At 40.8% G+C, this 54,632-nt stretch overlaps 7 protein-coding genes across 9 annotated transcripts; 5 read left to right on the forward strand and 2 right to left on the reverse strand.

The window, feature by feature from the left end:
- Positions 1–236: 236 nt before the first annotated feature.
- On the forward strand, positions 237–3,896 carry LOC104436296 (4-hydroxy-3-methylbut-2-enyl diphosphate reductase, chloroplastic). Of its 2 annotated transcripts, none has more exons than XM_010049030.3 (10): positions 237–560; positions 999–1,195; positions 1,321–1,500; positions 1,624–1,755; positions 1,843–1,917; positions 1,994–2,099; positions 2,183–2,277; positions 2,778–2,963; positions 3,050–3,136; positions 3,485–3,896. In XM_010049030.3, exons 1-10 carry the CDS (start codon positions 278–280, stop codon positions 3,545–3,547), a joined length of 1,404 nt encoding a protein of 467 aa, XP_010047332.2. In that variant the 5' UTR covers positions 237–277; the 3' UTR covers positions 3,548–3,896. The 2 variants fall into 2 exon arrangements, with proteins under 2 accessions (XP_010047332.2, XP_039164302.1); XM_039308368.1 differs by having other exon boundaries at positions 1,624–1,751; positions 1,839–1,917.
- Positions 3,897–4,864: 968 nt separating this feature from the next.
- On the forward strand, positions 4,865–7,409 carry LOC104436297 (GTP-binding protein At2g22870). Its single transcript, XM_010049031.3, has 4 exons — positions 4,865–5,410; positions 5,532–5,601; positions 6,788–6,950; positions 7,041–7,409. The coding sequence occupies exons 1-4, from the start codon at positions 4,933–4,935 to the stop codon at positions 7,242–7,244; spliced, it is 915 nt and encodes a 304-aa protein (XP_010047333.2). The 5' UTR covers positions 4,865–4,932; the 3' UTR covers positions 7,245–7,409.
- A 221-nt stretch (positions 7,410–7,630) lies between these two features.
- LOC104436298 (glycine dehydrogenase (decarboxylating), mitochondrial) lies at positions 7,631–14,192 on the reverse strand. Its single transcript, XM_010049032.3, has 15 exons — positions 12,702–14,192; positions 12,235–12,480; positions 12,064–12,141; positions 11,869–11,969; positions 11,596–11,791; positions 11,366–11,491; positions 10,781–10,966; positions 10,576–10,689; positions 10,087–10,239; positions 9,720–9,908; positions 9,408–9,485; positions 9,202–9,327; positions 9,016–9,114; positions 8,585–8,702; positions 7,631–7,940 (listed from the first exon to the last, which is right to left on the reverse strand). The coding sequence occupies exons 1-15, from the start codon at positions 13,956–13,958 to the stop codon at positions 7,846–7,848; spliced, it is 3,162 nt and encodes a 1,053-aa protein (XP_010047334.2). The 5' UTR covers positions 13,959–14,192; the 3' UTR covers positions 7,631–7,845.
- An 8,701-nt stretch (positions 14,193–22,893) lies between these two features.
- Positions 22,894–26,260, reverse strand: LOC104436300 (zinc transporter 4, chloroplastic). The gene is made up of 5 exons (XM_010049033.3): positions 25,977–26,260; positions 25,825–25,882; positions 25,172–25,581; positions 24,525–24,854; positions 22,894–23,452 (listed from the first exon to the last, which is right to left on the reverse strand). Exons 1-5 carry the CDS (start codon positions 25,989–25,991, stop codon positions 22,997–22,999), a joined length of 1,269 nt encoding a protein of 422 aa, XP_010047335.2. The 5' UTR covers positions 25,992–26,260; the 3' UTR covers positions 22,894–22,996.
- A 10,603-nt stretch (positions 26,261–36,863) lies between these two features.
- Positions 36,864–38,206, forward strand: LOC104436307 (pathogen-associated molecular patterns-induced protein A70). The gene has a single exon (XM_010049042.3). It carries the CDS (start codon positions 36,966–36,968, stop codon positions 37,977–37,979), a length of 1,014 nt encoding a protein of 337 aa, XP_010047344.2. The 5' UTR covers positions 36,864–36,965; the 3' UTR covers positions 37,980–38,206.
- Positions 38,207–41,720: 3,514 nt separating this feature from the next.
- LOC104436306 lies at positions 41,721–46,210 on the forward strand. 2 transcript variants are annotated; one of them, XM_010049041.3, is made up of 7 exons: positions 41,721–42,062; positions 42,215–42,314; positions 42,560–42,680; positions 43,210–43,331; positions 43,434–43,555; positions 45,032–45,191; positions 45,602–46,210. In XM_010049041.3, the coding sequence occupies exons 1-7, from the start codon at positions 41,909–41,911 to the stop codon at positions 45,627–45,629; spliced, it is 807 nt and encodes a 268-aa protein (XP_010047343.2). In that variant the 5' UTR covers positions 41,721–41,908; the 3' UTR covers positions 45,630–46,210. The 2 variants fall into 2 exon arrangements, 1 of the variants encoding a protein (XP_010047343.2); XR_005548863.1 differs by lacking the exon at positions 45,602–46,210 and having other exon boundaries at positions 43,434–44,912; positions 45,032–45,163.
- Positions 46,211–48,093: 1,883 nt separating this feature from the next.
- LOC104436305 (NDR1/HIN1-like protein 6) lies at positions 48,094–49,526 on the forward strand. The gene has a single exon (XM_010049040.3). It carries the CDS (start codon positions 48,376–48,378, stop codon positions 49,174–49,176), a length of 801 nt encoding a protein of 266 aa, XP_010047342.1. The 5' UTR covers positions 48,094–48,375; the 3' UTR covers positions 49,177–49,526.
- The last annotated feature ends 5,106 nt before the right edge of the window (positions 49,527–54,632 follow it).

Below are 54,632 nucleotides of genomic sequence, written 5' to 3' on the forward strand. Positions count from 1 at the left end.
GTTTGTTTTGATTTTTATATTTGTTTCGAACAAAAATCAACTTTTCTTTTTTTTTTTATTCTTGATTCTATTCTAAATTTACTTCCGGGAACAAAAAAAATAGAAATTTCTTCCCGAAAACAAAAATTTTATCAAGCGATTTTGTTCTCAAACTGATCCCGAGAACCAAAAATCAGAATCAACTAACCAACATCAACGGAACCATTTTCATATATTTTTTCCCTCGACGCCAACCACGCGCGTCGCCACTTCGCAACTCGCGACTCAGCTCTCCGCCATGGCGATGACCTCCCTCCTCCTCTGCCGCGACCCGACCCGCCTCTCCGGCCCCTCCCCTCCGAGGTTCCTCGCCAGCCCCCGCGCCAGCGCCATCCGTTGCCGTGGGCCTCCCTCTGTCCGATGCTCCGGCGGGCCTCCTTCCTCCGGCTCCATGGCCGCCCCCGGCGACGACTTCGACGCCAAGGTCTTCCGGCATAACCTGATGAGGAGCAAGAACTACAACCGGCAAGGTTTCGGCCGCAAGGAGGAGGCTCAGCAGCTCATGGATCGCGAGTACGCCAGTGGGTTCCTTTCTTCGTTTCGTTTCACTAGCTATGCGTCTTCTTTCGTTCGGTACGCTACTTCGAGCTTCGATGCACGTGGAGACTTTGGTGTTGGCCTCTGCTCGGATCGAAGGATGAGGGTTCGGCGTCTTTTTTAATCGTTTTCAGTTTGCTGATTAGTCGTTGATTGAGTAGAAGATCCGGTAGTCCAGAAAAAACGCATCTTTCATCACATTCTATTAGCCAAGACAGCTTAGGTGCTTTGCTAAATTATATTATATGCATATACATCCTGTGCTTCATGTACTGGCATCGCTGATTCCGTATGTAGCATTTCCAGCTCTCAATCTGCGTTGGCATGATGTTTTCGCTGTAATACCACTGGTCTAGACATCGGTTACCCAAGTTTCTGGATCGCTGTAAGTTGTATTGATGTTGCGCCTTTTCATATGCCAGGTGAAATTATTAAAACCTTGAAGGAAAATGGATATCAGTACACCTGGGGAAATGTCACTGTCAAGCTTGCTGAAGCCCATGGTTTCTGCTGGGGTGTCGAGCGAGCCATCCGGATGGCCTATGAAGCGAAAATGCAGTTTCCGGAGAAGAACACCTGGATTACTAATGAAATTATCCATAACCCGACTGTCAACAAGGTCAGATATATAAACAACATCCTTTGATGTTTTGGCTGATTTGCTTGAATGTTGTAAGAGTTGTGTTGTGCACTTCGATTCACTGATTATCATCGAGAATTCTCAATTTTCTATCACCCTGACAGCGCATGGAGGAGATGGAGGTGGAGACTATTCCCCTCGAAGGAGGGCAAAAACAGTTTGATGTTGTTAATAAAGGTGATGTTGTCATTTTTCCGGCTTTTGGAGCACCAGTGCAGGAGATGTTGACCTTGGAAGAGAAAAATGTACAAATTGTGGATACGACTTGCCCATGGGTATCCAAGGTATGGCTCCGTGACGGGATAATATAGCACGTTATTTCCAGTGATTGCGGCATTAACTTTGTTTATGACACGTTCTTATACCTTCACTTCCCTTCTTAAATCTTTCCAATCTTTGCTTGAAAGGTATGGAATACCGTGGAGAAGCATGAGAAAGGAGACTGCACTTCAATTATTCATGGTAAATACGCTCATGAAGAAACCATAGCAACTGCATCGTTTGTGAGAGAGTACGTTATTGTGAAGAATATGAAGGAGTTAAGGCTTTGATGAAGGCTCTCTATGTTTCTGTCCAATAGTGGAAGGGAGATGTCTTATCTGTAATGACATTTGTCATATGTCCAGGCAATGTATGTGTGTGATTACATTCTTGAGGGTGAGCTCGATGGTTCTAGCTCGACTAAAGAGGCGTTTCTAGAGGTACTTCTGGATTACTTGGTTTTGTTATGTTTTGTTAAGGAAACGTAGTTCAAATTGTAATCCTGCTTTGGTGCAGAAATTCAAGGATGCTGTTTCCCTGGGATTTGACCCTGACAATGATCTTAATAAAGTTGGCATTGCAAATCAAACCACAATGCTCAAGGGAGAGACTGAAGAGATTGGTATGTAACAATAAAATCTTTTACAAATTCTTCCCTCTCTGTCTGATTTGCTACTCAAGTTGAACGTTTTGTTAAACTTCCAGGGAAGTTGCTGGAGAGGACTATGATGGGCAAGTATGGAGTGGAAAATGTCAATCAGCACTTCATGAGCTTTAATACAATTTGTGATGCCACTCAAGTAATTTCCATCTTCCTCATGCTCCAAGCCTTATTCATTTCTTCTAGGTATTGGAACCTGTTGCGAGATAGTGCCTGACATGGCTATGGGCTGTAACTTCTTTCAACTTGCCAAAAAGATAAAAGGAGTAGCCATGGTTGAGATATCTCATGACTCTCTCGACATCAGAATAGGAAGACCAATTGCTTGTTAGTAATCAAAGGTGCTAGCTCTCTTCTGTAAGTACATTAGGGACTGAACTAGAGATGTGGGGTCCAAAATGCAGAGAGCCGCCTGAAAGACAAGGAGGTAGTTTTCCCAATTTTATTTTTCTCCGTGACTAGTCTTATCTGTTGAAGGACCATAATACAAATCTTATAGCCAAACCTCTGATGAGAAACTACAGAAAGGAAGAATAGTAAACAGAAGAAAGAAGGAAGTTTGAGTTAATTGCTAACTCGTGACTTCTGCTGTGTCTTTAAGATGCTTATTCATATTTTTCAACATTTGGTCTTCTTCAGAAACGCCAAGATGCTATGTATAAGTTAGTTGAGGAGAAGGTGGATCTTGTGCTAGTTGTTGGTGGGTGGAACTCAAGCAACACATCTCATCTTCAAGAGATAGCTGAAGAACGTGGGATACCCTCTTATTGGGTTGACAGTGAGCAGAGAATAGGTCCTGGAAACAGAATAGCCTACAAATTGAAGGTAAGTCTGTACTTTGAATTTGCACTCCTTCAGTAGATTTTGGTGTTTATGCCTTCTTTCACTGACTTTTGTATTTGTTGCGATAGCATGGGGAATCAGTTGAGAAAGAAAATTGGCTTCCAGAGGGTCCCATAAAAATTGGGGTAACATCAGGAGCTTCTACCCCTGATACGGTAAGCTTTTAACCTGGCGAATTTCTATTGTGAGAACAGCTCTACTCCTTCATCAGCCCTTTCCTTTGGCTGCTTTCCCATTAAGCTCTAATCTATCTATGGTACCTGTACATCATGGGCGTGGGCTGTATTTTCCTTGAGATACTCTCCTTATGCATGATGTCCTGGTTCTGGATAAGAGGTTTCTATCAAGCCTTTGTGCATTTGTTAATGCGCTGTGCCTTTTGTCCGATTATTATGCACTGAAAATTTGGTCTCCTTAGCACTGTCATTCGATGCAGTTGGATGACAACTTCGTGATGCAGTCAATCCTTCGGAAATAGTAATGATGCTTTTGTTCCTTACCAGGTCGTTGGGGATGTTTTGTCGAAGATCTTTGACATTAAAAGGGAAGAGGCCCAGCAGGCTTGATACAAGATCACAAATCTACATACCGAGGATTAATTATCATCCTGTCCTTAATGAGAAGCTCCACGGATCTGATGTAAAATGACGAAATGCCCTGCATATTTTGATGCATTTCAGCCTCAGAACTTTAGTCTGCTCTTGTAAGGTGATGCAGGGCTTCAAGTTGACTGGCTTTTATAATACTGTGTGGAACCCAAGCTCAATCTCTGAGCTTTAACCAAGGGAAGAATCTGTTTGTGTGGACTTGACACCCTTATTTGATCTAGAAAACAATGAGATGCCATAGTTCTTTAGTTCAACTTGGTCGGTCCAGGTTGTCAGAAGTATGTTAATGTCGTATAATTCTTGGGAATTTCTCTCTCCAGTGGGAATTTCATAAGAATCATGGCCAAAAGAACTGTCATGGCATATATTTTTCTTGATCACTTGCTCGCCTCTTCGCAGTATGTTATATTCGGAATAAATTAAAAATGTGAAAAATGAAGGGATGGACCTTTAGCTGCGACAATGTAGTAGTCGTCAATTTTTCGTAAGGAAGCAGGTAAAGGGGCGAAGATCTTTTCGAAATGAATTGAGAGAATAGATGCCTCCATAATGTTGGGAACGTTATCCCTAATTAAAGAACCATATCTATACATTGCTAGCATTATCTTTTTATATTATTGAAAGATAGCTGACTATTTCTATGCATTTACTTATACCTACGATCTAGTAACCACAATGTCATGGTGTCAATACTTTATACTAATTTATCTATTTTATACAGGTTCATTACACATTCTCAACTTATATGCTTCTCAACAATTTCATTAATGCGGGAAAACCAACACGAGATAAGAATTCAAATTAATTTATGCTACACAAGAATAATAAAAGTAATATAATTTTCTTTCTTTCTCTCTCTTAATTTCATTTGGCTCCATATTTGTTTAAGATATATTTCAAAACAATATCAAAACGTACTTCACTTTTGACCTAATGACCATTCCCATACTTTTATTTTATGCAAATACCCATCACACCTCTAAACAAAATCTAAAGTGCAAAGTAGTCTCTAAAATAAACTGGGTATGCATTTGATACTTTTAAAATCGGTCAATATATAAGTAGTCATTAGATGAAAAATGGAGCACACATCTTGGCATTTTTCCAATGTCTTTAAGTACTTTCACATTTTCTAATATCCAACAATTCATTCAGTTTGATTCTTTGAATTTAACGTGAAAAATGAATCGAGACCCTTTGCCTTTTCGTAAGCAAAATCCTAATAGTGGCCAAACGACGCCGTCGCAGCCGACGCCCACCCAAAAACGCACTCGCTCCAGGGCTCTGCTCAGCTGAACGTCGGAACAGAGCAGAAAGCAGAGCATCTCTCTCTCTCTCCGACAATGGCGGTGGCGCTGCGAAATCGCCTCTTCGCTCTGCAGCTGCACCCCCCCTCCCTTCTCCACCCCTCGCTCCGGCCGTCCCCGCACGCCCCGCTCTTCTCGCTGCCCGCCCGCCGCCGCCGCGGCCCGTGCTTCCACGCCTCCGCCGCCGCCGCCTCCGGAGCCGCGGGCCCGGCGGCCTCGGCCTCGGACGCGGCCCGGATCTTCCAGAAGGTGTTCTTCGTCCCGCCCGGGGTCGACCCGGCCGAGGTCTCCGAGGACATGGTGCTCCCCGGGTCGAACATCGTCGTCGGGCCCTACGCGGGTCACGCCCAGATCAAGGAGGTGGAGTTCCTGAAGAGCAGCGGGAGGGCCAAGGACTGTCCCAAGGACGGGAGGCCCGAGTTCGCGATCTTGGGTCGGTCGAACGTGGGCAAGTCGTCGCTCATCAATGCTCTGGTTCGGAAGAAGGAAGTCGCGCTTACGTCCAAGAAACCAGGTCCTCTCTCTTTTCTTCTTTTTTTTTTATAGTTGTCTGTCGAATGATGTTGTTTCGTATGGTTTTTTGCTTTGGTGGCGAGGGATGAGGTGATTGATTGATGGGGTGGTTTATGTTGCAGGCAAGACTCAGCTTATAAATCACTTCCTGGTGAACAAGAGTTGGTATATTGTGGATTTGCCGGGTTATGGGTAAGCTTCAAGCACCTGTCTTTTGGCTTGCTTGAACTTGTTATGTTGTGTGGCAGCTTATAAATGCGAAAAATCACAGAATGTGAGCTAATGTGTAAGTTTTGTTTCTTGGAATGAAGTTTTGTTTCTTGGAATGCTGCAACTAATTGAGTGTGGCCAGTCGATTGGAAGCTGTTGGATTGGGAAAGTGAAAGACCAGTAGATCGCGACTTTTTCACAAGCTTCTGAAATTTGATTAATTGGGCTCGAATGGTTTGAGCATTTTTTGACCCGTCACTGTGGATATGCCATGGTAGTAATTCTTTTAGCTAAGATGTACATGCTGGGAGTTCCGTCTTCAACCTACGGTCTTTCTGTTCTTCACATAATGGACACTTTGATGAGGGGCAAACAATTAGTTTTTATCTTTTGCTATGAATCCTGATGCAGAAGAAGTAAATTTGTAGATCCATAGAAGTACTTCTTACTTGGCTTTTCATTTCTTCTTTTGTCGCTTGACAGTTTTGTTGAATGCCAGATGTTTATCTCTTTAAAAGCACTTAAGTTGCTATGAATGTCTGCAGATATGTGAAAATATATTGCGCTCCCTAGTATTGATCCTGTATTGGATCAGATTTTATGCTATATACTCTACTTTTAGTGTTTACAGTAGTTCTTTTCTTCTTTTGTGGTTTTGTTTCTAGGTTCACTGACTAATGGAAACTGCTTAAACGTTGTAGGCTTCTATTTTCTTGCTGGACTATGCAGCTTGTCTTTTCAGGGTAGTATCATGTTATGATTTACCTGCAGGCACCAAGCTATTAACCGTGCAATAGTTTGGTGTCTTACAGCAGCTTGGGACCTGCCTTTTGGTGTACTCGCTTGCAGTTATGTGCTGTGATATGAAATCATTAATCACAGTCCTTTAGCAGTAGATTTGTAGATTCCAACCAGGTGTTTATATTGTGTGGTACCCTTGCATTTAGTTAATTCTTCTCATTAAAACTCTGGAGATTGACCATGGTTTCCTTTCCACGTTTGAGTGTGCCTTGGTTGTTGAACTTGAGATTATTTGCTTATTGACCATTTCGACCTTGTCTTTGGATGAGATATTCTGTTGTGTTACTTTTCAAGTCCTGATGTTTCCTTTTGGTTGTTGAACTTGAGATTGAGGCATTTGCTCTATGGATTTCTTGCTCATTTGTAGGTTTGCTAAGGCACCGGGATCTGTTCGAATGGATTGGTCAGCATTCACAAAGGGCTACTTTTTGAACAGAGATACACTAGTTGCTGTCTTACTTCTTATCGATGCAAGTGTTCCTCCTCAAAAGATAGACCTTGATTGTGCGAATTGGCTAGGACGCAACAAAGTACGCTGCTTTCTTAGTTTCTTAGTTGTAGAATCAACATTCAACAGTGGCTGAACGTACTGATGATGTTACTCTTCTCCACTTGTTCAGATCCCTCTAACATTAGTTTTCACGAAGTGTGACAAGATGAAGCGAGGAAAGAGGCCTGATGAGAACATAAGGAGCTTCCAAGAAGTGATTAGGGAAAACTACCGGGCGCATCCTCCGTGGATCATGACTAGCAGCGTCACCGGTTTAGGAAGAGACGAGCTTCTCTTGCACATGTCCCAACTTAGAAACTATTGGGACCAGTAGAAGGGATGAGCAAATCCCATGGAATACCCTCATAAAGTCAAGTTCAACTTTCTTTTTGCTATTATCCACATTCTTGAGATAACAACTGAATTTGTACCTCTCAATGTGTACAGATAACCCATGTACAGAATACGATGTTTTGTATCATTTGAAACCTCTTTTTTATGGTGTCGGTGTACTCTTAATTCTTGAGCTAAGTACAATTCATTCATGAATGAATGAACTTTTTTAAGTCTGATCTCAACCGAAACTATTATTACTTGGTCAACACAGATCGAGGGTGGTCAGTTTTTACCCTTCTTAGTTTTCTGCTTAGGTATCAAGCGATATTTGAAAAGGCGATGTACAATCAGACAGTGCTCACAATTTGCTGCTTTTCCCTACTGTTGAAATACTTGATCTCGGATTGAGGACAAAGACAGATGGAAGAGATTAGATGAGAATAATGCTTGGGTTGCAATTAGCAACCCCTCTTATTCATCGTCCAAAGATCATGGCATCGAAGGAACTAAATAACACCAGATGTGATGTTGTGCGCCACATTGACAACTTATATACATTGAGGGATTTCTTCTTTTCTCTTTTGGCACACAGGGAGATTTCAGGCGGTAGCTGCTGCTTGCTCCTCAACGACTTGTGACGTTGGCTGGAGAGTGCAGACGAGGTTACGGTCACCATACACATTGTCGATGCGTCCTGGTAGAATGTCGAGCAGCACACAAGAAGAATAATCAGTTTCTTTTGTTTTTTCTTTAACAGGGAAACACTTGAAAGAGACATGAATTAGCTGCCACCCTTTTATTCATTATCCTCAAACTCACACGCTAAAAGTTCTATACCCATCTTTGAAAATGCCAGTAGTTGAAAATAGACAGCACACATATGCTCATGATCATCAAACGGAACTTCAAATTTCAGCCTTAAATAAAATACCATGAATCAAGCTTGGAGAACTGTTTAAATGGAAAACTTCTGGAGTTGCAAAGGAAATGAAATAACAAGAATGAACAGAAAATCATAGTTGCCATTCGCATGAATATGCAATGGGGTTGCAGCTACTCATAGCATCTACTGATATCCACAGCATAAGCTGTGATTTTAGTTTTACTTCGTGGTAACACGAAGATAATGTCCCTTGTACCTAACAGTTAACCATATTTTTGAACCTTGAAAAACCGTACTTTTAATTTAAGGAGTCATACTTCAAAATTCGATGGATATGCAATATTTTAAGTCAACATTTCGGAGTATAGCCAAAATCTCATGATGAAAGCAGCATCAGTCGAAGCAGCCAATTGCATATAATGTTGCACATGGTCGAATAAGATAGGTAGACATACCCGTGGATGGCCAGAACTTTGCGGTACGGAGCCAGGAAGCCGGAAAAGCAGCATATTCCCGAGAATACGGCTTCGTCCACGAGTCTCCCATGAGCAATGATGGTGGGTGGGGAGCAGACTAAAATATATTGAAATCAGAAGTTCCTCAGAAGATCATCAAGGAAAAAAGTGCAGTTGAAGCATTTATATATCCAACCTTGATTGTGTAAAAGAAAATCAATACGAGAATGGATGAGTGTCCTAAAGGAACTTGTCTAAATATATTTCTTGTGCCTTTGAACATGAATAGATCATTTTGAAGCGATGACTTTTCAACTGATGTGAAAAAAAAATACTTTATTACACTCACATTGTACTTTTTGATTTCATTCGTCATAGCTTATTAACAAGTACTCTAGAAGCTCTCCATAAAGATATCATTCTTCTCATACCTTCAAAACATTGTTGTGGATATCAGCTTTTCCTTTTTCAATTTGTGCGATTTCTTCTCTAATGGAGATGAGAGTGTCGCAGAACCTGTCCAACTCAGCCTGCAACAAATGATCAGTTACTGTTAAGTTGTTTCAAAGACTTGGACAAAAGAAAACTGAAAAGATCGTGTTCTTTCTTGTCATTACCTTGCTTTCACTTTCAGTGGGTTCGATCATCAGTGTGCCTGGGACTGGCCATGACATGGTTGGTCCATGGAATCCATAGTCCATTAGACGTTTTGCAACATCTTCAGGCTCGATTCCAGCAGTATTCTGCAATAGAATAGCATGCCCAGTCAATTTAAAAACCAACAAAAGGCAAACAAATAAGTCATTAGCTGAATATACACTACCTTAAAGGCCCTTAAGTCAACAATGAATTCATGGGCGACTGTCCCATTGACTCCACGGAACAAGATGGGGTAGTAGTTCTGCAAACCAGAGCGCAGACAATGATAAGATGAAAATTTAGGCCACAGTTGTTACATTCTCTTCCAGTGAGAAGATAAACAAACTAAAGAAAAAATGTTCTTTGAAAGTTTGACAATGAAAACCAAGATGGAGCATGCACCAATTGCACTACACTAGACTGAGATTCATGACAAAGCAAGTATACAAAGGAACAAGAGCAATGAAAAAATAAATAAAGGAAAAAAAGGATAAACCTCCAAACGTTTTGCCATGTAGTTTGCATTTAAAATGGCTATCTTTGATGCTTCAGTGAGTCCCTTAGATCCCATCATGGCTATGTAAGAGTATGATATTGGCAAGATAAGTGCAGAGCCCCACGGAGCAGCAGAAATTGTACCCAATGGCTGGGACTTTTCTGGGGCTGGTAAACCACCCGTAGCAACCTTTAAGACAAAAAAATAAAAGATTGAAAACTCAATTAGACAGGCATTTATGCAGCAGATTTTTGGTAGCATACACTGATGACACAACGTCTGCTGGGTCCAATTACCATCACAGAGGACCATAATATGGTGACAGAGAAAAAAAGGTAAATTACTTTCATGTCTGAAAAATACATACTACTGGATGCGAAGGCAGAAAAGGTGCCAAGTGCTTCTTCACCCCAATAGGACCCATGCCTGGACCACCGCCTCCATGTGGAATGCAAAATGTTTTGTGGAGATTAAGATGGCAAACGTCGGCTCCAATAAATCCTGGGCTTGTCAAGCCCACCTGCCAAAACCAAAATATATTAAATTAGATTTAATATGCTGAAAGATACCTCGCATGTTAGGCATTGAACTTGAATATTTCTCAAGATGAAGAACTACTGAAGAAAAATGGAAACTAATCAACTACCACTCTTTTCAGAACCTGACTGCACACTGAAAATTGTAATCTGGATCGTGTGTCAATGTGCATCTCTGGCTATTTTTTAGCATTTCAAGTGTTATCAAGTAAAATGCTAATGGTTGGACAGTTGAGAATAGTAGCTATGAGCCACAGCTCTCAGATGCCCAAGAGATAGAATCAATATAGCTCAAGTGCAGCAAAAAGGCAAAAACAGACCTGTGCATTCATGTTTGCTCCATCCATGTACACTTGACCTCCATTGTCATGAATTATCTTGCATATATCATCTATGCCCTCCTCATACACCCCATGGGTTGAAGGATATGTGACCTGAAGTTTGCATTTATAAATAACAAGGTCCTGATTATATCACCAGTCTGAAATCTATGAAAAATTATTTCTAATGAGAAATTAGGCTCACCATAAGGCAAGACAAGTTATCTCTATTTGCTTCTGCTGCTTTTCTCAGCTCCTCAATGTTGATATTACCCTTGGCATCAGTTCCAACAGCAACAATTTTCATACCACACATTGCAGCACTGGCAGGATTTGTCCCATGAGCAGAGACAGGAATGATGCACACATTGCGATGATGGTCCCCTCTTGCCTAAGTGACCGAATCAGTCACCACAACGAGCAGACTAATCAAAATTCCGCACCATGATGGGTTTAGTTGAGGAAATATTGTGAAGAAGAATGCAATTTTTTTGGACTTGAACAGCCACACGTGCCAATAATTGGACAGCCAATCAGCAGGCATATTAAAACAGTCTAAAATCTGAATACTTTGAAGATGAACAACATCTGGTCATACTCTTACAGTTTTTTCTATATTAAAGCACTTGAAGAAAAAGTTTGCATAGTAGCCTTTGCCAAAGGCATGTCGGCATTTCTCTTTCCTATTTCCAGAAAAGTTCACAACTTAAGCATTTAATACTGCTATCCCACCAACTATTAATTGAGAGAGGAAGTAAACAGTGAACATATGGCTATTCTGTCACCATACCAAGTGATACGCACGGATGACCATGAGACCTGCATATTCTCCAGCGGCACCAGCATTGGGTTGCAAAGAGAAAGAATCGAACCCAGTAATCGTACACAACAGTTCACCCAAATCATTGAACATTTCCTGAAAGATTGAAACCAATCCCATTCTTGCATTAGCTTGTATTCAAATGAATCTGGCCTTGACGAATATTTGTAAAATTCTTATAACGATTCACACCAAATTACCTGATAACCCTGAGCCTGCTCAGCTGGGGTGAAAGGATGTATGTCTGTAAAGTTGGGCCATGTCACTGGCATCATCTCTGTGGTAGCATTCAATTTCATCGTGCAAGATCCCAGAGGAATCATACTATGGCACAGAGACAAATCCTTGGACTGCAGCCTATGAATGTATCTGAGCAGCTCATGCTCGGTGTGATACCTATTAGAATGAATATAAATGTCAGAGAGAGGCACATTAGTGGCAGATAGAAACCAAATCATCTCAAAGGCAATTACGTGTTAAAGATTGGATGTGTCAGATATGGAGTCTCCCTTATAAGCCCAGTTGGAATCAAGGACTGAACCTCTGGCGCAAGTGATGCAGCAGTGAATGGGACCTGCATATAATTTTTTCCCCAAGGAACCAGTCAAAAATGGAATTACTGGAGGAGCTAATCAACTTAAAGCCCGAGAATGACTGCTTGCACTCACAGGCTTGCCACATGCAAATATTGAGAAAAGCTTGTCAACATCCTCCAAAGCGGTAGTCTCATCGAATGAGATGGTGATCTGCCAGCAGCAATTAATCTCAAATCATTTCGTGCCAGAAAATTAACATACTTCAGCAGAGTGACAAACAGAAGAGATACGAATGATGCTTACAGTGTTTTTGTCCACAACCCTCAAGTTCATCTCTTCCTTGTTAGCAGCATCAGCAATTGCATGTGCATCAGGACACTTAACCTTCACAGTGTCGAAGAAAGGAAGCCCCTGGACTTCCACAGTCCCAAGTTTCTTCAATCCCAGAGCTAAGGCTCCAGCTAGACCGTGAACTCGTTGAGAAATTGTTTTAAGACCTTCAGGGCCATGATAAACAGCGAACATGGCAGCCATGTTTGCAAGTAATGCCTACACAGACAATAATAAGTCAAAACAAGTCATCACAGGCACTCACGTATCACGAGAAAATCTGCCCTCTCGCAAAACTGGAACTAAATCAGTTCCAACCCAATAGTCTTGAGCTCCCTGATATAAGTATAACTACCTCTACTAATTCCAAAAAACATACAAAATAAAAAGAAATAAAGAAAAAAGGATAACGCATTGAACCTAGGACTGAGATTATATACCTGTGCAGTGCAGATGTTGCTTGTAGCCTTGTCTCTGCGGATATGTTGCTCTCTCGTTTGCATTGCCATACGCAGCGCAGGCTTCCCTGAAGAATCAACACTCACGCCAATAATCCGTCCGGGCATCAACCTTTTGTACTCTTGAGAGGTCGCAAGGAAAGCGGCATGAGGACCACCATATCCCATTGGCACACCAAACCTCTGTGCAGAACCCACGACAATATCTGCCCCAAATTCACCCGGAGGCTTCAACATCGTCAATGCCAACAAATCAGTCGCCATAACAACCTTAACCCCATGAGAATGTGCATTCTTGACAAACTCCCCATAATCCAACACCTCACCCTCAGTTCCAGGGTACTGTACAAGGACCCCACAAACGTCGCCTGACTTGTAATCAATATCCTTAAGATCGGCTGTGACAACCTTAAGATCGAAACCGTCTGCTCGAGTCTTGCATACGTCAATTGTTTGTGGGTGACAATTGTTCGCGATCACAAAAGTCTTCTTCTTTCCCTTCAGAATATTGTTACACATTGCCATCGCCTCAGCAGCAGCAGTTCCCTCATCGAGCAAGGAAGCATTCGACATGGGCAGGCCGGTGAGATCGGTGATCACGGTCTGGAAATTTAGCAGAGACTCCAAACGGCCCTGCGATATCTCAGCTTGGTAGGGCGTGTACTGAGTGTACCAAGCTGGGTTTTCCATGATGTTCCTCAATATAACCGGTGGAACAAAGGTGTTATAGTACCCCATACCAATGAATGTCTTAAAGACCTTGTTTTTCGACGCCAAATTCTTCATGTGCTCAATCATTTGGCTCTCCGTCAACCCTCCATCGAACTTAGAGAACTTCATGGAATCTATACGGATCGACGTAGGCACGGTGGCATCGATCAGAGCATCAAGACTACCGAATCCACAGGACTCGGCCATCTTCGTCTGCTCTTCCGGGGTCGCGGAGTTGTGTCGGCGAGCGAAAGTATCATTCGGCTTCAATGCCTCGACAGAGATCGTTCTTGTTTGCGACCCAATACCGTGACCGACATTATACGACACATTCCTACCAAGCAACATCTCTGATCTGGAGCTCTTGTGCATTGAGCTACATGCAGACAACGAAGAGACATACCTTGAAGGGGTATACAATGCAGAGGATGAAGAATCCAACCCAGATTCAAGGCGGCGATGGTGCTTCGTCTCCGAGACGATCCGTTTCAAGATCGCCCGGTTCGCCAAACGCCGTGCACGTTCCATGGCGCCGCAAAAAAAAAAACCCGAAAGAAAGGAAGAACGCAAGGATTTTTGGTAGGAGAAAGGAGGGAGATTTAGCAGAAACTAATGTTGTTGTTGGAGAAGAGCAACTGCAACAACAAAAACAATGGTTTCAAGTTGCTGGTTTTTTTGTCATTCCATTGGGAGAGAGTGGGGTGGTGGGTTGGTGAGGCTTGCTGTCTTTTATATTCACGACCCTAAAAAGACATGGATTCATTTAATTCTGGGTATCTGCGAAACAGTATCTTTGAATTAAAAAAGATGGAGAATTCGTGACTTCGAGATCTGGTGGAAATGGTTGGGGGTTGGTGACTGCTTTCCTACGGAAGAAAAGGACAGTTTCTTCTTCTTTTTTTACTGTTTTCTTTCTTTTTTTCCTGAATGACATGAACAGAAGATACAAAACGTTGAGCCAATGAATGGAAGGAATTCAAGGGAACAAGATTGAGTTTCAATGGATCAAAATGGTTAGCACATGTTCTTCCTAATCAATGGAGCACCAGAAAGGACTGATTTCTCCTGTTTTTTCCTGGATGGGATGCCTGTGAATCTTTGTTGGCAGATTCTGTTTCACAATGGGCTCATCATCTATTCTAGGGAATGAAGATGTGACATCGCATTGATCCTCAAAAAGTCAGGTGATTATTCAAGAAAAAAATGTAATGGTTTTCCGAAAGGAGGGCGATTTCTGATTTAATCGAGCAACTAAAAAAGAGAGGGTTTTTTAGAGGTGGAAAGCATATCCTCTTTTTAGTGATATTCCAACTCACCAACCTTATGAGGCTAAACTAATATTCTTTTTGCTTGTTTCCTTGTGGGGATGCAATGAGTGGGGAAGCCAAAGAGAAAAGGAAATCCTCTGTAGAAACAATTTTTGGAATCAACTATGTAGGATATTCATCTTCAAATTGACATTACAATTACCTTAGATTGGATGTAGCATAGTAGGGAAAAAATCTAATTTAAGCTTCGTTTATTTTGTAAAAAATCAATGATATGAAAGATATTTTCTTAAAAATAATTGTTTGTATCGCTTATAAAAGTGAACGAATGATATATGTTTTTATTGTACACCATAATACTTAGATGTATATTGTTATTGATAATGAAAACAATCTTCAATAACTAAAGCCATCACCTCTTCTCCTCTTTTCAATTTTATCCTCACATTTTTTGGATTATCGAAATATATTATAAAAAGCTATATTTCAGTTACCATCTTGCCCTTATCAGCATTATGTTTTGGTGAAGTTCCCATAAAGGCCAAAATTTCTATAAAAAAACGATATTTTTTTTATATTTTGTTAATGCGGATAATTTTATAATAACTCTGATAAACAAAGAATGATTGATATAAAGCTGGATATTCTCTGATTTAAAAGATAAAATCAGAAAAAGGAGTGAAAGAAAATCACACAGGCAAAGCAAAAATTAATTGTATGAGTAAAATTGGAATTTGACAAGGAATCCAACGAAACATTCCCTCTCACAAATAATTTCGAAGGACCAACGATAGATTTGAAACAAACTTAAAAGGCCGGGTAATTTTCGGACAATGTAATGATAAAATTGAAAAATTCTTGAATTTGTTGGGATCTAGCCTATCAACCGGCCTAATTATTACTTAAGATATGTCCTTATTAATCAAATTAATTTTCGAGTAAATACAAAATCATAAAACTCTTTTCGCTTTAATTTTTAAAGAAATTCAAAAGGTTCTTCTGTAAAGACCCTACATTTCTTCAGATAAATAACATTTTTTCTGATGAAAAAAAAAACAACAAAACAAATGGGGGCAGAGAAGAAGAAGTTGTGATCCAGATTTAAGCTCACGTGTTGGACTTGGTCTTTGTCAGCACCTGGTCTGGTTTGGGTCGTCAAAAGTTTGGTACCTGTCTGCTCGGAAAATCCAACGTGGTCCCCCGGATTCATCACTGTATCCACACTGTCACCAACCCCGATTCAAGGACTAATTCAGATACCAAAAGATTCCTGAGGGTTCATGTCAGATCTTAAATCAATCAGAGTATTTATGCATCCTGCTCTTAGCTGTAATTTCAAATATTTCACTCACTTTAGATCACCTAAAAACCAAGTCCTATTTTTCAGGCTAATCCGAGCTCACCGACGTCAGGACCAATGAATTTGTCGGGAATGACTACCTTGGTACCTAGTCTCGAGAAGTTTGGTTGAGCAAAAATCTAACCTCAAGATTCGGAATTAATTAACATACTAATTACTAATCATGACTAGAACCAAGGTCAAGGGTTTCTACTTACTACTGATGATGACAGGTAAGAGAATCAAGGACCAGAGTCTACCTACAAATGAGATGCATATGCATAACAAAAAGTTCACTGAGAAAATCGTGCACCGTGAGATATTTATGTTTAAGTAGGTAGAATTTTAAGGAGCAAAAACTTCATAGGGAGAAGTTGCCTAGCCAATACAGAACTGTGAAATTTCTTGGAAAAGAGTGCATAATTACCTAACAAGCCACGACTGAAGTATTTCCAGAACATCTTACCTACTGGGAACAGTATTTTCAAAAGGGAAAAGGAGATCAAAAATTAAGAAAGAACAAGGCTAAGCAAATGAAAAGGAAAGCACACCATGGTGTGGCTGATATATCACATCTCACCAAACGCCACATAATAAGACAAAGACTGGGGTCTAATTGGTATTCGCACTTGCTGAGAAATTATCTCGGAGCATAAAGTATATTGTGCATGCTAGGAACTGGTAAACATGTGATAATATCAATATGAACCAATCTTTCTCTCGTCAATGGCATAGTCGGAGGAAATTAAGTTTAGTTTCTGGCATGGGATCTGTGTTTCATGACTTTAACCTGTTGATTAAGGCCACACGAAGCACCAAAGAGAACTCGATATGGTTCGTTATGTAATGCTTCATCAGGTCAAGACTATCTATTTTGCTAGGAAAATATCCAAGCTTGTTCTGTGGGATCTGGCGCGGCGTTTCCCTACTGCAGTGGAAGAAGAGGTGAGTAAGAATTCAGATTTAAACTTTGTTACAATGATAGCCCATGAAAATGAGAGAGTCATAGGTATTCAATAAAACTTATGAAATGTAAGTACCAACAATGGAAGGACTAGATTGTTTCAAGGTGTGCCATATGCACTTCAACCAAACTTCAACCATAACACCCTCTGAACAAACAGAAGAAACTGAAATCAGGATTCCAACAAACAACTGTTGGTGATTTCATTCAAATCTGATTCGTCACTTGGTAAGTAGCTTGATCATTGTGTGTTTATAACTTAATCAGAGTGCGCTGGAGGAAAAAGTGAACTTCCCTCACGTGGCCTGTCAATCTTGTATGGAACAAATCTTCTTTACGAACCAGAAGCGAGAATAAAAACCAACAGCGCCGGTCCATGCATCCAAAGTAGAGGATGGTCTGAACTGGCTGTGCAATCTTTAACTGCACAAAGGAGTAGACCGCGAGTACAGGAAGACATGGTGTGGAGGAGCTGGCACTTAAGAATGAATTCCACCGCAACCGGTGATGGTGTAACCTCCAAATTCACCAGGTTAATGGGAAAGCAGTCAAAGGGCTGATGAAGGAGTAGAGCTGTTCTCACAATAAAAATTCACCAGGTTAGAAGCTTACCTTATCCACGGTAGAAGCTCCTGATGCTACACCAATTGCTATAGCACCATCTGGAAGCCAATTTTCTTTCTCAATTATTTCCCCATGCCATCGCAACAAAAAGCACAAAGTCAGTAAAAGAAGGCGTAAACACTAAAATCTGCTGAAGGAGTACATCTTCGAAGTACGGGCTCACATTCAATTTGTAGGCCATTCCATTTCCAGGACCTATTCTCTGCTCATTGTCAGCCCAATAAGAGGGTGTCCCACGTTCTCCAGCAATCTCTTGAAGTTGAGATCTGTTGCTTGAGTTCCACCCACCAAGGACTAGCATAAGATCCACCTCCTCAACTAACTTATACAAAGCATCTTGGCGTTCCTGAAGAAGACCAATATTGAAAAATATGCATCAGCATCTCAAAGACACAGCAGAATTCATGAGTTAGCAATCGACTCAAACTTCTTCCTTCTTTCTACCGTTTACTATTCTTCCTTTCTGTAGTTTCTCATCAGAGGTTTGGCTACAATATTTGTATTATGCTCCTTCAACAGATAAACTTGTCACGGAGAAAAATACAGTTAGGAAACTACCTCCCCGTCTTTCAGGCAGCACTCTGCATTTTAGATCCCATACCTCTAGCTCAGTCTCCACTGTAATTATAGAAGAGAGCCAGCCCTGGAGTCTTCGTATGAAAGTTGGCTTTGACTACTAACAAGCAATAGGTCTTCCTATTCTGATATTGAGAGAGTTGTCAGACATCTCAAGCATGATTACTCTTCTCTCTTTTGGGCAAGTTGAAAGAAATTACAGGCCACAGCCATGTCAATTGTCAAGCACTGATTATCTCTAAAGAGGTCTTAAGGCATTGAAGAACTGAAAAGGCTTGGAGCTTGAGGAAAAGGAAATTACTTGAGTAGCATTACAAACTGTGTTAAAGCCTATGACGTACTGATTGACATTTTCCACTCCATTCTCGCATCATAGTCCTCTCCACCAACTTCCCTGGAAGTTTAACAAAACGTTCAACTCGAATAGCAAGACAGACAGAGAAGGAAGAATTTTGTAGAAACATTTTATTGCTATGTACCAATCTCTTCGGTCTGTCCCTTAAGCATTGCGGTTTGATTTGCAATGCCAACTTTAATAACATCATTATCAGGGTCAAACCGGTCAAATCCCAGGGAAACAGCATACTTGAAGTTCTGCACCAAAGCGGGATTACAATGTGAACAAGTGTTGTCTTAACATATTGTAACAAAAACAAGCAATACGGAAGTACCTCTGGAAACGCCTCTTTAATCGAGCTAGAAACATCGAGCTCACCTGCAAGAATGCAATCACACACATACATTGCCTCGATGCCCCAGCAGGAACCAAGGGCTTCAGCAAGTTTGACAGTGACACTTCCCTAGGCGAACTCATTTCCATTCTCCTTCAAAGTTTCAATAATGTCACCTGCTATATATGGAAAAAAACAGAACACCATTACAATTGCAATTATCCAGAAACGCTGGTAATTGGTGTCTTGATCAGTAGTATTATGGCGAAAACATGGTACCCACACAGATCAAGAGATGGAAATGCTACATGCACGGAATCAACAATGCCAGTACATGAAGCACGGGATCTATATACCTATAATATAATTTGGCAAAGCACCTAACTATCTTAGCTAATAAAATATGATTAAAGATATGTTTTTTTTTTCTGAACTACCGTGTATTCTACTCAATCAACAACTAATCAGTAAACTGAAAATGATTAAAAGAAAGATAGGCCGAACCCTCATCCATCGATCTAAGCAGAGGCCCCAAATCAAAGTCTTCACTTGTATTGAAACTCAAAATAGCGTACCGAACAAAAGCAAACGCATAGGTGATAGAATAATATGAAGAAAGGAACCTAGGGGCAAGAGAAATTCTTAAGATAATTAGGGATTTCTATAGAATAATTTTTTATGTTAGAGCTACGTTAATAATTTTGTAGATTATCCATATCTCACAAGATTGCATGTATATTGCATGTATATCTCTCTATGATTGTCCAATGAACTCATTGCTATAGATGCCAAAGCAACAAAGTTCTAGGTGGTCATTAGTGGTTTTGGACTTTTACGGCGACAGGAATTCTCTTCGCAGCAGTGGTAGCTGCAACAACAAGTGAGTTCCCCAAGATATTTACCAACCGAAAAGAAGTCAGGACAGAAACGTCGAAGCTTGGTTACTATCTCGTGGCTCCAATCTTCATCAATGGTATCCAACCAGTTCTTCATGGTACTCTCTCATGATGCCTTACATGCATAGCCTGAAATGTCATAAATATAATATTTGTCTTTGTAGATCTTGATCAAGCATTTGGGTGAACCATGAATACTTTTGTCCAGGGAAAGCGGTTGGTGCGGGATGGCAATTCTTCATTGCCGCAGTGAACATTGAATGCTGCCATATTTTCGGGCTTCAAGTTGGAGCCTTGTTGGGATACAAGTTCAAGCTCGGCAAACGTGGCGTTTGGATTGGGATGCTGATTGGCTGCCTGATAAAAGACCGTCACGCTTCTCTAGATTATCTTTCAAGCGAATTGGCGAAAAGAGGTAACCTACGCATGATCTTATTTTACTACATGACCACCTGGGCTATCATTAGTTCCAACATCAATAACAGTCTTTGCGAAGTTGGGCGCAGGCTCTGAAGGCCGAGATACGCACGAGAACATGGGCTGGACCATCAGAACCTCTCTAGAGGCCACATCAGAACCCATTGAGACAAGCTGGCTGAATACATATACTTTTACTCATGCACATAGTAAATTAGTGATACCATAGTGATTCTGCAACAAAACCTTGCTATAATCTTTCTTCTTCTTTCCTGATTTTGAATCCAGATATAATTATACAGATGAAGATGAACAAGTTGATACAAAATCGGTATATCCACTATGTAGTCTAATGTGTAGATTTTAGAGTTTTGTAAATATCATTAGAGAGCTCTTGGCCTGGAAAGCCAAGAACAAGCTGCAAGCGAGTATGGCCTTCAACCATCCAATTCAAGCAGTTGGGGTCAACAAACTACCCAAGAGATGGACTTGGGTAAACTAGCACACGATGGTCGTCTTAATCATAATATGAACCGAGAGGCTAGACCCTACAAGGATGATAAGTTATGTTCTACTGTTCAAGGTTCATTGAAGTGATTTTATTCTCAATGACAAAAGAAATTGAAAGCCAGATAAAGACTCTCATCTAAATGCTCATAGTGCTTTCCTTTGCTCAGTTTTCTCTTGCCAAAGGTCAGCTGAAGCAATAAGAACGTGTGCAAACTCAAAGCCTGCACATCTTTGGCTATATATAAGCTTACTGTAATTAACCAATTTGACGAGCAACTGATTTTTTATGAAATTGGTCAAAGGGGTCGAGTCATGTTGCTTTCAAATTTTCCACGATCATATCGTGTTGTATCCGTGCTTTTCTCAATGAGCTTTTTTAATTTCAGGTCTTGTTTATTCACGTTTTGTCCGAGATTGTCAGCTTTCTAGTACGCCAAAGCATATATGTAGAGACATTCCACATCTTTTCAGTCACTCAGTTAGCAAAGAACAGTTAACAAAATTCTACTCAGCCCGGCACTGTCAAATGCACAGTCGAGCTCGAGTTTTGATCAATTTATGACATGAAGCACATACAATGTAAGGACCAGGCTGTTTCATTGTGTGCCTCGTGCACTTGGATCATGTCATTTACCCGTTCGCATAGAGCAGTCCAATGATTCAACCTAACAGAGCATTTTTCGGATTTTCAGAACTGCCTGAGCCTTCTGAGTACCCAAACCAAAAGAAGTTTCCACTTCATAAGATAATGTTGGAAGGTGATTTACAGGAGCTCTGTCAACATGTTCCTAAGAGCTCGTATAGAGCAGATAATCCTAACGAACCGGAAGCATGAGTAGAAGCCAACAGACCCCGGCCACGACGAAAAGGGCATAACAAGCAATCAGCATATAAGCAAGATAGGGGACGGTGGGCACCGGCTTTATGATCTCCTACTGCGTGAAAATAGGATATGGAGCAGAAGAATAACTATAGCGTGGAAGAGCCTGCTTTGAGGAACGAACTCCAGCACCACCGGTGATCTTTGCTCTGTAGCTGGACATAGCACAGGGTGAGCAATATTTTGGCACTGAGGAGGAGAAAGCAGAAGAGGACCATGAAGCAGGAGTTGGAGGCAATGTAAAGCTCTTTCTTCCAGATAGCGTCCAAAAGTTAGGTCAAATTCCATTACATTGGCGAGAAACGGAAGAATGCCTCTGTTTAATGCCAAGATCAAGAACAACAGAGTTCCTTGTACCATGGTTGCTTTGGGACTTCGCTTTTCTTTTCGCTGTCATACATGAAGTCCTTATCTATAGGACTTCTGGAACCCAACAGCATGAGTACCGTATGAAATCGCACTGGAGGATTTGCAGCTCAGGTCAGTTCATTCAGCACGAAGAGGATGGCCAAGACAAGGTAAGGAAAGATCAATCCTACTTGCGAAGCATTCTTCTTCCATAAGAACTCGCCGAGCATTCTCAATGAGCACACATTTCATGATAATTACTGGGAGTCAGCACAAGAAGCAGATAACAGTTAATGGCAGACGAGAAATCACTCCCGCAGGAAGGATTCACCCGACGAAAAAGAATGATGCATCAGACTCAAATCATTCCCTAGCGCGCTGTGTACGAGGTGTAAAATTCACAGATATCAACGGGCATCAATAACAAAATGTGACGATATTATGAGCTATGACTTTGGAGGACAGCATAGCTGAACTGCTCAGGTGGGGAATTGGGTAGGAGGGACACCCACACAGGAAATCAACTGGCTTGGCGTTGGCGTCCTAACCTTCTTATCTTTGAACTTAAGCGACATGGCTCTCTCAGGATTGTCAAGTCCATTTGTCTGAATCTTTGATAGGTTCAGTGCAAGTATCTCTCGGGTAAAATCCGTACGAAACTATGAAGGCCCAGTGCGACGTGAATTATTTCAAGAACCGAACAGGCTCACGACCAAGACTTCTTGTTTTTCATTTTTATTCTCTGTTCCCATTTCCTTAGTTGCAAAATCCAATGCGATTGTAAATTTTGCATCATCAGGCTAGAACCCTAGATCCATACCCCAAAAGTGTCATCTTCACGAGTTCTTTGTGGAGATTATGTATATGAGTTCATAGGGCATAGAATTGCTGAACTCGATGAGTCAGTTTTCACCAGGACAAATCGCACGCTTACCTTCTCATCGACCCACTCTAAATTCAAAACCATTTGAAACTCGTAAGAACCAAATTTTCAGTGAGAGGGGAAGATGGGAGTCGGTGGAAAAAAGGACAGAAAATGAGGGCCGAAAGAATTAGAAGCTATCTTATTGAAATCAAGCCCAGATGGCTAGCAAAGACATCAATCCCGCCCCAAGAAAGAGCATTAAATAAGAAACCATTTGGAGTCTAAAGTTGCAGCTCATCCTCTTACTCAAAAAGTCAGCCGCAATCAGGTCCACCAAGGCCATGTACACCAAGATGCCGGCGGACATGCAGTCCAATATACCTTCTGTTATCAGCGCTCCGGCACTATAGGGATTGTAGGATGAAGCGATTGCGGTTCCCACACCAATCCCTGCCGGAGTTGTCAAGGCGAAGAAACACGCCATTATAGTGGCCGAGAGGTTTTTAAATTGGGCTTGGGAAATGCAACCTCCAAGTGCAAATCCTTCAAAGAACTGATGAAAAGAAAGTGCCGCTATAAGGGGTCTTATAGTACATGGGCTCTGTGAAACACCGAGGGATATACCGATAATTACTGAGTGTGACACTATTCCAAGCTCCAAAACCTGCAGAAGAGAAGCAAGGAAATTCATAAAGAATTAAGCGCACTGTTAATATTTTTTTCTGGGCGAAGGCTGGAGGGATAATACAAAAAATGGCATAAATTAGTCATCTAGAGATGGCAGGTAAACACGTGAAAGCACAAAACAATGTCTGTCCATGGCATTTGCAGAAAGTATCAGAAGTGATCATTCACTGCTCTCCTAATAATACTCTGTCCTGCTGCCATGTTTGGGAAGTTCACTTGTGTTTGATCATCTACTAACTTCAATGCTCAATCTAGATGCTAAATTCTCAATGATACAAAGTAGTGGTGTAGTGTAGCACTGTTTGATTGCGGCAAAAATCTTTATCAATCTGATGTTGATTCAACTCTGTTAACTCCAATCAGTCAAACCCTCACAAGTCACAATTCAAACCTGTTTGGTCACCAGTACAAGGGCTTCATGAAAATTCAACAACTTCTAGCAGATAGAAGGAAAAAGTGGCACCCAAGTCACCTACCCCACAATTCATGGCGTTATGTTGGACATACCATATGACTGAATATGTTACTTCTTTTTTCCCTAGAATTGAAGGACTGCTTACTTCTTTTTTCCCTAGAATTAAAGGACTGCAAGTTCAACCCTTCATCTAATACAACCATCATCATGTCTCATTCGCCAATGCCAAAATTAACTTCACATGATAACAAAACCACCAAACTTTGACCTAAAAAGGATGGCCAAAAGCCACTCCATTAAACAGCCCTAATAAATCATTCCAGCTTCTCAAGAAAATTAATGGCGGACAAATTGCTCAACTAACATTATGGACCACATCAAGCACAAATTTGTGCTGTCCCAATTTGTTTATCTTTCATCATCCTTTTTTGTCTGGGGCTACTTCTAAAGTTCAATATGACTTGAGACAGGAGAATAACGCGAAACTCGGGAAAACTTCCAAATATACCACGTTATGATCTAGCAAGGAAAGCTCTCAGACACCAGTAGACTGGCAACAATTACTAAAACAACTGTCACCAAAAACTAAAACCAAACCCTCCATCCAAACAACTAACGGAACCTAAAAAATTACCTGAGAAACGACGACATGTCGGGCATGACCAGCCCCTTCTCCATCACCCAGTCCATGTGAGTGCCCGTGCCCGTGACTATGCCCATGACTGTGACCATGAGAATGGGAGTCTTCCATCAGGTTCCCATCACATGCATCCTGTCCCTGAGGATGGCTATGTCTGTGGTGAGCCGCATGTGCATGCATCCCCACAATGTGCATTCCGCCACCTTCTTCTTCTCCAAACACCCTGTCATTCGGATCCTTTTCCTCACCTGGAAGTATACCCGACTCGAGACTCGCATCCATAGATCCAACTCGTCCTTGTTCCTCACTTTTTTGAGTCAAACCCTGTTTTCATATTGTTCAGAGAAGGATGTAAGATATAATCCTTGAGCCATAAAGGCAATTCTAAACAATGAAGAGCACTATAACCCACTAATAAGTAATAACAGGTTCATGACTTACTCAAACTGTTACCTTATGAGTCAAACTACGATTTTTTCTTACTAATGAGAATAAATAACTAACGCTCCTCTTCCTCCGTCTAAATAAAAGATATTGACATATCCACGAATCAGAAATTTATATCTGTTTAATGCTCAACAATACTTGTCTGAAATTGAAGTGAACAAGAAATACTTACAATTGAAACACAAGAAAAGTACCTGCTTTCTCTCATAATACTGAGTCCCCACAAAATCGACAAGAAGCGTCGCCAACGAGGCCATCATGGCAAAAAACCCAGCAAACGGGAATTTCGACCAAGGGTACTCAGGCAAGCATGGATCCGAGAGTGCCGTCGTTCCACCCGGCAGCATGTGGACAAATCCGGTGGCAAGAATTACACCAGCAGCAAAGGCCTTGGCCGCCACAAAAAGGCTCCCGTCAGTCCGGAGAAACTTCCGGTGCTTCCCGACCAGCGGAATCGCGATCCCAACAATGCCGGCCACTAGGATCGACGCCATGGCCACGAATTTGAGCGAGAAAGCAGCCGAATCATCGCGGCAAGCCTCTAATTCCGCCGACTGGCAGGTGGCATTGAACTTGGAAGCGGATTGAGAGCGGAAAAGGAAATCTGTTTCGAACCAAAGCAAACAGTTCCATCCATTTAGATTGTACACTAGGACCGACACTAATTTCAAAATCATATTCCAGTTTCAACCGTTTTTTTTTTTTTTACAGCTAACAAGATGCGTAAAAATCCAGCCGGACGAACAAATTCAGTCACCGGTATTCATAAAGGGACCGCCTTTCGGCAACCCAAAAGAAAAAGAAACATGACCCAATAATCAAAAGCTCGCGAATTTCCGAAACCCACCTGTATAAACCCTAGGCTTCGACATCAGGCGATCGAGGATCAATATCTCCCAGAGTTCCTGAACAAAAAAAAAAAAGCACCGAAATCGAATTCAATCAAAACCGCGCCCCGAACACGCGAACTCCGAACGACCCGAGATTCCCGCCACGCACCTCGATGAAAAACATGGATCAGCAGCCGCCCCCCTCGACCATGGAACGCGAATCTCGATTCGACCCTGTTCCGCTCGCCTCGGAGATCGAGAAGAAGGTGTTCTTCCCAGTGCGTTGCGCCGAAATGAGGACGAGAGAGAGGTGGAGACGGGCAAGGGAATAATATACGTAAGGAAGCGATGGGACGGTACGGGAAGCGAGGAGAGAGAGAGAGAGCGATGGGGGGAGTGTGTCGACATGGTTGACGAGGTGGAGGGCGACGGAGGGAGGAGGAGGAGAGAGAGTGGGCGGTTCCGGGGAGGAGAGAGAGAGGAGAGTGTCGACACTTTTTGTATATGTTAAAGGTCATCCTCCTCGGCCGGCCGGTCCGGTTTCGCGACTTGCTTTGGCTTTTCTGCTTTTTTTCCGCTCCCTTTTTCTCTTGATTTTATTCTCTTTTTCTGGTATTTATTATTTTTTTTAAATAAATATTCGTGCTGCGCGTGTCGGGGATCGTCTGTTTGTTTGTGGGTAATTGATGAAAGTTAAAATGAGTAATGGCGCCGCCACGTCAGCGGGAAGTGAAGTAGTGGGCCAATTGCCTTTTTCGTAGTGGGTTTGGTAAATGCTCCTCTGCGCTTTTGAGAAGGAAATTTTTGGCTTTCGTATTTGGAATTTTTTTTTTTTGGGTATACAGAAGGAGATGATGTATAAATTTTCTCTTAAAACCAAACATTCCTACCTTGTCGCCTAAAGAAGTATGTGAATGGAACACCTTTATTTCAAGGTTGGCAAGCGAATTGGCAGAACAATTTCTTTCCCAAAACGTTGTGCTTTAATTTCAAAGTAAGAACTCAACCACCTTCTTCCTTTGAAAACAGGGTAAGTGTTGTCCACTGTGGTTTTTTTATTAACAAGTTCGATGATCACTTTCGAGTAGAGGTGAGCATGATTTCAGGATAAAATTTAGAACTTAAATTTCAATAAGATTCCAAATTCCGAGATATGAATGATAGGTTCTAGATTTTAAAAATTGAGGAATCTATATTGATAGGTAAATTTTAAGTTATAGGTTGGTGGAACTAATAGCATAAGTTTCTGTCTTTTTCTTGGTTTATCTTCATGTGATCGTACAATACTTCATGGCGTTCGATAATGAATATATAATATGAAATTACTAGTCCAAGCTTCCATATTATGATAAGACTTTTACTTTGTTAGTGTTTTCATATTTTAGTGTCTAAATATAAGTTAAAGTTAGTAAATTATAACAACAAACAGTGATTATTAAAGGTAATAATTAATTACAATTGTTCAATTAATAACAAAGGTGGAAACTAAGTATAACTTGTAATCGACTCTAAAATTATAACGGGATATTTTCTAAGTTCCAAAGTATACATAATAAGTTATGGGTTCCAAAAAATGAGAAACATGTTCTAATTGGTAAGTTATAAGTTATAGTACTTAGAATTTGGAACTAGAACCTGGAACCGCTCACCTCTACTTCCAAGTCCATTTCAATAATGAGCTTATGTAAATTGAATTGCTTGGAGATGTTGAGTTCCCAACCATAATGTCCAAAATTCCGCTTGAGATGACGAACATATTCCAATGGAAGAGGCAAAACCTCACAACCAATAACCCCATCATTTTTTAATAAACCTTTAACACCTACAAGTCCTGGGTCCTACGTTTGGTTCTAAACCATTTTTTTTTAAATTTAAGTCATCAAGAAAGATTGATGAGTCGAGATAATATACTTCTTCTGTCAATTCATATTTCACTCACTGAGTCTTAAGTGTGGTTCAAATTCATTGATAGAGATTGATATGACTTTTGGTCAAATATTATGAGAAGTGCGGTACACCTAAGGTGATTGATTTGTGAGCCTAATGACCCATAGGGTCTACCCAGATTGAGACGTTTGGAAGAGCAAATTATGCATGCGGCTACTCGTAGACATCGGTAGTGGTATTTTCTATTGCTACGTTTGATGAAAGATGAGACTTCTCCTTGATCAAATGTTTTAGTGAAGCGATTTAAATAAATCTGGAAATCGTCGCTGGAGGAAAGGGGTGTACTCTGAATTTTGTAGCTGGTTTCTTGATTAATTTTTTCTTTTCTTTTTTGGGTAACAGGTGTGCAAATGCATGCCGAAGTCACCCACGAACAAAGCACCCAAATCCCCAGCAATGGGGTGTCCAAAGTTTTACGAGAAATCAGTCCAGAATACGAGTGTGACGTGCGCACCGTCTACGCATACATCAGTCTCCATAAATGCAAACTTTGTTTATTTTATGAAAAATAAATTATTTTTAAAATATATATTTTTAAAATTAATTAATCATATCCCTTATAAAAATGAATGAATTAAAAATATTTTCATCGTTCACAAAAATATTTAGACATAAATTTTTATTTATAATGAAAATGTTTTCCATCGACTAATTATATTAAGTGATACACATTATTATTTTTAGCTAAATCATTCATTTTTAGTGAGACAAATGGAACCAAAATCTTTGTTACTTAACAAGGTGCCAAATGCTCGTAGCTTCTGATTCACGTGATGCTTTTGGTTTTTGTAGTTATTTTCAAGGCTCTCAAGGCGTAAGAATTGAATAATCAATGAAACATTAGGCTTTAGTGAATTATGAAGATTTGTGAATAGTCTATGGGATGCTACAGATCACATGTGAAACTTTAAAAAGATTCCCTAGCACCAATGAAAAGAATAGAGAGATGCCAAGGTAGATGTATAAATGATTTCTAGTGTTGACCATAAAGTTGAAGAAAGAAAGTGATTGTTGTGACACGAAGTGCGCCAATATCTTCAAAATGATGATGCATTTTTTGACATAACACGCCGACCCATGATTAAATAGCTATCACTTTAGAAAATATTTAAGGATGCTTATAATTTTTAATGATAATAAATAAAAACAGATAGTGGATTTTTTCTCACGTATGATATCATGCTCAATATAATAGAATTACTCTTTTTTAAATTGAAAATGAGAGCACTTTAATCCGATTTTTTTAGTCGAAAAGGAAATGTGACTTTTTTAAAATTATATAAATGTCATCATGTTTCTTTTCCATCGTTGTTGACTTTGAAATCATAAAAGTTGCGATCATTATTTTCTCAAATTTTAAATAAATCAAATATTAAGAAAAGCTTGACTTAGTCACTCGAAAAACCATTTGAATGTATTTTCATTGAACAAAATTTTCAAAAGTTATTTTTCAATGTACTTTTTAATTAAAGTTTATTGATCAGTATGTAATTTTCCTGAAAGTCTTTTTAAAGTTTAAGTCGTTTGCATTTTTTCAGGAAACAATCCTCAAAATCCGAATCAAATGCACCAGCGCCGGACGGAGGAGGCGGCGAGAGAGTCTGCGTGCTTTTCGGGAAGAGAGAGAGAGAGATGGTGTCGACACTTATCATATATTTTAATGTCATTTGGTCCGGTTTCTTTATTGGGATTTATGATGTTCCTTGTTGTTTCTGCTTTTCTCTTTTTAATTTTTCAATTTTTTTTTCCATTTTTAATACTTTTCGTGCTGCACATGTTGCTGTTAGACTGTTATTAGTCTGTTGGCGGGTAAAAGATAAAAGTTAAATGACGCAATGGCGCCGTGTTGGCAAGCGGTAAGAATGGACCCAGTTGCCTTTTACATAACGCATCGGCAATTGATCCTCTTTACTTTTGGAAGAAATTCTTTCTGCATTCATATTTGAAATTTAAGCCTCCATAAAAGATATTCAGATTTAACAAGTCAAGATAATTTATTGTTAGTGTCAATTTACACTTCACTGAGTCTTATGTATGGCGCTGATCTGTTATCAAAGATTGATATAGACTTTTGATCATATAGTATGGAAAATGCAGGATTTGACTTTTATATCGGAAGGGATTAAATCGCGAATCTAATAACACCACAATGTCTACCTAGATCGAGTTGTTTTAGAGGGTGAATCATGTATGTCCGACGAAGTAATTCTCTTCATGTACTTCCCTCGAAATCTTCCACAAAATTCATCTCAAAACAATTACAAAAAATGATAGACAAGTCCTTATGATAACTTAGTAGTAGAGATAATAATTTACTTTTCATGTCAATTCATACTTCATTGAGTTTTAAGTATGGTTCTAATTGTCATTAGAAATCGACATGACTCCTGATCAAATATTGTGGAAAATGCGGGATTGACATTGGAAAGATTCCCAATCACCAATTGAATAGTCAATGAAAGCTCTCAAAGCGTACAAATTGAATAGCCAATGAAACATTAGGCTTTGGTTTATTGTGAAGAGTCGTGAATCTATGGGCTACCCTAAATTGCACATAGAATTTTGGAAAGATTCCCAAGCACCAATGAAAAGAACAGAGAGAAGCCAAGACAGGTGTAGAAAGGCTTTTAGTGTCGTGTCAAACTAGAAGCAACATGGTTGAAAGCGTAAAGTTAAAGAAAGTGATTGTTGAATCAGATGAGGACATATTTTAACATAACATGTATGCGTGATCAAATAGCTATCGTTTTATGAAATATTTAAGAATTTTTATAATTTTAAGGATGACAAATTTCTTTCTTCAAGCATATGTTGTCATGTTTATTATAATAAAATTATTCTCTTTTTAATTGGGAGAGATCCACTTTGATGTGATGATTTTAGTGAAAAGGGAAGTATAATTTTTTTTTTCAAATTTATAAATATTTTAACATGTTTCTTTTACGTTGTTGTTAAATTTCAAATTGTAGAAGTTGCAGTCATTATTTTTTTCAGATTTCAAACAAATTAAACATTAAAGAAAGCTTAATCTGGTAACCCAAAAAGACTTTTCAATCGTATTTTCACCTAACAACATTTCTCTCCAAATTATTTATTAATGCACTCTTCAATTAAAATTTACAAAATAATATTTACTTTTTCCTTTAAATTAAAGTTATTTGCATTTTTCCAAAAAGCAACTTTTTTCTGAAACCCGAATCAAACGCACCGAGGCACATGGAGAGGCGGAGAGAGGGAGAGCGTGCGCTTTTGGGGAAAGAAAGAAAAAGAGATGTGTCGACACTTGGTGTATACGCTAATGTCATTCGGTCCGATTTCTTTGTTGGGACTCACGAAGTTTCGTGTTGTTTCTGCTTTTCCCTTTTTAACTTTTTAATTTTTCTTTTTTATCTTTAATATTTTTTGTGCTGCGCATGTTGGTGTTTGTTTGTTCGTGGGTAAATTATAAAAGTTAAATGACGCAATGGGGCCAGCAAGTCTAGCAGCCGGGGGAACCGGAGCAGGCAGTTGGTAATTGTCTTCTTCGTAATTGATTAGCAATTTTTATTTTTATTTTTTTTGGGATAATGATTGGCAATTGATCCTCCCTACCTTTGGAAGGAAATCTTTTTGCATTCATATTTGAAATTTAAGCCCCCATAAAAGATATTTAGATTTAATGAGTCGAGGTAATTTATTACGAGTGTCAATTTGCACTTCATTGAATCTTATGTATGGTATTAATCCGTTATCCAAGATTGATGTGAACTTTTGGTCATATATTGTGGAAACTTTTACATCGAAAAGGATCTGATCGCGAGTCTAATGATCCCATAATGTCTATCAAAATCGAGTCAGTTTCGAAGGGCAAATCATACATGTTTGATCAAGCAATTCTCTTCATGTACTTCCCTTGAATTCTTTATCAAAATTCATCCCGAAACAGTTAGAAAAAAAAAAGATAAACAAGTCCTTACGAAAAATGTTTATATTTGACGAGTTGAGATAATTTATTTCTCTTGTCAATTCATATTTCATTGAGTCTTGAGTATGGTTCTAATACGTTGTTAGATGAGTATGGTTCTAATCCGTTATAGACATCGATTCAACTCTTGAACGTATATTATGCAAAATGTGGGATTTGACTTTTACAATGGAGGTGATCAATTGTGAGTCTAATGACCCATGGAGTCTACCAGATCGAGCCAATTCGAAAAAGCAAATCATGCACACTGCTACTTGTAGACATCAAAAGTAGTATTTTCTGTTGCTACATCTGATGAAAGACGAGATTTCTCCAACTTAATGGAAATTATTGTTGGAGGAAAGGGTATATTCTAAATTTTGAAGCTAGTTTCTTGATTTTCCTTTCTTTTTTTGGGGGGTGGTTAGTAGGTGTGCAAATGGATGCTAGAGCTTTGTTAACCCCATCACTAGGGGTGGGCATATTGGACAAATTGAAATGGGAATCATCCGGACCAGACTAAACTAGCTAGTTTGGTTCGGTTCTCAGGGGCATTTGTCTAGTTCCCGATTCCATAAAAATGAAACCAATGATTTTCAATCAAGTTCCCGGTTCGTGGGGGAATTGGATTCGAACTAGAATGACTTGTTTTTTAATATTTATTATTTCTTAAAAATATCAATAATCCCTAAAATAGTAACAACTTTAGTATTTTTTTTTTAATTTTTTTGGCTAAATGACTAGTTCCATTAGATTGGACCGGTCGGTTCGGTTCGGTTCCCAATCCCAAAAATTGGGAACCGGTCCTTCCAAGCCAATTCCCAATCCTAAAAATTGGGAATCGGTCCTTCCAAGCCAATTCCCAATTCTTAGGTGGGACTGGACCGAACTTAAAATGGATCACCCCTACCCATTACTAATGAATGTGTGATGATCGACTGAAGTAGTGAGGTTTGCTCAATCTTCGGTCCTTGGTACATAACAAGTATTTTTGAATGCTTGTAGCTTCTGATTCTGTATTGCTCTTTGTTTTCTGTGGCTCTTTTTTAAGGCTCCCAGGACATACGGATTGAATAATCAACCAAACATTAGGCTTTGGTGCATCATGAAGAGTCGTGAATCTATGGGATACCCCAGATCACACGTGAAACTATGGAAAGATTCCCAAGCACCAATGAAAAGAACAAAGAGAGACCGAGATAGATGTAGAAAGGCTTCTAGTGTCGTGTCAAACTAGAAGCGACATGGTTGAAAACGTAAAGTCAAAGAAGGCGATTGTTGGACCAGGTGAGGACATTTTTTGACATAACATGTATACGTGATCAAAGAGTCATCATTCTAAGAAATATTGAAGGATGTTTATAATTTTGTAAGCATAATAAATTTCTTTATTCAGATATATGTTATCATGTTTATTATAATAAAATTATTCGCTTTTTAATTGATAGAGAGAGTTCACTTTGACGTGATTTTTTTAGTCAAACAAAAAATGTGATTTTTCTTTAAATTTATAAATATGTTAATATGTTTCTTTTACATTGCTGTTAACTTTCAAATTGTAAAAATTGCAGTCATTATTTTTTTTCAGATTTTAAACAAATTAATCATTAAAAAAAGTTTAATTTAATCACCCCAAAGACTTTTCAAATTTGTTTTCACCTAACCACATTTCTCTCAAAATTATTCTCAATGCACTTTTCAATTAGAGTCCACCAAATAGTACTTACTTTTCCTAAAAATTATTTTAAATTAAAGTCACTTGCATTTTTCTAAAATTTTTTTCCAAAATCCGAATCAAACGCAAGGGAGGAGGAAAGAGTGTGCGCTTTTGGGGAAGGGAGAGAAGGTGTCGACACTTTTTGTACATATTAATGCCATTCGGTCCGGTTTCTTTATTGCGAATTATAAAGATTCTTGTTGTTTCTGCTTTTCCCTTTTTAATTCTTCAATTTTTCTTTTTCTTCTTAAGTTTCTTCTTAAGTTTTTTTTCGTGCCGCACATTTCGGTTTTTTTTTGTGCCGCACATGTTGGTGTTAGTCTGTTCGTGGGTAAATGATCAAACGTAACCGAAGCAATGGGGCCACATCAGCAAAGCGGTCAGAATGGACCCAATTCCCTTTTTCATCATGGATTGGCAAGTGATCCTCTCTACTGTTGGGAGGAAATCTTTTTGCATTCATATTGAAATTTAAGTCCCCATAAAACGATGTTCAGATTTGACGAGTCGAGAAAATTTAATGCTCATGTCAATTTATACTTCATCGAGTCTTATGTATAACTCTAATTTGTCATCAGAGATATGGACTTTTAATCGTATATCATGAGAAATATGATATTTGAATTTTTCAGCCAAAAGATTGGAAAACAAGTTAAATGATTTCACGATATCTACATAGAGTCAGTTTCAAAGGGCGAATCATGCGCGTCTGACGGAGCAAGTCTCTTCATCTACTTCCCTCGAATTCTTTCCCAAAACTCGTCTCAAAACAATTAGAGAAAAAAGACAGAAGGTACTTCTCTCGTTCTAACGCACTGGGATTGTTTTCCCGCAAGCTTTTTCCATGTCGTTCGTGTTTCCCTCTCCCTGGCAGATTGTAGGAACGGGCCATGAAGCCCAATGTTGCGGCCCATGGGCCAGCTAAATGGGCTCGGTGAATGTTCCCCTGCTCCGTCACAGACCGTCTCCCTTCCCCGCGCATGGAAACCTGTTGAGCCTGCTGGGATAGTGATCTGATGAAGCATCCTTGCTAATGAAAAAGAAAGAGCTGACGTGGCGATCCAATTCATCCAGGAGGCCCGCCTTTGTTGACACGTGGCTGTTGCTGTATAGCCAGTGGAAGGGGGGTGCCAGTGAACGCAACACGACAGTCCTAGGCCGTCACAATTGCTGATGTCGAAAGGAACTAAAATTAGAAAAAGAAGATTGAATGTAGTCTAATATACAATATCATTCCTGGATTTTTAGTTTATTTAATGTGGTCTATGAACTATTCATAAACATTCAATGTAGTAAGTATTCTTCAAATTGCTTGATTTATGGTGGGTGTCAGAAGAAAATTGAAGACGGAAGGATATCGGCACGATTTATGGTGGGCTATGTTTAGGTAGCCCCTCTACTATTCAACAAGGAGCAAATGCAGGTCTTGTTTGTTTTTCTTTAGTCAAAAACCTGAGGTTCCTTCATTGTGAGGAGTAATGACTTCATGTCTTTGTCTCATTTATTGTTGTTCGTTTTTCCTTCAGCTTTGTGGACTTTCTTGTTTTCCTCATTTAATGTGAGTTCAGCTATGTACACGTCCAACCACTTTAAAAGGTTGTGGAGTTTAGATTTGTAGTTACACTAAAGTAAAGAGCATTTGCATTTCCATTATTTCTCCCTCCAATCTTCATTTGTGCCTCATTCCAAACTTCCAAAAGTTGCCATTATCCTTTTTGGTTCCAACAAGTTGGATGTTTAGAAATGATAAGTCATCGTGTCTGTATTTTCATCTATCTACTTTGGAAAAAGGAAAAATAAAATTAGGGCGTTGACATGTCCATCGTCATTTGATAATGTAGAATATCATATCATGATTTGAGCGGAATATCTTATTTAGATAATCAATATGTAAGTTTTTATTTTGCTATTCAAACTTAACATATTAATAGTCGCAATTAGTCGCAACAGACGATTTCATTAATTTGAATTAACGGAAGGATAACATTGAATAATTTTGCATAGTTTATGGACTGGATTAATCATTTATTTGTAGTTTAGGAGCCACATTAACTAAATTAAAAGTCTTAGGATGACAATACATATCCAAAGGAAAAAATCACCAAAAAATCCCAAAGTGTTTCTATTGAGACACATTTATCTTGACTCTTTCTTTAAAACATCAAAAATCCTACGCTAGGCTCATTATTACACATTTACCTTCGTATGACACCAAAAACATCAAACTTGTATGGCACTTGTTATTATTTCACTTAGACCGCGTGGATGTCATGTCAACACTGTCTATCTTTCGTCATCTATGTAGGTAAATTTCTAATGGTGCTCACTAACAAAACATTGACAGCGAGTAAATATGTCAGACAGATACAAGTTGGAATTTTTGAAGTCATAAACAAAAGTTCAAGGTAAATGTGTCAATGTGAATATAATTTAGAATTTTTTTATGACTTTTTACTTTTAACTAAAATTATGGATCATATGTGTCATTTTCCGAAACAAAAATCACCCTTTCTGGACTTTGTCTCTCCTAAGTTACATCCCTCCTTTGGCTTTTCCTGAAGCCTTTCGTTCTTTGCCACTTCTATCCTAATTGTTTGTAATTCTTCCTCGAATTCCACCGTTGCATAACAACCCGCGAGAGTTTCACGCTGAACTACTATCAATTCGTCTTCCGCTTCACTGATTCTCCACCCTCTTCCCTATTAAGACAAGGAGGTTTAGCCAACCCTCCGGGGATGGACCCGAGCATGGGCCGGCCAGCACTCAGTGGCGGAGAGGGCGGCACCACCCCGACCTAGACCGTGCCACCCCGACGGTGGCAACGGTCAGCCAGTAGAACCACCCCTCCTTTCTCACTATCTCTTTGCCCCCGCCGCTCCCCGCCGTCCTGGCCTCTTCTTCTTTTTACAAATCTAATGTCGTTGAGGGGATCGTACCTCATCGGCAAATCGAGTTCAACGTTAGCCAGAAAGACCAACTGGTTCGATTCACCAACGAACAAAGTTAAAAAGACCAAATTCAACATCGGGTCAGCACCCGGCATTTCGCGCTACTGGCCCGGCCCGATTGAATACAATGAGCCCACCAACAAGTTGACTCTTTGGTCAACGATACTTTTATCAAGCCCGTTACAAGGCCCATTGGGCCTGCCCATCGTTCCCGCACGGATCCCTTTTTCAGGCTCTCTGGCGACCGCGCCGCGCTCCAGACGGTCGAACAGCTGTCCTGTCCAGAGGTGCAGCCTGCGTGGGCCCTTACGGGCCTTACCCAAGCGCCATCACCGCCTCGCGTTTCCATCCACGTTGGCGCCGTTTTAATTTTTTGTCCGCTTCTGGCAAACCCACTCACGCTCCTCCACGTGTCCCCTGCGGGCTCGGTCGCGCGTCAAAGCGACCCTCGAAAGATATAGCAGAAAACTCAAAACCCCAACCAGACGAGAAGAGAGAGAACGAGAAAATATCCCCCCCCCCTCCCGAGGACCACAAAACTCTTACCTCTTCGCTTCCAGTTCAAAACCTCTCTCCTCTCTCTCTCTCTGTACCCCTGAAGCCATGCTCGAAGCATCGGTGACCGGTGCGCCGTCGATCTGGGCGACCATGAACAGCTGGTTAACGCCCAGCGTCTTCTTCGTGCTCCTCAACCTCATGATTGGCACCATTTTCATCATCTCCAGCCTCAGCCCCCACAAGCCCAAGGAGGGAGAAGAACAGGAGCCACACCAGCAGCAGCATCTGCAGCAGCAGCAGCATTATTACGAAGAGAGCCCAAGATCCCAGCAGCTCCCCAGATCTCCATCCGTGCTGCAGAGGCTCAAGTCCATTCGCTTTTACAACTTAAGATCCCAAGAACCCGACACCCATTTCGGCAGAGCCCCTGAAGTGGAGACCCATTATGGGTTCTCGCAGCAAAGTCCCGAGCTTGAGCGAGAACAAGAGCGGGGAAGCGAAAAGGCGACGCCTTTCTTGGCCAGATCTACTTCCGTGCTGGAGAGGCTCAAGTCCTTCGACCTCTACCGATATGTGTCCCGAGAAGGCTTCTTTTCGCCGACCCACGGCAGCTCTGAGCAACCCCTGAGGCGAGAACAACAGGGAGCCCAAGACGAGGAGGAAGAACAAGTTGACCCGGCTGGAGATGAAGAACTAGAAGAGCCGGAACTGGAAGATGTTGAAGAAGAAGAGGAAGAGGAAGAGGAAGAGGAAGAGGACGAGCAGAGCTTCGACGACGTGTACAGTCAGCTGAAGGAGAACCATGTCGAGAGGACCAAGTCCGACGCCAAGCCAGCATCGGGCGAGATTCTGGCTAAGCTCCCGAGGAAGATGAGGAAGTCCGCGAGCGTGAAGTCCGCCTTCGCGCACTTCGAACCCGACGACGCCGTGGAGGCGCGCCGGCCGGCGACGGTGAGGGAAGGGAAGGGCAAGTCGGGCGGCCACCCCGAGGCGGCGGACGAGGAGGTCGACGCGAAGGCCGACGACTTCATCAACAGGTTCAAGAACCAGCTGAAGCTGCAGAGGCTGGACTCCTTCACGAGGTACAGGGAGATGATCACCAGAGGGAGCAGCAGGTAAGGGGGAGAGAAGCCGTGTACTTTTTCCTTTTGTCGGGGGCGGTGCTAGTTTTTACAGTCTGTATTTTAGGGGGTACATGGATGGAATTCGGGCGATCTTTAGGGCGGTGGTGTTCCTTTCCATGGGGGTGTAGATTGAAGTTTGATCATCGTGGCGGTACCGGTTGTTGAACTTTTCCCGTTCGAGGATAAAATGAAAATAGGCGCTTACATCGGCAGCTTTTTCTTCTTCTTTTTCTTCCTCATCATTCGGTGGTTTGATTCCTCTTTTAGCATCATGTGCGCTGTAGAATTTGGGGAGCAGGAAGTGGGGTCGTGCTGCTTTGAATTGGCTCTGTCCTTGTTCTTGGGTTTAGTTGAGACTTCAAGAAGAGCGCCGAAAGAGCAGAATTTATTGAGAAAAAAAGAAGGGTAACACAGTACAAAATCCTTCCTTGGATTCCTGGGTGGCGACCGATGGACCATGGTGGATACAAAAGCGTGGCCACTTCGATTTGCGTGCAGGAGTCTGTTTTTAGATGTGCGCGTTCAGTGATGTGCACAGTAATTTTGACTTTTTACTTAATTATACAATATCATCCCTGATTTTTAAATTTACGTGATGTAGTCTCAGAAAAACTTTGCTTTAATACGTAATATCGTCTCTAAATTTTAAATTTCATTTAAGAAGTATTGATAAATATTCAGCATGGTATTTAGATCATACGAAATGTTTGAAAGTTAATGGACCTGCAGGATTAAAGTTAAAGATTATATTGAACAATTCTGGACGATATAAAACATCAAATTAAAGTCTGGAAATCATATAAAATAAATTAAAATTTTATAAACACTGCATGTTTGATTAGTATTCATCGTGGATTTGTCATTTTGCCCTAAGAAAACAGCTTTGGCGCACGTCGGGTCACATGGTTCCCCTGCTTTGGTGGGTACTTTAGAATTGCAGGAAATATAATAACATGAACGTTGGCAAGTAGCAGCTGGGCAATCTACCAGGATGCTCGCAGATTCTTGGTCAGTGAATACTGAATGGTAAGCATCAAAGGCGTGGGGGGGGGGGCATTCTGGTAAAAGCCTAGCTAACCTTCGTTCCCCGCCAACCTTCGTCAACATTCAATTATGGTCTTTTCTCGAAAGTCGTGAAAGGATGAGCAGATGAGGGAGATTTTCCAAACGAAGCGAAGCTGTTTCGACCACGTGCGGCACGTGGGGGGTTTGGACCCGACCCGACCCTCCTGTGTCCCAATTCCCAATTCCCCATTCCCAACCGAGCCGGTAGATTTCGAAGGAGGCTGCGAACGGGGTCGAATGTTCGTGTCGTTTAGTGAATTTGTTTTGGTCGAAATCGGTCGCCGTGAAAAGTGGTTACCCGCGTGTCGATGTTTTGCGCGTCAGTGTTTCGTGTGGATGGTAGCTCCCACGTGGCGCCACGTCACGATTCATAAGCACGCTTGTCATGCCCCGTCTTACAACCATAGTATATACCCTATTTTACCGTGATGCGTTAGATACCTTTGCATCGAGTTAAAGTGGCTTTCGAGCCTTTAAGTCGATGCTTGGAACAGGTTTTAGACTTTATTAAAACATCATCTCAAATTTGACACGAGATATCCGATAATATCCGAATCAATTCGTTATGTGTAATCTATTCTCCCATGACATTATGTGCACAGAAAAAGTTGTCGATGACCTCATTGTCAAATCATGAGTATTTCGATTTAAAACTTGTCGACATCGATAATAGGTTTGAACACGAAAAAATATCTTGATTTTGCTCGCCCCATCATGGACTCAATGCCTAGTATTGGGTGATTGGTGCAAAAAAGGATTGGGTAGCTTGCAAGTAGCTCCCCTTGTTCAGATGTTGCTTTCATTTATATGGGCATAAGCGGATCCGACACCTCGAAATTGGACCCACCGACCCACCTCCTCTGTCAAACCCATCCCCATTTACCAAGAAAAAAGAGAGGAAAACGACAAATATTAATTTATTTTTAAATTTTTAAATTTTATCAATTCGGTTATAGCTCTTTATCCGAAATTCTTATCTACTCATTTGTCCTTGACAATATACCATATTGAATGGTCGGTAATGATTAGACTGTTATCTTACATTGAATGGTCGGTAATGATTAGACTGTTATCTTACGTTAATGATAAAATTGACTAAAACGATTTTATGAAACTTTCTTGCAAAATTTACGACTAAACTAACAAAATAATAAAATTTAGATCGAAATGTATGTCGGTACAAAAAGTTAAGATTGATTGAGTATTCCTGATTGTCGTCCGAAAACATCTATTCCAACGACTTTCGGCTCTTTGTGTGTATTGCGTGCTACTAATGTCATTTCCTACGTTTGAGCTGTCGAAGTGCAATCGCGTGGATGGTGTTAATTCGAATTAATTTGATTAATGGCATTGTCGTCAATCGACATCATCATGTGAATAGTTTTGAGATGTTCTGGCTTTCAACTCAACCGTGCACGTCCACATGATTGTTTGACCAATTAGCCGAAGATCGTGCCTTCACGTCGACCGCCGCAAATCTAATCTTCTTTGTCTTGCTATGTTAGAAGCCAGGATGGCAAGGCGAGCGAAATCGGGAGTCTCTTTTTCAAATGTCAAGGCATTAACAACATAAATTAATCGGTCCGTTTTTCGTCCTCTCTATATGGACCAGAGTTCTCCCTTCCAAAAATGAAATTAACTATTATTCGATTGATAATGATCGTCAACAATTTTGATTTCGCTTTGGCAAATTATGACCCACGATATGAATCTAAATGATGTGAATTATAATCACACGAAATCAAAATATCATTTCATAGATATGGAGAGATAAGAAGAACTGTACCTCATATCCATGTTAAAAGAAGAGGTGGTTGGTGGGGTGGGTCCATGATAATTGATAAGGTAGAATTTCGGATCGAGCTTAATTTATCAATTAGATCCGTCAATCAATACAAAAAAAAAAATCTTATGTTATTATAATAAACTCATTCTTTACTTTTCGAGATGCTCCGGAGCCAAAGTAAAGAGAACCTGCCTTAGGTAGTAGGCTTTGTAAAGGCGAAATTTTGTCTCAAAATGGGCAAATTCCCTTTTACCAAAACACCGTTTTCAATTAGGGGACTGGGAGGTCAATACTACTTTACAAAGCATTCCCAAATGCCATCTTAAAAAAGACAATGTTTTTTCCTTTGGGTAAAAAAGCCACTAAAAAATTATGTCATTTATGATATATTTACCCAATATATATATATATATATAAATCTTAAACTTGTATTCATGTGACACATTTACCTTCCGTCCAGATTCAATCAGGTAATTATCTAGTCAAAATAATATCATTTTTATTTCACTTAGCATCACGTCATCACTATATACCTTTCGACAATCATGTAGATAGATTTTTAACGATATTTATTAACGAAATTGAATAGTAAATATCTCACACATGTATAAATTTGAGATTTTTGATGTCATAGAAAAAGATCTAGAATAAATTTGTCACAAGTGATATAATTTGGGTGTATTGTGACTTTTTTTCTATTCTTCTTAAAGAAAAATATTTATTTCCTTGGGCATGGTCACCAGTCGCATCCACCGTAGATGACGCCCTCTCAAACCGGATCGAACGGCTATCAGAGGCGGTCGAGAAAAAGGAACATCGCGCGACACGTGCCTGCAGAAGACATCCTCCCCCGTCGAATGAAACGAGAACAACGTCAACATCCTCAAATCGAATGAATTCAAAACAAAGGAGAAAAAAAAGGAAGAACCCAAAAGATTCTAACTTTTGCGGGTTGCGGCAATTCGAATCCGAGCAGTCAAGAAACCAAGAATTGTTCACACATTTCTCCCACTTCTCCGTCCCCATTTCTTGCCCCGCAGAGAAGATTTTCGCAGCACCGAAACTGGGACGAGATGATGTGGGCGGCGAAGCAGCAGATTGCGAGATCGAAACGGGGTCGTGTCTGGGCAGGAGCGCTCCTCTGCTGGCTGTTCCTCATGCTGGCGACCCCGAAGATCCCTTACTCTCCCAAGCATCACGTCTACGCTGACATGCGGAATTTCCTCGGTGCGGTCGACGGGTTCTCTTCCGTTTTCTTTTGTTTATGCTGTCTCTGCGTTTGCATGTGCTCTATGAATGCGCATGGCGGATGATCGTGTGTATTTTTGCTTGGTGGGTATGATTGATTGTGCCGTGTTGCGTTGTGGGTTGTTCCGCAGGTGTGCCCAACACGCTCAATGTGATCACCAATTTCCCGTTCTTGATCGTGGGTGTGCTGGGCTTTGTTCTGTGTCTTCAAGGGAGCTACTTTAACGTGAGGTAGTGATTATATTGGTCACCTTTGTCAACCTTTTTCATTACCCATGTTCTTTGTTAGTGGGGATGGAGTTAGGCGATTGGATTTCAGATATTATAATCAGTCAAGTTCATCCCATCAGTGGTAGTTTAAGATCAGGTCTGCCTACGGCTAAGACTTATTCCCTATTTTTGTTGCGTTAGCTTTCGTCCTTTATGCGTCCTTTATGTTGACGCTTGATGCCATTTGGGAAATTGGTTGATTGCAGTTTGCAAGGAGAAATTTTGGGTTGGACATTGTTCTACGCTGGAATAGCAGGTGTGGCTTTTGGTTCGGCATATTATCACCTGAAGCCTGATGACAGTAGGCTGATGTGGGATACATTGCCGGTTAGCGCAACGTTTCACTTTGACACTGTTGGGTTTTGCTGTTTTTCTCTTAATATAGCTGTATCTGCTCCTAGGAAAATTCAAAGAGTGAAGGGAAAAGCCCTTTTTTAGCACAATGTTACATTCAATCTAGACAATTTGAAGCATCTACTGGTCGCTGAATGTTGTTGGATCATTTAGAATTATCAAATCTCCCATTCCTGCATGATGGTTTGTTTAGCTCTATTTCCACACCCTCCACCATGCCATGAACTGGTTTGATCTCAATTGCAAAAGGACAGTAATTGATTCTAATGTGTGACAGTGTTATTTATGTATTGTGAAGCTCAAACTTGTACCTGAAGTTTAGAAACTCAGCAACAGAAATCTATGAATATACTCGACATTGAAGCCTAGGATAGAGAGTTGCACACATTTCTATGCAATATCTTACTTTATACTGCTTGTGCATATGGGCATTTTGCCTCGACATTCTAATTGTTTGCTTCAAACCTTATTGACATAGTTTGATGTTCACTGGCAACCGCAGATGATGATAGCATATTCCTCTCTATTTTCCAGTTTTTTGGTGGAGAGAGTGGGGAAAAGGACTGGATTAAGCTTTTTGTCTCTGCTCCTTTTCTTTTCCTTTCTCAGCGCAGCTTATGAAAGGTCAGACTCTGGTTTCTGGATTTCAGCACTGCCATTTAGATGACTGAGCCTCTTGTTTGAGTAATTGGTCATTGGACTATGCCTAAGTCGAGCTGCTTGCAGAACATTTAATGATCTCCGGTTGCGCATGATGTTTCAGTTGATTCCATGTGTTGTGATCCCATTTATGACACTTTTGTTCCCACCAAAATATACTCACTCGAGATATTGGCTTTGGGCAGCAGGTATGGCACATTTCCTGTCTGTTTCTCTGTTTCATGTTCTCTCTGAGTAGCTTTTCACGGGCCACGCAATCTTGTTGCCTTTGCATCTAGGTTTCTTCTGCTTAAAAAGAGAGTAATGGGGATCAAAGAAAGTGTATTTGGGGGAGGTTTACTCCAATGCTACACTTTAGTGGCGACTATTTTTTCTTAAATTATTTATACCCCTTTTTTAGAAATTTCATGAGTCACCTATAAGAATAAGAGGAAAACCTTCTCAGTGGTTAATGCAGTGTCCTCATGGATTGCCAAAAATTTTGTCAGGACGTCGTCAATATGAAAAAGTTAGGAGAGCAAGTATTTTTACTTTTGTCCGAAAAGAAAGCAAGATTCGAAGTCCTAGGATTTTAGAGCCTTCTAGTTTACTATCCTCTCTAAGTTAACAAATGAAAGTTGATCACGGCAGAGAATGTGTTTATACTTAGTTTGTTGTGCCATGAATTAAAGGGGCTTTGGGTTCTCTGCCTCTTTCACTGATCTGTTTTTTCTTACTTTTAAGGAGATTCGATGGTGTGATGTGGACTGTTGGCAATCATCAATTAATGTTCCTTTGGTTAGACTTACAATTTCGAATCATGATACCATGTTTCAACAGTGTTTCGTAGTAGTTTATTGAACATCATTTGCAAGAAGATAAGGAACATTTGAACCTCGTACGTTTCAGATCAGGATTTGGGTATCATTGCACTGGCATCAGGATTTGGGTATCATTGCACTGGCAAGAATTCTTGTAAACTCTCAAGTTTCTTTTTTAAGCATGACTGCAAGAAAACCGGAATCATTTGACCTCATAATTTGATTCCGGGAGAGTTAATCATGTGCAGTCTATGCCATGCGGTTTTCAATTGCATATCACAAATCAATAGAATATAGTGGAAACTAATGTACTGTCAAAACTAGGTTTTGCTTTGCCGCGCCCCTTTTCAAACTCGTCATTTATTTCAAAAAGTAGAGATTGCGAAGTTAGCATTTACAACTGAAGTTATCAGAAACGTGAAATTCACCTTGTCCCTCCAAAGGATAAGCGATTGTAGTCTCCTAATTTTACTCTCATCAGTTGTATCTACCTTCCTTATGATTGGTATTTCTTGAGTTATGCTGGAGCATGGAATTAAGGATTTAATTTACTAATTTTACTCTCCTTAGTTGTATTTACCTTGTGATTGGTATTTCTTGATTTTTGCTGGAGCACAGAATTAAGGATTTATAGTGTGTCCTTGTCTTTGCACCAGTCGATATGTTTTCTTAAGCTATCAGTTTGATCTCACCGTGGGTGTTATTTTCAGCTCGCTTTTGCCTATATCTATTAGTTCATCAATAGGTATGCAATGTGCAAAGTTTTTTTCTTATGCACACGTCGGAAATGTACAGTGAACTGTACAAAGTGCATTAGCTATGCTAAAAGTAGTCCATTTTAGAATCCTGAGTTTTCTGCTGCAGGCATCTACCTTCTCTCCAAATTTGAAGCTTTTGCTGACCGGAGGATATACCATGCTAATAGTTACATCATCAGCGGGCATTCCCTGGAGCACTTATGTTTAGCGATGTTGCCTGTTCTGCTTACAATGATGCTCCTGAATAGAACCTTGAGGTTCCAAAGGTACTCATATTCTGAGAGGAATTATCAAAGTTTTTATCCTCCCAACTTTGCAGTACACTGTTACATGCTTTTACCTTGGTAATTTGTCTTGACAGTTCATTTAGATTTTGCAAGAGCAAATGAAGGACTGAAATGGTTTTTTCCACATTCGTTCTGCGGATAACATCTTGCTTTCAGTTGCTTTTCCTTCATTCTTGCCTAGTTTTTCTTTTCTCAACTGTTTAAGGGAAAGTTTGTACATTATTTTGCTGCACAATCCATCTCTCTCTGTTCCCTCTGAATTCGTGTGGATGGGATGAAAATATATAGCGAATTGAAAAAGAACTTAATGCTTATTCAAGTTGTATTATCTTGGGGGTAGTGCCTTAGCAATCACAATTGCACTAACATGCTAATTTGTCTGAGAACAGGTTGGGCAGCCTAAAAGAGAGGCTTTAAAAATTCGCGTTTGGGTGATGGAGCCAAATTTTGAGCGTAAGCGTGACTAAGGAGCGTATGTGGAATTTCTTGTGAGGCACTGTTTGCTGGTCGCTTGCTCTTATACTGGGCATTCTGCAGTTGCTGCATCCTGCTCAGTTGGGAAATCTGTTTACGGCGACACTTTCTTCCATCACAATTCAAAAGACTTCTAAGGCCGCAAGAAAGAAAATCTCGCTCATTCATCACCTGTCATTGTTAATATTCTGGCTTGCATGGAATGGAGAGACAATGGTATCAGAATCTCTGTGCAGATGTTCATTATGCAGATATACATTGCACAGTGCGAAATGAGCAGATACATTTCAACTTTTCCTTGCAAAATTGTTCAGGGGAGTTGGATTCCTGTTGGTTGTTGACAACTGGTCACCTGTACCGGTGCATTTTCAAAGCTTTGTGAAGAAAAATGATGGATTATCTGCTGTTTGATGTAGCGAGTCTACCTGATTTTTGGAATTTCTCTCAACATTCATTCCCATTCTTACAAATGAGTGAATGAGCATAATTTCCTTTTTCAATAAAATTCGAGCCATCAAAAGCAATGTCTCCTTGGGTAGTAGATTCAAGGGCATATTCAAGGGCTCCCGATGCGAATGTGAATCGGTCGAATTACTTATTTTCTCGGCGTGTGGCGTGCATTATTCATCCGTGTCGGGGCTCTAGTGTGGACGCGTATTGAGCCTGTCTTTCGCCATGTTCATGGTTCGGTTATGCGTCTTCTTAACAGCATGTTCATTCCTTCACATGCCCTCGTCTCTGTTCTTTGAACCAACCTAGAGATGTCTTGTACGTATCTAACTGCAACTCACATGCTTGCGCATGTGCTCGTGGACAGAGATTTCATGTCCAGGTATGATGTCTCTCTCTTTCGATCCAAAGCCCTTTTTATCATATTATAAAATAAACATTCGAAAACAAAAACAGTAGTCTTGCCTGTCTCTGTGGGAATTCTTCTTAGGTTGCTGGATTTTCCTCTCTGCCATTTAACTCGAGAGATGTATTTCACTGACCGAAAAGAAACATCATCACAATCAATCAGTGCAGTTCACATTGAGATTATACATCTGCTCAAGACAGCGGTCAATGTGATTATCCAAGAAAAATGCTGAAATATATAACGAGCCGTTAGAAATTTTTATTTAGCGATACTTCAACAAATCGATTGACGATGCTAATAACTGCTGCCAAAACATCTTCCTACAGGAAGTGGCGTAACATCGATGAATGTCTAGCTGGCTAATCATTTTACGCAAGGGTCTCACTTGCATCATGACCGTATTCGAAATTGCCATAGACAGATCAATGCCAATAAAGACTTTTGGCACAAACGCATTTTCATTTGGCAACAAATCGTAAGATTTCTCTCAATGTACTTTTGTCGGTATGTAATGCAAAAGAGGCACCTTGAACCCATTCATTTCAGGATTCTCTTTGCTTTGCAATCAAACAACGAGAGGTCAAATTCGTTACTCAGAATATGCTCCCCTTAGTCTATTCGTTGTCCCGGATCATGATCACATTTCATGATGTGAGCTAATCAATGTGATCAACCTTGTATGGAAACAGGAAGGTTAGATAGATGTTGGTACTTGGAAAGGCATCACAGGCCCATGAGTGGCTCTCCCAATGGGGTGCGATCGCCAGATCATTTCCCCCCCTTGTGTCGGTGGTCTAATTATAAGACCCATCATCATGCCACTTTTTAAGGTTCTCACGCCCATCGATGCTCTCCCTTCAATTATTGTCTTGCTGGTTTTCTGTTCCCTTTCGATTAGGTTAAATTAAGCTTTTCTCCCGCCTAGAAAGCAACATTTTTAATCGATGAGCCTGAGGCTTTTTGACTTTAGACTGAAGTTAATGCGAAACGAAGCGATACCCTCCTCTGTTATTGACGTTGCCCCACCATAAGCTAATCCGATTACGCAATATCTTTAGAGGGTAAAAAAGAAGAGATTTTCTTTTTCTAATTAGAGGGGATTTTAGCCTAGTGATGAGATCTAGCGGGTCAAATCTTGCTGAAAGTCAAGACGGATTGGAATGAAAGAATGACAGAAATCGAGAAAACCCACATCAACCAAACTCTCACCCACGATCCAAATTCATGTTTCTTGACTGATCTGCAAGAAACCCACGATCCAAATTCATGTTTCTTGACTGATCTGCAAGAAACCCATGAGAGAGAAATTAGGGGGAAAATTAGAATAAAATAAAATAAAAGAGGACAACTAAAGGAGCGAGTGAACTGGACCCACTTTTTTTTTTTTTGCTCCTTTTTTTGGGAGGTGGGTTTTGGGAGATGACACTTCACCGTCACCTGACCATCACATGTCAAGCATCAACAGCAACAAAAGAACCACATTTTGGGTGGCTCAGGAAGGAAATCTGTCCTTCAAGCTAGAATTTTTAGCAGGTTTCGCAAGCAACCCACCAGTACACAGAAAGAGAGAGAGAGACAGAGAGAGTAGAAGTAACAAGCTTCGCTTCTGCTCAGGTGTATCTATCTCTGTTGCTGGTGCTCAGTTCCTCTCTCTCTCCTGACATTCCCTTCTTCTTCTTCTTCATCTTCTTACTTCTCCCCTCGCTCTCTGATCTGCATTCTCTCACCACTCTCCAAACGATCATCGCCTCTCTCTCTCTCTCTCTCCCTCCCCTTCTGGCCCGCATTGCCTTCACACAGCTCAGAATTTATCCTTAGACATTCGAGAATATGACGGACAGGGTCTACCCGGCTAGCAAGCCCGCCGTCAACGGCGGCGCGGCCCCCGCCCCTGGCATTCCGGCGGCGCCCGCGAAGCCCCAGCTCTACCGCCCCTACCGCCCGCAGCCGGCCGGGCACAACCGCCGCCGCCGCCGCTACGAAGGCCCGCGGTGCAGCTTCTGCTGCTGCTGCTTCTGGACGGTCCTCCTCGTGCTCGGGCTCTGCCTCCTGGCCGCCATCGCCGGCGCCGCCGTCTACGTGCTCTACCGCCCGCACCGCCCCGAGTTCTCCGTCTCCTCCCTCCGGACCGCCACCCTCAACCTCACCGCCGCCCCCGACGGCTCCTCCACCCGCCTCATCACCCTCTTCAACCTCACCCTCACCTCCAAGAACCCGAACAGCCACTTCACCTTCGCCTACGACTCCTTCGACGTCGCGCTCACGTCGTCCGCGTCCAACCCCGTGTTCCTCGGCAACGGGTCGCTCCCGGCGTTCACGAGCAACGAGATGGCCGTGACCCCGCTGCGGGCGATCGTGTCGATGAGCTCCCAAGATCTCGACGCCGAGTCGGTGACCTCGCTGAGGTCAGATCTGAAGAAGAAGAATGGGGTCCCCGTGAAGATTCAGATGGACACCAAAGTGATGGTGAGCGCCGGCAAGCTGAAGAGCAACAAGGTGGGCATTCGAGTGAGCTGCGAAGGGTTCAAAGGCGTGGTCCCCCCTCAAGGTAAGTCGCCGTCGGTGGCCACCGTGAGCGATTCCGAGTGCAAGGTCGATCTCAGGATCAAGATCTGGAAGCTCACTTTCTGATTCCATCCATGGAAGCTGGTACTGCATCTGTATCTTTGGCATTGCAATATCTCTCTCCTACAAATCTTTTCTTGTTTCTGTTCTTGGTTTCTGGGTTTTGTGAAATACTGTGGAAGAATTCATGGAGTTGCTGATTGCGGGTTGAAAGAAATGGATGAAAATGGCAAGTGAGCAATCGAGAAAAGGAAAATGCTGTAGGCTCTTTTTTTTTTTTTTTTTTTTTTTTTTGTTGGTTTTCTCAATTTCTTGTTCACCATTTTCGAGTGATGAAGCGTTGACTTGAAAATGGGTCATGGAAGAATCGATGACAGATTTTGTTGTTATATAAAGTGGTAAATTTGCCCATTCAATGGTTGTGTTCTCTTCTTCTCATTGTGGATCGAATTGACAAGCATATATGCTTAGATTAGATATCATGGGATTGGAATTTTGGAGTGGTGAAGACAGAATCCTTCTGAAATTTCTTGCCAACTACGTTCGGCAATTTTAGCCTATGTTCAATAACAGCAAGAAGGGATCGATGGCGAAGGTGATGCCTCGGTCTAGGACCATGTCATGGCCGGTGGACATGACCGGCGACGACAACCGCATGAAACCAAGGCCGGACTCCATGCTGGGGCTATGTGCAGGCTTATTATCCTGTCTGACCGAGGCAGGAGATTGGAACTCCTGTTTTTATTGGCCTTGCAGATGTATAAACCAGCAAAGGTCGCCAAAGGGTCACCCGGTCTTTTAGGGTCGTCCCGCGTTCGGCCGAGGTACAAGGCCACTCGAAGCTGGCCGCAATGCCGGCCTAGCTAACTTCGAGATGAATGACGAGCGTTGCCGGAAAGGTCAGCAAGGCTCCTCGGTGCTCTTTTCGCGAGTCAGTCACATTTCGCATGTCGCAACATGACTTGATTTGGTCGAACAATACGAGTATTCATACATCAATCCACAACTATCGCGCACTGTAAAGACCTACGAATCAAGGTCGGTGAATCGCAACCGAAATATGATCTCCGATCTTGCTTCAGGTGTCTGCGGGTCCCACATCCCCTCTCTCACTATTCTAATTCTACTTTTCTCTGGGATCACTCCATGTCATCTGACAGAAAATTCCTCCTCCCTGAGCTACGGTTCTACGAAGTCTGGGGTAAGCTCGGGAGATGCAGCTATGCCCTCAGCAGGGAATCATGCCCTTGTACTTTCTAGCCAGTCTATCAAGAACACACGACCTACATTGAACACTTGCTGATTCAATAGATATAAAAACTTGCGGGCATTTACGTTGCCTATCATATAGAGTAGCATATAAAGGCTAAGATTAACGGTGCAGGCACTGAGATCAAGGTTCCATGTTCATATGGCAGACTATTCTGAGTTAGCCCTCTACATTTAGTCTGGGGTTTTGGGCGGTTGAGAGAGAGTTTTTTTTTCTCACTTTTTAATGACAGAAATAATTTTTTAGCTTTTGCATCATCTATGATGCCATAATTAATTTTTAATTTATTTAATATAATCTCAACACTTTTAACTTAATATGCAATGTCATATTTGAACTTTTGATTTGTTTAATATAATTCCTGAACTATATAAAAATGTTTAAAGTTATCTCTTTTTATTTTGGGCATCTTTTTCTTCTATCATAAAACTCAAAGTACTATGATTCTTTTGTCGACGGATGTTTCTATTACGCTCGTAATCTCTGAAGAATGAGAATCAACTATGTAGCATTTACATCGAGAATTCAAGTATTGTATATGTTATTAGTCCGACCCTTTATAGGAACTATCCGTAATAATGAACTTGCAAAATGGTTCTGTTTATTATAAAGGGATTTGTTGTTACTGACCCTGCTTTATTCTTAATTGTTATTTGAACAAGTAAAAATTATGTCTTGGTCCGAATGGGAATAGCATTTTTCTTCTGCGTGTCCATGGAGTTTTGAAAGCTCTTCCATGGACCAAGTTGGTAAGATCTTGGTTATCAATCATCATGGTTATTGGCCACAGTACTAACTATTCATCTTGATTTCATTCTTTCAATCATAGCCCTATCACATCCGAGAAACCACATCCTAAGAAAATGGAAGTCTGTTGCCGATGAGGCCAATAGTCTATGGCAAGTCCAAGAAGCACGAGATCTCAATTTTGGTATAATGAGTTCTTAGATGAATCTCAATATGAATATTCTCCATTCGATTGAACAAGAGAGTTGAACTAGGTCAATTTAGTGTGGTTGCGAATAATGGGAAGATCACCTTTTGTTCCTTGATCAGGGACTTGGCCATCGACATCGAACTCCTTAATTGACATACCAACCAACTCGTGCGCTCTCTTTATTCCAGCCACCTATTCCCATGTCCCCTTCATATGAGATTTTCTAGAATCGAATGAGTTTAGTTCTCTAGATCTAAATAAGGCTAGGATACTAAAACTGACTTATCAAATTAGTTCAACCGTAACCGGACATTCGAAGGAGTAACTGCTGAAAACACTCAATGAACTTTGGCAGCAGAGATTGGCGCAGGGCGACGCGAAGATGAGGATCCCATTCCCCTTCCCTGCCCCATGGCTGGTGGAAAACCTACCCTGCCATCTGCCCGCGGAGGGCTATCAATGTCACTTTATGAATAAATTTCGTTGTCTCTAACATGAATTTGTAGGTTCAAATTTATATCGGAGCTCTCCAAAAGCCACCCTAACTTTTGAGTACATGCGAAGTTTTCGATTTATTTTTTGATATATAATTGATTCAATCTATAAGGAGAAATTTATGTAGAGAGAGAGAGGTGCTGTACTGCTTGTACTAATTACTAGGGAGAGCATTTAATGCCTTCAACTTCCAAGGTACCTACCCAATTGAGCTCCGCGAAAGGAATTTTTCCAACTCAATAGGGAGCGAGAGGCTTGAGAGAGGTAATGAGCACGGCTTCAACATCGATTCGACCACGCTCCTCGAGTATTTGAATTGGTCCCTCACTATTTACCTTTGCCTCCATAACTCAAAATACATCATCGCTAAACTAATGCTTGACACATTCCTATCATTCCATGCCAAATGTAGCCAAACCCAACGAGAATCATGGCTTTCGCAACGAGAATTTGGTGTAGATGCTAAGACACGAATGCATAATTTACATGAACCGAGTGCGTATTCAACTATCTACTTGAACTGTGAAATTGGGCAGCTTGTATGTTAAAACTAGCGGACCCCCCTAGATTTGACACTATCAATAGGGTCGATGTGCGTGTACTCGATTCTTGTAATGAAGACAGCTTTTCGGAGACGTGCTATTTAGGGAAGGATCTAAAGTGACCTCCATTAATGGACCTACCCGAGATATGTTAGGGCTTGAGAGAAACAGAAACAAACTCAGCCAGGCCTGTTAGCTGGCCTTGCCTGACCTAATGCATACGGCCATGAAAGAGACTAGAGAGCCTAGGAAGTATAAATCCCAAAAAAACCAAACACTAGGTCAAAAGATATTGCTCGGATTTGATTCTTTACGCGATAGAGAAGAATGGGGTTAGGATTTAGATCGGGAGAGAACTATCTTTCTTGCGAATCTTCTAGTCTTGAAATGAGTAACAGTGCTCTTTAAGGATGCTAAATGGATCGTATCATGTTATCTCAACCTACAAGTAAATTAATTTTACATGATGTCTTTTCATCGTTGATTATATTCTGTGGGAGGGCTCGAGGATGTTTTGCGAATGATGAGAAATGGAGCAAGTCAAGAATTTTACATGAGTAGCAATGCTCTTTAAGGATGCTAAAGGGATCGTATCATCTTATCTCAACCTACAAGTAAATTAATTTTACATGATTTCTTTTCATCGTTGATTATATTCTGTGGGGGGGTTCGAGGATGTTTTGCGAATGATGAGAAATGGAGCAAGTCAAGAATTTTACATGAGTAACAATGCTCTTTAAAGATGTTAAAGGGATCGTATCATCTTATCTCAACCTACAAGTAAATTAATTTTATATGATGTCTTTTCACCATTGATTATATTCTTTGCGAGGGTTTGAGGATGTTTTTCGAATGATGAGAAATAGAGCAAGTCAGAATTGATACGTTTACCCACCGGCCGTGGTGGACTGGTGATGCAGCCGACATTCAAAAACCAGGGGTCACTTTGCAGTAATTGTGCTTGTATCTTACTTGATGAATGAGTTTCGGACCACCAAGTACCGGCGTCCGACTAAGGCTGTGGTAATAGGAATCGCCTACTCTAAGCCAATGGGTTGAGATTTGGTGCTGAATCACGACCTTTCTTTAGTCTTCGATTCAAATGTTTGTAAAAGGCCCGACCACCTCTCCTTAGTCTTCAAGAACAAGCTTTTACATTAGAACAAGTGGGTCCGCACTCATTACTCATTCATAACCATAGCCATGCATTTGCAACCACCAAGGCGGCGCCCTAACCTCGGACCGATCGACCTCCATCGATGCAAATCCTTGAGGCAAGGACAAAGCTCCCGTCCCTCTCTTCTCTAAGAAGAAGAAATGGATTTCCGATGAAGTGTAAGCGCTTGTAGCGGAAGTGATCATGATGTTACTAGCATATTATAATGTCGTTTCAATGAATAGGAATCGACTTACCCCTACGTGAAAAGCAAATTCTAGGCGTTGCCCATGAGCACTTACCATTGTCACAATCCTATCACTTCCATGCATAAAAAGGTAAGGACAAGATAAGATTATGGTGAGATTTTACGGCCTTGGGCCCAAGGGAAAGGCATAAGTTCTTGCTGCTCCAACTTTGCTTTTATCGGAATCCTCAAAGGCTTGGCTTCCAAGTGAAGTGTGATGGCTTTGACACTCTCACAAGGATTGGATCTTTCTTCGAGCATAGCCTGCCAATCGATTCTCTTTGAAACCTTAATGATTTGGTTTGGGTGTCGGCTTGCTTTTCGTGCTTGGAAACTTTAGTAACACCAATGTGGAAATCTAAAACGTTGTGGAAATGATGAAAGCTATTATCTTAAGTACTTGCCCTTTTTGCTTTTAATTGGAAAATTCAAGTTAAAGAGGCGCATATAATGCGTGTGTGCAAGGAGAGAGAGTTTAGTAGAGAAAGTGAGTCAATATCGAATGACAATAGCGACCCTTGCTTCGTGACTTTATTAAAGAAATTATCAAGCCCATGCTGGTCAAGCCAATCACGATCATTTCTAATTTATTCGTTCAAGAAAAGGGATAATAGCACAATCGAACCTCAATATCCAATGCCTTTCATCAATTTTTAGTTTGTTCAATTTGGTCACTACATTATCGGTAAATATTCAATGTAATCCCCAGATTATATAAAATTTATAAGTGTTAGGAACCACTCTGAACATTTAATCAAAATTCAGGAAAAATTTAGGGACGACATTACATATTTGACTAAGACTCAAGGACCGCATTAAGTAAATTAAAAGTTCAGAAGTAATATTGCATGTTAGATCAAGATTCATGTCTCGTC

This window comes from Eucalyptus grandis, chromosome 3 (genome assembly GCF_016545825.1).
Source record: "Eucalyptus grandis isolate ANBG69807.140 chromosome 3, ASM1654582v1, whole genome shotgun sequence".
In the NCBI taxonomy this organism is placed as follows: domain Eukaryota; kingdom Viridiplantae; phylum Streptophyta; class Magnoliopsida; order Myrtales; family Myrtaceae; genus Eucalyptus; species Eucalyptus grandis.

Coding starts and splice junctions, on each gene's coding strand:
- LOC104436306 (XM_010049041.3), top strand. CDS start 41,909: ATGATGTGGGCGGCGAAGCAGCAGATTGCGAGATCGAAACGGGGTCGT. Junction 42,681..43,209: donor TGATGTGGGATACATTGCCG/GTTAGCGCAACG, acceptor TGGCAACCGCAG/ATGATGATAGCATATTCCTC. Junction 45,192..45,601: donor AGAACCTTGAGGTTCCAAAG/GTACTCATATTC, acceptor GTCTGAGAACAG/GTTGGGCAGCCTAAAAGAGA.
- LOC104436300 (XM_010049033.3), bottom strand. Junction 25,582..25,824: donor GAAGCCTAGGGTTTATACAG/GTGGGTTTCGGA, acceptor GGTTCGAAACAG/ATTTCCTTTTCCGCTCTCAA. Junction 23,453..24,524: donor GACATGTCGTCGTTTCTCAG/GTAATTTTTTAG, acceptor TCTCTTCTGCAG/GTTTTGGAGCTTGGAATAGT.
- LOC104436297 (XM_010049031.3), top strand. CDS start 4,933: ATGGCGGTGGCGCTGCGAAATCGCCTCTTCGCTCTGCAGCTGCACCCC. Junction 5,411..5,531: donor GCTTACGTCCAAGAAACCAG/GTCCTCTCTCTT, acceptor TTTATGTTGCAG/GCAAGACTCAGCTTATAAAT. Junction 6,951..7,040: donor ATTGGCTAGGACGCAACAAA/GTACGCTGCTTT, acceptor CCACTTGTTCAG/ATCCCTCTAACATTAGTTTT.
- LOC104436305 (XM_010049040.3), top strand. CDS start 48,376: ATGACGGACAGGGTCTACCCGGCTAGCAAGCCCGCCGTCAACGGCGGC.
- LOC104436296 (XM_010049030.3), top strand. CDS start 278: ATGGCGATGACCTCCCTCCTCCTCTGCCGCGACCCGACCCGCCTCTCC. Junction 561..998: donor CATGGATCGCGAGTACGCCA/GTGGGTTCCTTT, acceptor TTCATATGCCAG/GTGAAATTATTAAAACCTTG. Junction 1,918..1,993: donor CTAAAGAGGCGTTTCTAGAG/GTACTTCTGGAT, acceptor GCTTTGGTGCAG/AAATTCAAGGATGCTGTTTC.
- LOC104436298 (XM_010049032.3), bottom strand. CDS start 13,958: ATGGAACGTGCACGGCGTTTGGCGAACCGGGCGATCTTGAAACGGATC. Junction 9,486..9,719: donor ACATGGCAAAACGTTTGGAG/GTTTATCCTTTT, acceptor TCTGGTTTGCAG/AACTACTACCCCATCTTGTT. Junction 7,941..8,584: donor AAAGTTCTGGCCATCCACGG/GTATGTCTACCT, acceptor ACATTCTACCAG/GACGCATCGACAATGTGTAT.
- LOC104436307 (XM_010049042.3), top strand. CDS start 36,966: ATGCTCGAAGCATCGGTGACCGGTGCGCCGTCGATCTGGGCGACCATG.